Source organism: Salarias fasciatus, chromosome 14 (genome assembly GCF_902148845.1).
Source record: "Salarias fasciatus chromosome 14, fSalaFa1.1, whole genome shotgun sequence".
NCBI classification, from domain to species: domain Eukaryota; kingdom Metazoa; phylum Chordata; class Actinopteri; order Blenniiformes; family Blenniidae; genus Salarias; species Salarias fasciatus.
Window position 1 is genome coordinate 3,883,152 of NC_043758.1, and position 61,331 is coordinate 3,944,482.

Sequence of the window (61,331 nt, forward strand, 5' to 3'; positions counted from 1 at the left end):
ATGTCTGCTTCGACCACATCCACCAGGTAGGTCTGGACCTTCACCTCGCACCCGGTTTAATCAGGGCCGCTTCTGGAAAACACCTGGGATGTTTTGTAATGTAGTCAAAGCAAATGCTGGGGTTTGATATCTGTTTATTATTCACACACAGAGAACAGAGGTTGTTTTTTTGTTTGTTTTTTTGTAATTGTGGACAAAGATTGATTTTATATGTGAACACTGCTGTTTTTTTCTGTCTCAGGATCATAAGAAGATCTATCATTATCTATAATTATGCTAAATTATACATCAAACACCCTCCTAACAGCGTCAATACAAAATCAATTATTTGTCAAAAAGAAAATAAATGTGAAACCAGACACCCCACTCCCTCAACAAAATTAATCAGTGATGTTGAAACAATATTGAAATAATATCAAAATATCAAAGCCTGCGATTATTTTCGATCAAAGGTTGTATTTTTTCTGAGAAACATTTAGAGTTTTTGTCTGGAAGCTGTTTAGAGTTGATCAGCTGATCAGCCTCTGTGTCTCTTCACTGGTGTGAGTTTTAATCCTCAGTTCAGGACACTGGCACACTGCCAGCCACTTTTCTACTCAGCACAAACACACACACACACACACACACACACACACACACACACACACACACGCACACACGCACACACGCACGCAATATGTTTGGATTATGTGAAACTCAGATTTTTTGTTTTTTTGTGAAATATTTATCTCTAACTCCCCGGACCTCGGTGTCCTTCATGTTTTCGTTCTCTCCCAGCTGGAACACACTCATTACTGGGATTCTTTACAAGCTTGATGAAGACACCACCATGACATTCAGGCAGTCATACTCTCCTGCCTGAAACCTGCCAGTCGCCCCTGTGCTGAACAGTCGCCCTCGGTGATTACTGCCCTGTGAAGCCGACAGGGCGGCGGTCCAGAGGTTGGCAGCCTGACGTTCATCTAGCAGTCCCAACATCGCACAAACCAAGGCGTCGTAAAGCACTGAGGCCGACGGGAAGAGGCGGCCGGCCCGTTTGCACCTCGGGATGCCTCAGCAGAGCGCTCCACTTCACCACAGACCGCTGACAGCAGGCCTCCACCGGTCAGACCCATTTCCCTTCAGAAGATTCTCCAGGTCCGTGTTCATTCTACACATCGCAGCATCTCAGCCACATGCTTTGAAACAGCTGTGAGACCTGCTGCATTATTTATGTTGTTTTCTTCTGAACTGTGAAACGGAGCAGCTGTCTTCTTCAGTCATACATGTATAACGATGATACTCTGTTCTATGTTCTCCGTTTTTATTCTAGACTTCATCTGCAACATTACACTATAAGTGCCATTCAGTGCGTTCATATCTGTGTTGTTCGGTGTTTTCTGGTGGTGTTTTTCATCCCACAATGTAACAAACTGCTGTAAACTCTGTCTTTTCTTGTTTTTCCTGTCAGTAAACGTCCATGCCGCCACCTTCCCTCTCTGTGGAGCTTCCTCATCGTGCTGGTGGTCGGTACAGTCCTCAGCATTTCCAGCCAAGCATTCAGGTGAAGTTTTGACCAAACTACCAGATATTTGCCAACATGTCTGACAACCAACAGCTAAATAGAGACTCTCAAGAAATTGAAGAAGGAAGAGAAATTTAAGAAAAAGTGAAATGTCAGGAGGTTAAAGATAAAGTCAATTATTTTTGGCTGTTGCAGCACCCTTTTGAAGCAGAATGTCTTCAATTGGAGACAACTGGAAGACAGAAGCTTCAAGAGAGCTGGGAGCCTGTCCGGCGACGGATTTATGGAAAGAGAACATCCAAATCCTGACCCGAAAACCTGCCGACCGAAATCTCACATCGTTTTCCTGAAGACGCACAAAACAGCGAGCAGCACCGTCCAGAACATCCTGTTCCGATATGGAGAGAGCAGGGGGCTGATCTTCGCCTTGCCGCGAAATAGCAGACACGTGCTGTCTTACCAGGACTACATTACCACAGAGATGGTGGAGAAGAGACACCTGACGAACTTTGACCTCATGTGCAGCCACATGAGGTTCAGAAAGTCCGAGGTGAGCTTCATTCTTGTGATTCAGCTTGAGTTCTTATTATTGCCATGTGTGTTTGACAGTGAATTCAGATCATGTGACAATATAAATGATCTATAAAAATCAAGGTAACACTTTACTTGAAGCCCCCCTGTATAACACATTATAAGTACATTCATAAAGCATTATAATGCCATTATAACGCATGTAGCTATAGTTATAAATATTCATAGATGATCACAATGCCAGGACCTAACCCTAACCCGATGCTGTATCGTGCTGTATAGTGAGTTATAAAGCATTGTGATCATGTATGAGTGTTTATAACTACTTATAATGTGTTATACAGGGGGGCTTCAAGTAAAGTGTTACCAAACAAATGATTCAGATATGTGTCTTGTTGATTTTTTTTGACTGACATTTTCCTCTGCTCTCTTGATCTGGTTGTGCTAACTAGACTGGTGAGACAGTGAGACAAAACACATCACAAAATACTCTGTCAGAAAATGTTTTACTCCTTTGAAGGTGTCAGACTTCAAATAGAAAAGGTAATTTACAACACGTTAGACAGCATTTTGATTACAGTATTAAAGGCAGTGATTCCAGAACTTTTTACAAAAAGTAGCACTTAAAAACAGACCCTTGAAATTCCACCAGGCTTAGAATTGATAAAAGTACTAAACTCAGAAGTTATAGGAGCCGTAAACAAACAAGCCCCTTTGGAGTCGTTCTTGTGCTCCACCAGACGCTACATGTTGAAATCAAACTCATGTTGAGAAACTAAAGTGAAATATTTTGGTCCTATAAAGTATCTAATGTACCTGTAAATTTTAAAATGCAATATTTAAAAAAGCATTCATCTGCTTATTTCTGGTTGCATCTGGTTATTTTGACCATAATAACGACTGCAGGATTCCCCCTAGAGTCCAGGTTGTGTGGTTTCTGTCGGGGGTCTCAGAACAGTCACAACACAGGTTGTCATCAGGTGATGCTCTTTGAAACACCGTGGCATTGTAGCAAGAATGGCCTCTCTGGGCAGCCACGGGACCTGATCTTCTCCTCCATGATGTCCAGCCATGTAGTGATGATCCTGCTGACTCCAGACTGGGACACACTGAACCTCTCAGCAGGTCTTCCTGCAGCAGGTTCAGCCGGAGCTTCATGAGGGTCATCAGGACCTGGTCTCAGACATCAAGCTGAAAGGAGTTAATGTAATCTTTTGTGAGCTGATCAGCCAAAAAAATTAAAAGACTCCAGCGGGAGACCAGTGTACAGGAGGCTGAGACAGTCGGGGCGTAGGAGAGTGATGTGCAGCACTGATGGCCCTGAACACTGTGACTTTATGACACTGGAGGGGCTGATACAGGACGGGGCTTTATGACACTGGAGGGGCTGATACAGGACGGGGCTTTATGACCCTGGAGGGGCTGATACAGGACTGGGCTTTATGACACTGGAGGGGCTGATACAGGACTGGGCTTTATGACACTGGAGGGGCTGATACAGGACTGGGCTTTATGACACTGGAGGGGCTGATACAGGACTGGGCTTTATGACCCTGGAGGGGCTGATACAGGACAGGGCTTTCAGCAGAGTCCTGATCAGACAGACCCAGACAGGAGGCAGGAGGTTCAGCTGGTAGGTTGACATCGAGAGGCGGCACAGGACTTCCAGCCACATCACTGGTTGATGCATCTGAGGACAAACAATGTGTCATAAGTCATTTTATATTTAATACTTAGAAAAAACAAAATTACTTCGTCGTTTGCAATCCCTCGAATATTCGAGTATGATGTCTGCTTGCATTTCGGCCTAGTTGTGTGTCCTCAGATGGCTGACAAGTCCAATCCGCGAACGACACACCTTCTGACATTGAGGACAAATATGTAGATTAGCAGCATATGTTGTGTTGTCCATAGTGCTTTGACAAGCTTTCCGGGCTGCTCTTTTCTCATCACGTTTGTTTCTTCTCTGTTCTTCAAACAGATCGACTCCCTGGTGAATCGCAGTTCTCCAGCTGTTCCTGTCCCTAGCTTGGTGTTCCCAGTTGTTAGCCCCAATGTTGCATTTTTTGAGGCTGTTACGCAGAGAGTCTTTATAGCGCTTCTTCTGTCCACCTTGAGTGCGTTTGCCATCCTCTATCTCTGAGAACATGATCTGCTTTGGCAACCTATTGTCTTCCATTCGGACAAGATGCCCTGCCCATCTCAGCTGGTTCTTTATTATCATTGCCTCTATGCTGGTAGCGCTGGCTTCGTCAAAGACGCTGGTTGTTGTTCGCAGGTCTTGCCACTTGATACCGAGGATCTTTCTGATGCTTCGGTCGTGGAATTTTTCCAAAGCCTTCAGGTTGTGGGAGTAGGTAACCCAGGTTTCAGAGCCATAGAGGAGGGTTGGTAGGACAACAGCTTTGTATACCTTCATTTTGGTGTTCTTGAAGATGTCTTTGTGTTAAAGACGCGGGACTGCAGCTTTCCAATAGCGGTTCCGGCTGCTTGTATTCTTCATGTGATTTCAGCATCAATATTGGCTTTGGATGACAGGCAACTTCCCAGGTAGTTGAAAGTCTCCACATTTTCCAAAATCTGTCCATTGACCTTGATGGAAACATCTGGTTTTCCGTTGAGTTGAGCCAAAGGTTGTTGCTGATATAGGACTTTTGTTTTCTTGGCATTGAGTTTAAGGCCCAATGCAGTGTAGGCATTGTTAAATGCATCCATTGCGTGTTGGAGATCTTCTTCTGTGTGAGCTACAATGGCGTTATCGTCTGCGTACTGTAGTTCACACACTGATGTGACGGAAGTCTTGGTTTTGGCTTTAAGTCGACGCAGGTTGAATATGTCACCAAACCTATACCTGAGTCTTATTCCCGCTGGCATACTCTCCCTGGCCAAGTGTAAGACTGCAGTAAGAAAGATCGAGAACAGGGTAGGTGCCAAGACACATCCTTGTTTGACTCCAGTTTTCACCTCAAAGTCTTGTGTGTATTCGCCACCAACTAATACAGAGGCTCTCATGCCGTCATGAAGGATTCGCACTATGTTGATGATGTTCTCTGGGCATCCCACCTTGTGCAGGACTTTCCATAGAGTTGGTCTGTGAACGGTGTCAAAAGCCTTTGTTAGGTCAATGAATGCCATGTAGAGGTCTCTATGTTGTTCTTGGCATTTTCTTGGATTTGTCTTGCAGCAAAGATCATATCTACTGTTCCACGGTTTTGCCTAAACCTACACTGTGTCTCTGGTAGACATCCCTCTGTTAGTGGACTCAGTCGGTTGCTTACTATCCGAGCTAGTAGTTTCCCAGCGATGGACAGCAAAGAAATCCCCCGATAGTTTCCACATTCAGCCTTGTTCCCCTTCTTCAAGATGGTAACAATGTCGGCATCTCTGAGATCAGCAGGGAGTGTTTCGCTCTCCCATATCTTTTGGAATAGATCCAGGAGTTTTTGCGTGAGACCGGCTCCTCCATGTTTGAAGATCTCAGCAGGTATTCCGTCAGGGCCAGCCGCCTTCCCTTGCTTGGCCGTCTTTAATACTTAGAAAAAACAAAATCACTTAGGCCACCAGTGAACCATTTACATAATCTGTCTTGTCTGGTGGTGTAATGTACATTGCATATATTGTATGGTGGGATATGTGTGAATGGTATATAAAAATGTGTATAAGAATTTTGTAATGTAGTGCATGGTTGTTTGTAAAGAGATAATGACAGTGTGTCTAACATTATGACAAAATATTTGCGATTGACAATATTTTTAGAACAATTAAATTACTATGGGAGCTATGGCTAAAGCTACAGGTTGAGCCTGTAACTGCTGTATTTTCTGAAAATGACTAATTTGCAAAATTCAGAACGAGGTAAGAGCTGGGTGCCTTCTTTGTTTTTATTTATGAATGAAGTTCTTTGCCAGGCACTGTAGCTGTTCATAGCTTAGCATGTTAGCCTGTGGTGGTTGCGAGCTACTGTTGACCTAAAACCCTGAGTTTTAAACACAACAGAGAGAGACATAAATGTTTGTTTTACCTCCCAGAAGTCATAGTTAGATGTGTTGAGGAAGCAGGAATTGCCAGAGTAGCTGTAGCAGCACTGGCATGCACCACGCAGTGTACATGACATAGCCATGACAATGTGAGTCTGAAGCCTGTTATGTTGCTGATTTTATCAATTGGTACAACTAAGATCATATAAAAGCATGATACAATCAATTGATTATTGCTTATTTCACCGTGATTAGGAATGATATTGTCCAATGTCTAGTAGTAGATAGTACGAAAACCACTTGCTGACTTGCTGGCCCGCAGCATTCAGGTCTGGGCTTCCCGTGCTCTAAACAATTTTGAGAAAGCGAAAGCTTCATCTTCTTGAAGTTGTTGTGGCATCCATGGACAGAGCAGATGAGGCTGGTCATGTTAAGACTTAATAAAAGTGAGCAATATAGCAGGCAAACTCGATGTCAACACAGCGCAGGGCCCGCAAACCGGAAGTTGCAACACATAATGGCTCCGCCCAGCAGCACTTCCCGAATAAGGTGAATAAGCCTGTTTTTGTTGTTGTTGTTGTTTTGTTTTTTGTTTTTTTATGCCTTTTCTTTTTTCTGTGATGCACTACAGCGCTGTACTGACAGTAGTCTGTGCTACAGCGCCAGGCCTCCTGGTATGGCGACTGTGTGTATTACACGCGTCCGGTAAAAGTGGCGGAGGGACAGAAAACATTAAACTCGATGTTGAGATTGAATTTTTTAATGGCAGAAAGTACTACAACGTGACAGGCTGTAACAGCATCTCACTGTGCGTGTTGTTATGCAGTAATATTAGTGTCAGACTATTTGTGACCATTATATATTGAAAATGCAACTCTGTCAAAGACAACATGTTTTTGTACTTGGAAATTCCTCTCTGTTGTAAAGTTAAACAAATACTAAAGGCCATAATATTATAAAACAGTAAAATATTCTGCCTGCAATTCATATTTTTGTTGTCGCAAGTGTTAAGGGACCAAAACAGAAGTTATTTTATTCATTAAAAAATTTGTAAATTAATCGGTTGATATGTCGGATATCGGAATTATTTTCTCTCAAATATCGGCATCGGCCTCAAAAAAGCCATATCGGTCGGGCCCTAATAATTACGGTGCACAAGATGTAAATAATAAAACAAACAAAGGTCACCCAGGAGGAGGAAAGCCTGGAGATGTGATTGCAATACAACTGAGTTCATAATTTGATTTAAAAAAAGAAACTATTCAAAACAAATCTTATTAAACAGTAACACTAAAACAGTGGTCAGAACCAACTTTTATACACAGTCCATGGATCACAGTCCATCATGGCCAGAACAGAAGAATGTGGACTGGACAGACTGTCTTGGACGATCTTTTCAAGCAGACGCAGGTTCCTCAGGTCATTAACATGCAGGTCAGGTTGATTGGTGACCCCTAAATGATCCTCGGTGTGAACGTGAGCGTGCTTGATGGTCTGTCCTTCAGTGTTGGCTGTGGGACAGACTGGCCACCTGTCCACCTGTCCAGGGTGGACCCCGCGCTCTCCCATTTGAAGCTGGGATTGGCTCCAGCCCCCTGTGACCCTGAAATGGACAAGTGGCAAGGAAAATGAATGAATAAATGCAAAATGATGCAACACATATACATATTATCAAATAAGCTTGTTGATCACACATCAACAAGCTGTAAGCAGTCAAGGTATCGTCACTGGCCTAACCACAAAGACAAGATAAAACCAGTTAACCCAGTTTAGACACAGAGCAGTAAACAATAGAGCTAGCCTTCGTTAGCTTAGCAACGCCCATGAGCACACAATGGCCACGAGACATATGGACAACAAATACTTGTGGTTTCAAGCGAGCGCTGTGAAGGTACGGTGCTTCTTGTTGAAACAAAACCACACAGACTCTTTTCCCACAATACAAACAATAATGAAAACACACCCGAATACCAAGTCATATGCTTTGCAGAGGTGTGGAGCATTCATAGATAATCCTGAATGTGAGATGAACTATAATATCTGGAAATGGTTTGTAAACCAGCTTCACTCTGATATTCATGCACGTAAATGTGAAAACAGTTGACAGTTGACACTTGAACAGGACAAAGTGACATTTTCTGCATTAATTTTTTTGCTTCTGTTCTGCCACAGGTGGAAAAACTGATGCCTGCTGATTCCTTCTACTTCTCTATTGTGAGACATCCTGTGTCTCTGATGGAGTCCACGTTCCAGTACTACATTGGATTTGAAATCTTCCATCGTTTCACCTCCCTGGATGACTTTCTAGACAATGGCCTGGATAGCATATCAGTGAAGGACAACTTCGCTCACAACACTCTCGCCTTTGACTTTGGCTTTGACAACACCGCCACAGCGGACACCCCAGACCTGGAGACCATCGTCACCAAAGTGATTGCCGGCATCGAACGGGACTTCCACCTTATTCTCATCACTGAATACTTTGATGAGTCCATGATCTTGCTCAAACACGCCCTCTGTTGGTCCCTGGAAGATGTTGTTTCCTTTAAGGTCAACAGTCGCGCGGCTCAAAGTCATTCGTCTATTTCGCCGACGGCTCCTGAGAAAATCAAATGGTGGAATGTTTTAGACTGGAGGATTTATGAGCACTTCAACGCCACCTTCTGGAACAAAGTGAGAAGCCAGGTTGGAGAAGAGCAGATGAAGCTGGAAGTGTTTCAACTGAAGCAGCTGCAGGCAAAGTTAACAAGCAGCTGCCTGGAAGGCGGACAGGCTGTCGACCCAAAACAGATAGAAAACAGAGCAGTGATGCCTTACCAGCCTCCTGGGGCAGTCGTTCAGGGCTATAACCTCAAACCGAACCTAGATAATCAATCCAAAGAAAAGTGCCAAAGAATGATCATTCCAGAAGTACCATACACAAGACGCTTGTATGTAAAGCAGTTTTTCCAAAGAGCTTTGCTCAGACGGTCATGAAAAGTGAAAAAAAATGCACAGATGGACCACATCAATAAACAAGCAAAAGGAGAAACCAGCAGAACCAAAATCAGAGGTGGCGCCCTCTATTGGTACAGCTGGGATTATGGGATAGAGAAAGAGAAGAGGTATTCTTCGATTTATTCGTGTGTGTATTTCAGTTCTGAAGTAAACTGCCATAGTCTTCGTAAATGATCTCTGTGATGTTTTAATTTTCCCATTCCTTTCATGCCTCGAACGGGTTCAGAATCTGGCTGTAGCACAACATGGCACTCCTCTCAAAGCACTTCATCGGAATCAAGGTGATTGATCAATAGTATTATGGAATCCACATTGATGTGGGAAGTGCCTCAACGAAACGGTCACGAACAATGATCACATTTGGGCACAGTAGGTTTGGTACTATCCACAACTTTTATGTCAGTGCAAACACCAGCCATCCATCCACCTTCTACCGCTTGTCCTTCTCAGGGTCACGGGTGGCTGGAGCCAATCCCAGCTGCTGTGGGCGAGGCCGAGGTACACCCTGGACAGGTTGCCAGTCTGTCGCAGGGCTAACACAGAGAAACATACAACCATTCGCACCTAGGGGCAATTTTGGGGGACCAATAGAGCTGGGAAGATCGCGTGACTTTCAAGCAATGCATGATGGACGGGGCAGGCCAGGAAATGTAAACAATGAAATCGAACGCTATCACCGGCAAGCTGACTACGACGTACTTACAGCGTACTACTCAATTCAGCGATTTAAAAAACAGAAGGACGTTTGGATGGTAAAAAAAAAATATGTACAAAGCGGGAGAGAGAGCACTGCAGGACCCTGCAGAGAAAAACTTACAGAAAAGGAACGAGGAATAAGTACAAAGTCTGAATGGAGTGGACCCGTACGAGCACGCCACCGGACAAAGGACGTCAGCGTACTGCCGGACTTTCAGAACACACACATCTAAACTCTCAATCTGTGTCTCCTTTGAAAAGATCATTGACCAACTGTTTAGCTGGTTAACACCAATCAGGCTTGTGGTGAAATAATGACAAAAATAAAAGAAATTATCTCCAAAATATACAAAATATCCAAATACCCAAAAACACAGACCCGAAAACAAGGTACAAAAAAGAAAATACCTTGGATAAATGAAACAATTTGGAACTTAATGAAAAACAGGGACTCTGCTCTAAAGCAAGCTAACAAAACCCACCAAAACGCGATTGTATGGTATTTAAAAGTCTACGAAATAAAGTTACTGCACTTCTTAGAAACTCAAGGGCTGACTTTCACCTAGAGATAATCAAAGCAGCAAAAGGAAATATCAGACAGTTATGGAAAAGTATTGATAAACTTACAGGTGGAGGACAGATAAGAAATGAAGAAATAACTTTAAATATAAACGGCACCATTATTACTTATAGCTCTGAAGTTAGCAATTACTTTAATTTAAACTTTATTCAGTCTGTACAAACTTTAAACAAAAACTTTACTCAGACATGCGGTAGTGAAATTATAATAAACAACAAAAACGGACTACAATTAGAAGTAACAAGTGAATCTAAAGTGAATAAAATCCTCTCCTCAGTATCCAGCTCACGGTCCAAGGATATATTTGGTATGAACACCCTTTTTATAAAAACATATAAAGACATTCAACTCCACCCATAACAAAACTCATAAATCAATCTATTGCTGAAAATACCTTCCCTAACACGTTAAAAACAGCCACTATCATTCCTATTCATAAAGCAGGAAATAAACAAGACATAAACAACTGCAGACCAATAAGCATTCTTCCTATATTATCAAAAACTCTCAAAAAAGTGGTCACTGAGCAACTCACACAACATCTGGAGGATGAAGGATTATTACATCCCATGCAGTTTGGGTTTCGGGCTAACCGCTCAACCGAAACTGCATGCTGCCTTCTCACAGAGACAATAAATCAGAGTCTGGATAACGGGGGAGTTGTAGGCGCAATATTTTTAGATCTGCGTAAGGCATTCGATACCGTAAGTCATCCCATATTACTTAACAAACTAGCACATCTTAAATTGTCCACAAGTACTCTCTCTTGGTTACAATCATACTTGTCTGGACGAACCCAATGTGTCCGTATCGACAGTACTACATCAGATATTGCTGCCACAGACATTGGCCTGCCACAAGGGCTGCGTTGACTGGTGCTGGTGTCAGACGCTGAGCAAAATTTACCCAATTGATAAGAAATTTGCTTGTGTATGAAGACACATAAGGAGGGCATCTTTTGTTTAAAAAGTCAGTGGTGTCAATTCGACGCAAAAAGAGCAAAAAGAGCTTAACGATGCCGCAGAAAACAAAAAAACAAGGTGGAACGACGGATACCACGCCAACGCCGCAGAATGGAGCCAATGTGGAGGAGGTCGCTGGAGCAGATGACATTTCAGAAATCCTCAAGGAGATCAAACTCTTTCGTTCTGAAACTGCGGGGAATTTTGGAATGCTAAGAAAGGAAGTGAGTGATATAAAGCAAAACCTTGAACATCTAAAAGTCAGGATGGATGACGCTGAGGAGAGAATTGCGCACGCTGAAGATCGCAATATTGATTTAACTAAGGTGCTTTTCCATTTAATGCGCAAACAAAAGCAACTTGAAGAAAAATGCCAAGACATGGAGGGTCGTGCCCGAAGGAAAAATATCAGGATTTACTCTGTTCCGGAGAAGACAGAAGGCAGTAACGTGCCTGACTTTGTTAAAAAGTTGCTTTGTGACAAACTAAGTATCCGGGATGAGGTTTACATCGAAAGGGCGCACCGCACAGGTGTCCCCTCTGCGCGCAACCCCAGGTCCATTATAGTCCGTTTCCGAAGTTTTGAGGAGAAGCAGAGAGTGCTACGGGCTGCATGGTCTCTAAAGGATATTCAGATTAAAGATCAAAGGATATATTTTGATGATGACTATACGGCCGAAGTGTACAAAGAATGCGGAACGCAAGAAAACAGCTCCAGGAGCGAAACATTAAGTTTCGCATATTATTTCCTGCAAAACTTAAGTTGTTCTTGCAAGATGGGAAGTTTAAGACCTTTGATAATCCACAAGAGGCAGCTGAAGGTCTAAGGAGTTTGGCGTAATGATGGAAGCCCCACAAAAGGAGCCGGATTGGGAGTCAGCTCTGCAGGCAGCAGGCTGGCACTCACCCCGGAGCAAGAACAAACTTTCCCCCGCTGGAGTAATAACAGTGTCAAAAAGCTTCGCTCCTCCCTGGACAAATACGAAAAGATGAAACGAAGAAGGATTGAGGTATGTGATAATCACAGTGGCGCGTGGAGTCTTGAGGCTTGTTGTGGTCATTACGTTATAAAATGGTGCGCAATGACTGCAGAGAGCAGACAATTGGTAACGAGCATTGACAATTCTGACCACCATTTCTATGACTACGAATATGAACTGGACTCAGAAGCCAATTTGCCTACAAATGCTTCTTGTAAATATTATACGGATGTTGAATTTAATAATGAAATTGAAATAACTGATGTATTTTCTTTAATTCACTTTAATTGTAGAAGTCTGGATTCAAATTTCAGTAAAATATCTGAATATTTAAAAAGGTTTAAAAACAGATTTACAGTCATAGCCATGTCTGAAACCTGGTTAACTGACGAGAAAGGAGTAGATTTTTATTTTGAGGGTTATGAATTGTTTTATGTTAACCGAGTTAATAGGAAGGGAGGGGGTGTCGCTATTTATGTTTGTAGTGCTTTGAAGTGTAAAATAATTGAGTGTATGACGACTTCAGTGGACGATTTAATGGAATGCTTGACAGTTGAGATCGAAATTCAAAAACAAAAAAACATTGTGGTGACTTGCATTTATAGAACTCCAGGATCAAATGTACAATTATTTACAGAAGAACTGGAACGATTACTCGAAAAATATAATGGTAATAAAAAGTTTGTCGTTTGTGGTGATTTCAATATTAATCTTCTTAACATATCGATTCATACTACTACTTCAGAGTTTTTTGATTTAATGACCAGTAGGGGCCTTTTCCCAGTCATCACTAGGCCCAGTCGTATAACTTCAAGTAGTGCCACGCTAATTGATAATATTTTTATAAATATATTCGATCACACCATCAGAAGTGGACTTTTGGTTACTGATACAACTGATCATTTACCAGTATTTCTGACCTTTTGTTGTAAGGTAAAAATGAAAACAGAAAAAAACATTAAGATTATTAGAGTGAGAACACTGGACAGAATAAATCAGTTAAATGATGATCTTTTGAAAGAAGACTGGAGCTGTCTCCAAAACGAGAATGATGTAAATGTAGCATATGAGAAGTTTTTACAAAGGTATTTATTGTTATATAATAAGAACTGTCCCACAAAAATAATCGGAATTACGACTTCTTGTGGTGAGAAGCCTTGGATGACAAAGGGCATATTAAAGTCCTGTTTGAAGAAAAACAAACTTTATAAGGACTTTCTGAAATTTCGAACAGTTACAGCAGAAAAACGATACAAGACTTATAAAAACAAGTTCACTAGTATAAAAAGAAATGCAGAAAAACTTTATTATAATAACGAATTATTGAAGAACAAAGGTGATATTAAAAGAATATGGAGAGTGCTACGAGAAATAATAGGTTGTAAAGTTTCTTATGGCCATACATTTTATTTACTGAATGAACGAAACGAGGAAATTCAGGCTGCAGAAATGGCTGAGGAATTCAATTCTTTTTTTTGTAAACGTTGGTCCACATCTTGCAAAATCTATTCCTGAGCATGAAGAAACACTTTTGAAAGTTGATAGCAAAGTTGTACAATCACTTTATCTCAATGAAGTTAGTGAGACTGAGATTATTGCCATGGTGTCAAAATTAAAGACAAAGTATTCATGTGACAGTGATGGTTTGGATATGTTTATTGTGAAAAAGACCATAAATTGTATTTCTAAACCATTAAAACATATTATTAATTTGTCATTTAATACTGGAGTCTTTCCAACTAAGATGAAAGTGGCAAAGATTATTCCATTTTTTAAATCAGGTGACAGACACAGTCTCACAAACTATCGACCCTTTTCTTTGCTTTCACAGTTTTCAAAAGTTTTGGAAAAACTTTTTGTTGAGAAACTTGACAACTTTATTGAAAAACATATGTTACTGCATGATAATCAGTTTGGTTTTAGAAGTAATCGTTCTACAGCTTTGGCACTCATGAAAATTACAGAGGACATAACAACAGAAATGGAAAATAAAAATTATACAATAGGAGTCTTTATTGACCTGAAAAAGGCCTTTGAGACTCTGAATCACAATATATTGTTAACTAAATTACAAGCATATGGAATCAGCGGGATAGTACTAAAATGGGTAGAAAGTTATTTGCAAAACAGAGAGCAGTATGTTGAGTTTGATGGATATTTATCTAGTCGACAAAGAATATCATGTCGAGTCCCACAAGGTTCTGTTTTGGGGCCTAAACTTTTTATTTTATATATCAATGATATTTATACAGTGTCTACTATATTACGTTTTGTTCTTTTTGCTGATGACACAAATTTTTTTTGCTCTGGTAAGGATTTAAATTCATTGGTAAAAAATGTGGAACAAGAAATGGTTCTACTTCAGAAATGGTTCAATGTAAATAAGCTTTCATTAAATGTTACAAAAACTAAATATATGTTGTTTACAAATCAAAAAAGTTCTGAAAATAATAATTTAAGTTTGAATGGAACCAATCTGGAAAGAGTTTCAGAATTTAGATTTCTAGGCGTTATCATTGATGATAAATTAAAGTGGAAGCCACATATTGGTCAAGTCAAAAATAAAATTTGCAGAAACCTTGCTGTTTTAAAGGGCAACTCCGGTTTTTTGACACCTGGACCTTATTTATAGGTGTGTGCATGCTCATATACTCACTCAGACAAACATCGTGCAGCTCGGAGTCCTTCAGAAGTTATTTAGATCTAAACGATGTAGCCGCACTAGCGGGGGTGCCACAGCAATGGAGCGTTAGCGCGGGACATAATCTCTGCAAAGTCGCTCATTTCAGCTGTATTTTTCCTCCATCGGCGCTGGGTTGCCTTTCGGTCGGAAGGGGGGCCTCCGGCGGTGTCCCGCGGCCTGGCTTGGAGCGCGCATCCGCCGGGCGGCGGAGATCTGGATTCTCCCGGCGAGGAGAGAGCTCCGGCCGTCGCGCGTCCCGCGGCCGGCGTAGAGCGTGCATCCGCCGGGGAGCAGAGATACGCTTCCTCCCGGCAAGGAGAGAGCTCCAGGTCATCGCGCGTCCCGCGGCCGGCGTGGAGCGTGCATCCGCTGGGGAGCAGAGATACGCTTCCTCCCGGCGAGGAGAGAGCATCGGCCTCAGTCCCGCGGCCGGCCCGGAGCGCGCATCTGCCGGGGAGCGGGGATACGCATCCTCCCGGCGAGGAGGGACATCCAGCGGCCCAGCGGCCGCGTGTGAGCCGTGCGTCTTCGCGGGTGTCCGGAGCCTCCGTGGAGCAGCTGAGGGCCGTTTTCCAACTCGGCCCCTGGAAGTCAGACGCCGGGGCACCGTGACAGCCGAGGCCGACTCAAAGTGCCTCTCTGCTGGGGAGAGGAGCTCCGCAACGTTCCCATCCGAGCTAATTGTGGCTAAGTTAGCGAAAACTGTCAGCTCTTCAGCTGACCCACCTGAAGACGGTAGACGAGCTGACTTTATGATAACACTGGCGATGGATGAAGAAATACAGTCGAAATGAGCGACTTTGCAGAGATTATGTCCAGCGCTAACGCTCCATTGCTGTGGCACCCCCGCTAGTGCGGCTACATCGTTTGGATCTAAATAACTTCTGAAGGACTCCGAGCTGCACGATGTTTGTCTGAGTGAGTATATGAGCATGCACACACCTATAAATAAGGTCCAGGTGTCAAAAAACCGGAGTTGCCCTTTAAGCAAGGTCAAGTATATTGAATTACAAAACAAGAAGGATTCTTTATTGTTCATTAATTTTACCATATTTTATGTATTGTTCAGGAGTTTGGGGAAATACCTATAAATCAAATTTCTTGTCATTAGTTTCTTTACAAAAGAGGGCAATTAGACTTCTTCACGGAGTTACTCCAAAGGAGCACAGACATGAACTGTTTCTGAAGTCGGGACTATTAAAATTGAAAAATTTAATTACGTTGCAAACATTGTTGGTTATGTTTAAAGCCAGGCAGAATTTGTTGCCAAGCGGGCTCCAAACCCTTTTTACAACAAAAAGTTTTACTAGCAGAAGGATGCATGATTTTGAACAACCATATGCAAGAACAACACTTAAACAAATGTGTGTTTCTGTGGCTGGCGTTAAAACATGGAATGGAACTGACAACGAAATGAAAAAATGCTTAAATATTGATCAATTTAAGTTTAAGTTTAAACAGTCAATTATGCGATTATAGGAAAAAGAGTGTGAAAATTAAGATGTATATTTGTGTTCTCTTCACAGTGTATGATTTAAGTCACATAAGGTCATCTATGTATTCTATGACATGATATTGTTTTACAATATTGTATTTATGTTATGAGAATGGGGTAGGGGTTAAATAAGACACTGTTCTTCAACCTACTCCTGTTCTTTACTTCATGGTATGTACTTGCTTTTTCTTTTTTTTTCTTTCATAATTTGTATAAGATAAATGTATTTACTTTTAATAATGCTTACCATGAAAAATAAGAACAAAATAAACGAAACGAAACGAAACAAGGTTCCAACATTGGACCACTTCTCTTTTCTCTATAAATAAACGACCTGCCGTCTGTGTGCCAGGACGTAAACATCCAAATGTATGCTGACCATACGGTTGTTTACACCTGGGGAAAAGACGCAGAGCAAGTGGCCAAGAAGCTTACATTGGCGATGGAAAAAGTGTCTAAATGGCTTAATGATTCATGTCTCACACTCAATGTTAAGAAAACTGCCACAATGTACTTTGTAAATAACAATAAGCAATCATCTTTCCCAAGCATAACTGTGAATGGAGAAAGAGTACAAAATGTAAAAGAGAATCGATACCTGGGCATCATGGTATACCCACATCTCACCTTTAAAAAACATATAGAACAAATGTGCCATAGTATAAAATACAACATCAAAACATTCAAATGAATTAGAAATTCTTTAACACTGGAGGCAGCTCTGATTTACTTTTACAGCATGATCATGTCAAGATTTTATTACTGCATAACCTGCTGGTCCCAGGCCAATAAAACTACCCTGAGGCTGTTGGAATCACTGCACAATCACTCAAAATTCTAGACAAGAACTGCACTGCACAATCCTTCAACAATACAGAATGTTAAACTTTAACAACATCCAGAAATATGCTTCAACTAGAATGACACACAAAATATTAAATAACTCTGCACCCGCACCTCTTCAGAACCTTATCAAGTACACCTCGGCAGTAACATCGCGACCTACACGAGCTTCTACCACTGGTCGATCGATGCGTCGTTGTCGACGGCGACGCATAGGTGGAGAAAACGTAACAGAGCCACACAAAAACAGAATCCACAGATCAGAGGTGCTGATCTAACATGTCCAACAACATATGATCATGAATCACATTGCTAAAAAGCACAAATAGTAACAAAACAAATAATAAAATAGCCAGCTCTCACCTCATACTGATTTGACCAAGCCAGCGGAGTTTGCTATTGTTTTTTAAGCACATAATAGTTTGAAAACTTAATTTTTTTAACGAAATACTATATTTTGACCAAGCGCCAACCTTCGCTCATAAAACATGAAGATAATGCGGAAGTACAAAAAAGCTGTAATTCCGGGGAAATTCCAGTAGGGGGCGATGATGCTGGTTTCAAAAAGAGCCCCAGTCCCATTGGAACCCATTCAAAAATACCACTTTTCAGAGTGAAAATAAACATATAAAGCGCCCGGTTTCAGAACATGCTTTGGTCTCTATCACTAGTTTCTATAACCTGCTGCTTCACCAGACTCTGATTTTCACGTAAATCATCTGTTGATTTTATATTACGAGCTAAAGTTCAGCATAAATCGCCCTATCACAGCGCCTCCTCCGTCCCCGTGATGCGGTCACATGACAGGCTGGACCAATCACATTTACATCCGGTTTCAAATGTTCAATATGGAGACGTCCTGCTGGACTCGCTAAAGTCTGCAGAACGACATTTGGGAACGCAATGGGTGACGTCACGAAAGCTCTATCCATTATATTAACGATCTATGATTTTGACTGAGGGGGGGAGGCAGTCTGAGTCTGAGGCAGCCCCCACCTTGACGCCGGGTCTGTGTGTGAGTGCTAGGTTACTGAGAGAGTGAATTTTTAACTGCTCTTATTGATGTATTGTTGCAAGTAATTTTTATCCATGTAACCAGGGACTGCAGATGGAAATTAGCTGTGTAGCTATAATCTGGTGCAGAACATCTCTGTCTTCAACTTAATGTCTCTGTGCATTGTCCCTTCAAATAAAGACTAAACTAACCTGACTGTATAAATGTGCATAAATGTAAACTTGCAGCTAGCTCCAGGCACAGTGCGGCAGAGGATGTTCCCGGTGTTCCTTGGGGACCTGGTCAAATTCATAAACACTGTAAACATTATTATTGACAAATAAATGATCTGAAACACTATGGAAGCGGCCGCCTAGTTCGCCTATGCCTAGAGCTGGCCCTGATAAATGTGTAAATAAATCAAATTAAATCAACTTATTCAAGCTGCTCTTCACACTTCGGCCACTGGGGGCCACTAAAGATCACTGGAGAGCAAGATCCAGAAACGTCTCTGTGTTTTTCATTTAGGCCTGGGCGATATACCGAAAATTCATCGTTACCAAAGTTTACTACGATAACCAACGTCATTTTGCCCATGTTTGCCCATGTCGGTAAATTCGATATTTTTAAAAAAAAGTCCGCCTTGGCTGTGTAGGTGGGTTGTGTTGATGTCCCCTTAAGACGCTGCACTATGCGACTCCACCAACTCCTGTTTAAATCCCAGCAGCCAGCAGAAGAAGCTGTCAGCAGAGCAGACAGACGCCGTTCGACCCTCTGAACATCTGAACCAGCAGACATGATCTCTGGACACACAGCACGGAGACATGCTAGTTTAGCCGCTACCGGCTACAGGCTAACAGCCTGCAGGGCTGCAGATTAATTCTGGTCCGACCGTCCCGGACAGTAAAACTCCTCATCAGCTGATTGGCTGATTTTTCCTGCAGAAGCTCCTCATGCTCTTTCATTGAACAGGCCGTATGTTCTGCTGTTATGCTTGTTTATATATATAATATTAGAATTCAATTTAAAATTTTACTGCTTGTATTTAAATCTTTGAATGGTCTGGCCCCCGAATATTTGTCTGAAATGTTGTGTTTGTATGCTCCTGTAAGAGCCCTGCGGTCATGTGACCAGCTGCTCTTAACCTGTCCCCGATCGAGACTGAAAACCAGAGGTGACAGGGCATTTGCGGTCGCTGGTCCTAAACTCTGGAATGAGCTCCCTCTGAACATTCGTTCTGCTTCATCTGTTGAGTGTTTTAAGTCTTTGTTAAAATCACATTTATTTGCTCTGGCGTTCAACACAAGCTGAGCTGGACATTTTTGTAAGTTATTGTTTTTAATCTTTTGTATTTTTCTATTGTTTTTTTTTTTTCTTTTTATGGTGTTATCAACATGTGCAGCACTTTAGGCAGCGTTTTCTGTATTTAATGTGCTATAGAAATAAACCTTGACCTTGACCTTGACCTATATCACACTGCATGTGCAGCTCCGAGTCTGTGCTCTGTGTCTTCTTCTCCATTTTGGAGCTTCTGTGTCAGAGTGACAGCGCCATCTGAAGGCCTGGCGGTTGAACTACATCGTTTTGAGTCGTTATGTTGCGTGGATGTAAATATTTCCTGAGGCGATGTTGTGTGGACAGGAAACTGAGGAGGAGATTGTAAACAAACAAGTTGGGCTCATTTGTAGCTCAGGGACAGGTAGACGTCCAGCTGTGTTCCATTCTCAGCTGCTCATAACACCACATTACACTGGAAACATCTGGAACCACGTAAGGTAAGGTACTTCATTGGTCATTATACAGTGAATGTACAACGAAATTTTGTTCTCTGCATTTAACCCATCCATCGATGCCACTGAAGCATTCCGTATGGAGCAGTGGGCAGCTGCGGGGAGCGCCTGGGGACCCATCCCCAGATGTGGAGTCAGGTTAATGGTCAGAATCACTTGACTGGAGGATTGACCTATGGTGCATGTTATCGGTTGACGGGGGAAACTGGAGATCCCGGAGGAAACCATCCAGACACGGGGAGGAACATGCAAACTCCACACAGAAAGGCCCGCACGGTCCAGGGATTGAACCTGGGACCTATTGACATATTACCATTATGCTTATTCACTGTTTTTACTTTACCGACCAATGTAACATCTTGAAGCCCTCTGAGGCAACTGTTGTTGTGATATTGGGCTATACAAAAATAAATTGATTGATTGATTGATTGACCTTCTTGCTGTGAGGCAAGAGCGCTAACCACTCAGCCACCGTGCTGCCACGTAACATTAATAATTTCCCATAGTCTTCCAGTCATCGGATTTTCCCTAAAGCCCACAGAGAAGATATTTACATTAACAGCAGAGTTCTGTCGGATTTGGACGTCTGTTGCTGTGAAAGTTAGGATACATAGATATGTTTTGTACCCGAATCTTGATAAATCTAATAAAATTTCAAGAAAATTGACCCCATATAATGAGAAATAAAATAATGGTATTTGGACCATCTGAGCCCACAGTAAACTGTCAGAAGTGTAATCCAGTACAATAAAAAGCTGTGATTAAATGCCCCCTCCCCCCAAAGTAGTTATCGTCCATTTCTCGTTATCGAGGTGAATCAATATTGGTGCTCAATATTATCGTGATATTGATTTGAGACCATATCGCCCAGCTCTGTTTTCATCTCAGCTGCATCATTTCAAACTCAGGACACTGATGAAAGTGAGCTCGGGGGCCGACTCCACTCAGCAGAAGGAGGAGAGGTTTGACCTTTGACCTTCACTCCGTGGTGTTTGAAGCTTGTGGGATTTATGAACGACGGGTTGACTTCCCTTTACACTGATTGGTCAGCGTTTGGATCTGCTGCTCGGTTTCTGCCTCAGTTTCTGACTGTGAAGTCGGTGCAGTTCACAGCAAATCCCAGCAGGTGGCAGCAGCAGACAGGGCCAGCTCAAGTGGATCACATGCAGATCAAAGGTCACTTCTTTTAAAGCATTTCTGCACTTACACGATAAATAAGCTTTCAGATTAGGTTTGGATTGCACATACCCTGGAGAACCAGCGTGACTTTCAATGTGAGTCTGTGCCTTTCTGTGCAGAGTTTACATGATTTTCTCAAACAGTCAAAAAACTATATTCATATTCATGATTATTCTACATGATCATCCGGAGAACATGGATCAGGATCATCTTGAATCAGAAGGAAAAGCCTCTCAGTGGCTCCAGTATCAGGTTGGACTCCCAGAATGTGAATTATTGAAGTTAACTGCTGGAACAGAAAAGCCTTCAATGCCCTGATGGGATCAATACCGAAGAGGGAATCAGATGCATCAAACAGGCGTGGTGAAGAGCAGGAGGGCAGAAAGAAAAACAAATCAGTGTAAATGGAGTCGACTGAAGTGAACCTGGGACACTAAACACTGATCAAACAGAAGATGCTAAAAGCAACCTGCAGCGGTGGGAAAGTGTTTGTGATCGTCTCCGGTCAGATGACTCTCCAGCCGACCACAGAGAGAAAGAGACGGTCTGTTCCTCTGCTCCGCCGCCACCACTCAGGTTTATTTATAAGACTGTGGAAAAACAAGATTTACGGTGCATTAAAGTGGTGAAGATGTGCAGAAGGAGAAGAATAAAGAAAGGAAAATAAACTCTGACCACAGCGAGCTGCTGCCACGGGCAGTGAAGATTTCAGATTACTCAGAGAACACAGACTCACTGTGGCCGGGGAGATGCTGTCTTCATCGCTGTGAGAGGAAACCTGAGTCCTGCACCCTGAACGAGTCACCAGTTCCATAACGAGAGGAGAGTTCAAGAAGACAGGTGGCCGTTGGCTGAATCATTTCCCTGCTGTTGTCACCTTCATTATTTCAGAAGTGTTGACGTTTCACTTCATATTTTTCCCCAAAACAACAAACAGTTTTCCAGAGTAAAAGTTTTGATCGGTGAACTGCTGAGTTCTGTTTCAGTGGAGAGACTCTGACACCGGCCGGGTTGTTCGCAGGAAACAGCCGATCGCGCTGAGGCCTGCAGGAAAAACTCGTCTGAGAAGAGCCTCAACTCTCTCTCTGTTTTTAATCCCAGATGTGAGGAGGCTGTGAATGTAGCAGCAATGGCTGAAGAAATAATGCTGCTGCTGCTGCGATGGGGGTCTGTTTCTACTGGTCACTTCTTCAAGGCTGAATCAGGAAGTTTGAACATGCTTCTGCTTCTTTTTCAAATAATTAAAAGTTAATTGTTTGTACAAAAAAACCCCTGTATTTAACTGATTATTGTGCTCAACGACTCAGTTAATTCCAGGAAATCAGGAATCGTCATTAAAAATTCAAATGGTTGCTCAGCAGCAGAAGATAAACTGTGTATTTCTGACTCAGTCTGAGCTGTTTCCACTCTGAGCATCATCATCATCGGCAGCAGCAGCAGCAGCAGCAGCAGGAATAGCTGCTGCTGCTGCTGCTGGAACAGGAAGCGCCACGGCCCACGGCTGCAGCTGACGGACGGACAGACGGCGCAGCAGTGACTCCAGCTCTCATTACATCCTCAAGTGAAGCCAGACAGGCTTCGTGGGCGGAAAGAGAGAAGAGACGGGCCTGGTTTCTCTTCGGCTTCAATCATTAGATCACAATATTGACATTAAGCCTTCCATTATTCGATAACCGATGCTACTTCCTGCTTTTGGCTCCAACTGTTAACCGATCTAATGAAGTTTAGCTGAATGTTGTTTTACTAACCAGCCTGACTCTGTCGTTTTAAGACTCCTTCTCCTCCAGAAGGTGGAGTTCATCAATCCGGTTCCGTCTCCACCCTCCAACAGTTCAGACCAGCAGTCTGCAAACCAAATCCTTTTACCTGGAGCCACAAAACACATGAAAACCTTTAAAAAGAGGCGAACGCAGCGGCTAAATGATCAGATACTCACAGTCTCTCATGTTCCATTAATGGTGTTCAGGATGTTGAACGTTTCTTTACATTTTCAGCTGTTTTTATACCTGATTTTAGTGTTTTCATCCTTCTTTTGCAGCATTTTTAGACAAGTTTAGAATAGAATAGAATAGAATAGAATAGAAATCATTCATTAATACCCGAAGGAAATGTCTTTCAGCATTGTTCCACACAGAATAAATAGAATAAAAGTTGAATACCAAACGAGACAGGATAGAAATGAAATGAGTAATTTGAATTGTTAATGCATTCCAGGTTTAACATTTATCATTTAAATACAGAAATGATCAGATAAACAAAAAGACAGAAAACAGGGAGGAGTTAAAGAGTCTCATGACCAGAGGAAGGAACATTTTATTCCATTTTAAGCTTTTTTTTTTTTCCCGTGGTATAACGGTAACCATATAAGTTCACACTGGAGAAGAGAGGAACAATCAGCTTTGTGTTGTGTTGTAACGTGACAGCGGCAGCAGGCCGACAGTGAGGAGTGGAGCCATAACTTCTTCTGTTCTGCTCTGTCCGTGTTTTAAACAGTGTCAGCTGCTTTCCATCAGCTGCTGCTCCTGCTCCCTGTCAGACGCTGTCAGTCCTCTGCGGGGTTCACCTCCCGGTGATCAGGTCGTGCTTCCAGCTGGGTCCACCGCTGGCCGCCCTTCGTCCGTCCGGCTCGGCCGTCTGGTCGGAGCTTCAGGAGGCTCCTGTCATTCTGTTTTCAGACAATTCATTTCTGTTGCTCCACTGGGGGTCTGTCCTGACACGACCGGAGAACAGGCTGAGAGTTCAGGGCTGGGATTCGAACCCAGGAACCTCCAGCGCGTCAGAGTTCTCTGGCTTTCATTCATCAGTGTGTGACCTGTGTTGCAGGGTGTCTGGAGAAGCACCACTGCGGGGGGTGGGGGGGGGGCAACAAGGCAACTGGAATGTTCCACTGCAAAGTGGCATAAGAGAAACGTTCCACTGCAGCCTGGATTCAGAGAAACATTCCACTGCAACGTGGCCCAAGAGAAACATTCCACTGCAACGTAGATTCAGAGAAACGTTCCACTGCAATGTGGTCGTAGAGAAATGTTCCACTGCAACGTGACCTGGCAGAAACGTTCCACTGCACATGGCTTAAGAGAAACGTTCCACTGCAACATGGCTTCAGACAAATGTTCCACTGCAACGTGGCCCAAGAGAAATGTTCCACTGCAACGTGGCTTCAGAGAAACGTCCACTGCAACGTGGATTCAGAGAAATGTTCCACTGCAACGTCGCTTATGAGAAAACGTCGCATTGCAATGTGACTTCAGATAAACGTTCCACTGCAATGTGGGTTAAGAGAAATGTTCCACTGCAACGTAGCCCGAGAGAAATGTTCCACTGCAGAACCATTTTTAGACTCACTGCTATGAAAAAGAAATTCCATCTTCTGTGTCGTTTCGTCTGATTCTGGATCAGATCCCAGGGACAGGGGCTGAAGGCAAGCGCAGGTTAGCAGTCCAACACAGGACATACACACACACACACACGCACACACACACACACACACACACACACACACACACACACACACACACACACACAGAGGAAACTCTTGAACTTCTCACTGTGCAACCAGAGAGCGAACCACGACACTGGAGGTGTTCAACCCGTGGCTCTGGGTCCACAAGTGGCCCGGCTGTGGTGAATCCATGATACTTTCTCTAGATTATACCTAAATAAACACTTTAACCCTATTTTTATTTGATTTACAAAACAGAAGCTCTTGGATAACAAACACTTTAGTTAATTTTTTTGTTAGACACAATAACTAATAAAATTCTGCTTAAAAATGACAAAAAAAATGATATAAATGTTCCTTTCTGTGGTCACGAGACACTTAACTCTGCCTTTAAAACACTGACTGGTGGATTTCATAATTTCTGTTCTGAAATTAGCCACTGTTAAGTCTCAATCATGGTATTAATTAAAAAAACTAGTTATTTAATTTCAGATTAAATTTTCTTTCTATTTATTCCGTTAGGATTAATGACAGATTCTATTCTGTTCTGTTGTAAAATGTCAAACTAAAAATGCAGAAAGACAAGGATGAAAATGTCAGAATCCATGTGCTGAAATGTTCCCCATCCTGAATTCTAATTCAAAACTTCATAAATTCAACCAGAGAAATGGTGAATATCTGAATAATTCGTCTCATTTTAAAGGTTTAAACCTGCTTTCCGGGTGAATTTGACTTTTTAGTGGCTAATTGCCACAAAATTTATAGAGTTAAGGTTTAAAATTCTGCTGTTTTAAACATTTCAATGCCGTTTTGTGAAGTTGTGGTTTCAGAAATTAACTGAACCCGAACCAGTCTCCATGAATTCTGTGTCGTACGTAGAATTCAAGGAGACTGGTTCGGGTTCAGTTAATTGCCCAGATTAAAAAGCAGCAAAAAACAGAAAAACATCAAGTCAGAGCGTGACCCCTGACCCCTGACCCCTGACCCCTGAATGACGACACTCACACTGGAATAAATGCATAGTTTATCGACGTCATGACAGGAAGTTCTCAAGGCTACATCGTTAAAAACAAGAGGAAAAAAAACAGTCTGATGGCGGTAGCCTAGATTAGCAGGGGGGTGGAAGGAGGGGGGGGGAGGGGGTTCTACTGGAGGTGAAACTAGAATGGGCCCCCCAGGGGGCGAGCGGAGGTCCGGGTTGAGGCTACTTCTGCTACAGTACGCTGTCGCTTTAAGGTTCCTCTAAATACCTGAATAAACAACAGCCGACGTGCTGCGGAGAGGAGAGGAAGTCCGTCCCTTCACTTCGAGGCAGATCCTACAGTCAAACCATTAAAGAAAAACACAAGTCTCCATTAGTGCAGAGCGGGGATGGACGTTCCGGGGTCAGAGGTCAGGGGTCGTGGGGGGGTGGGGGGGGACACAGCTTCTTTGGGGCTAAGCAGTTTGTTGAGGCTCCAGAACAGTTCCGTACCAACCGGCTTCTAAAGGGTCCAAACAGCTGAGTCCAGGTCCAGAACCAGGTCCAGGCGGGGGGGGGGGGGGGGGGGGGGGGGGGGGGGGGGGGGTCAAGGAGACCAGGTCGGACCTTGACCCACAGACAGACGTGAGAAGAAGGTGAGAACTGCTGCATCCCGTTGGAATATTGATCCACTTTAACATTCTTTAACTGATCGACCTGGTCGGCGTGATAACAATAATAATCCAGTTCATCAGGAAGGAGGAGCTGCTGGATCAGGAAGACCTGGACCTTCACACACTCCACACACACGCTCCACATTCCCCCCTGCTGTCAGAGGTCAAAGTTCAGTGTCACTCCAAAAGTTAAAAAAAAAAAAAAAAAAAAAAAAAAAAAAATGGGGGGTGAGGGCAGCACCGCCCCCCCTCCCCCCCCCTCCCCCTGCATGCGGAGCACTGATGCATCCCCCCGTCCCGTCCCGTCTCTGGATGCTGCGTCCTCCATCCCTCCTCCATCCCTCCTCCATCCCTCCATCCTCCGCCGCCGCTGCGTCAGGTGCGTGCAGCGGTCACCTTTTGCAAAAAAAAAAAAAAAAAGTGCGCGCGTGCTTCACTGCGTGCGTGCGTGCGTGCATGCCCCTGGCCGCTGTTGTCATCCGAGCCGGGGTGCGCACTCGGTGCGGTTCGGCGCCGCCGCGGCGCTGCTGGTCGCGTTCCCGTGCGCGTCCGGAGTCCAGAAGAAGACATAGTAGATGACCAGGATGAAGGCGGCCACGGACACGCAGAGGAAGTAGGCGATGGCCATGGCCACCTTCACCCACACCTTGCTGGACATGGTGGCGTGCTTGGCCCGCAGCTCCCCGGGGTAGCTCGGCCTCCGGTCCATGTCCCCGTTCGGCTTCTCGCCGCTCGCGCGCACCTGCCTGCCCGCAGCCTTCATCTCGCCGTGCGCGCGCGGATCGGGCTCGGTGGAGTGTTCATCTGAGTCGGGACAGCGGGGCTGCTGCTGCTGCTCTTCCTCCTCCTCCTCCTCCTCCTCCTCCGATCCCGGTGCAGGATGCTCTCCTCCCTCCTCGCCCCCCCCTCGGTCCTCCGGTGCGCACCGGACAAACTGAACTCTGGGAGGCTTCACGAGCGCCAGCCGGACGGGACCGCGTGAAGTTAGACCTGGAGCCCAAACCCGGTCCTGTTCACACCCTTTCACAATAAAGTTCTGAGAGAGAAGAGAAAGTAGAGTTAAACAAAGCAGGAAAAAAAAAAGATCCTTTATAACAGTCAGCATGGTAGAATATAGACAGTAAATACATTAAACTTTTGTTGGTGTATAATTACTGCCTGTGAAGTGGGAACCTGGGTTCAATTCCCATTAATGAAACAGATCTTTCAAAAATTCAATTAAATATGTGAAAAGGTGCATTTTATTTCATTTCATTTCATTTATTTTATTTTATTTTATTTTATTTTCATTAGCAGTGGATCATCACTCTTTCTAATGTGAGCCGGAGCAGTAAGGAAAGGTCAATATTTTAAGGGTTCTAAAATATGGAGACTAAATTTAAATGTAAATGTAAATGAGAAGTGTTCAGCTTCTTTCATCAGCAGTTATGAAATCCAGAAGGAAAGCTGTAAAAACAAATGAACACATCAATAAGTTGACGAAACTTTGTTTCTTTTTAATATAATATAATATAATATAATAGATAATATATGTAATTTATGTCATCATTTGGTTGTTTTTATTTTAATCCTAAGTAAAATTCAGTGTTTTGAGCTAGTTTCAACGGAACGTTAAAGCAGAGTCCACCAAGAACATAAAACTAATGACATTTAATCACATTTCAAACTTGTTCACTTGGTTGTTTTTTTTTTTTGGTAATTTGGTCCACTGCAGTCTGCCACTGTCGGTGCAAGCTGCAGTGGACTGCATGCAGCAGTGTCCCGTGCACGCTGCAGTGGACTGCATGCAGCAGTGTCCCGTGCACGCTGCAGTGGGCTGCAGGCTGCAGTGTCCCGTGCACGCTGCAGTGGGCTGCAGGCTGCAGTGTCCCGTGCACGCTGCAGTGGGCTGCAGGCTGCAGTGTCCGGTGCAGTGGACTGGATTGAGGAGCAGGGGAGGTGGAGAGCTAATCGGCCGCTGCCCCCTCCAGGATGCGGCGAGCGACCGGCGCCTCCGCCAGCTCCACCCGCCTGCTGGAGGTGGAGCTCGCTCCGCTCTGATTGTGAAGGGCGGCTGCTGCAGCTTCCTGCTCCTCCCTCCGCGCTGCTCTCGCGCTTGACTCCGCTTCGCACGAGGAGGAGCTGAAAGTGCGAAGCGGCAGGCGATTGGGTCAGAGTTAGAGGGAAACGTCCCGCAGCAGGAGAGATGCAGAGCAGCCTTCATCCTCCTCCTCCTCCTCTTCCTCACCTCCTGCAGACCTCCGCCCGCTGCAACACTCATCCAGTGCGCGGGGGGGGGGGGGGGGGGGGGGGGGGGGGGGGTCATTCCTCCTCCTGTCCTGCAGCAAGCAAGGTCACCGCTGGAAACAGTGTGTGTGTGTGTGTGTGTGTGTGTTCAGCTGCAGAGAGAAGCAGAGAGAACAGCCGGCATTTTCCCGACTTTTCATTCCGTCTCTGTTCGCTTCTACAGTTTTCCTCACAGAGGTCAGAGGTCACTCAGACCTGCAGCAGCTTCACGGTGCGAGGTGGTGACGGAGGCCCGGGTGGTGCCGGGTGGCACAGAGAAGCCAAAACCCCCTGATGGACGGGGAAAGGTCAACCCCCCACCCACACACACCGTTTGAAGCCTCCGCCCAGCGAATCGTCCCAAAATAGAAGCTTTTCTCTCAAGGTGTTTATTTCTCAGCTGCTGCTTTCAGGATCCACAAATCCAGGTTTACTGCTTAATTAAAGATCTGATCCTGGATCAGATACAGGAGTCTTCATCCATCCGATGAACCCAGATCAAGGTCACAGAGGTCGAAGGCAATCGAGGCCAATATGAAGATGATTTATCAGATTCTAGTCGACGGCCTATCGGTCCGTTACAAGGTTCTACATGTGGGGTTTCAATTAAAATGAGTCATTAAATATTAAAGGCGTCTATCAGGAGAGTTATTAACATGTCAGACAGAAAAAAAAGACCAAGTTCTCGGGTTGGATTTGCACAAAACTCTTGTATATTTAAATCCACTGGAAAAAAAAAGAAAAAGAAAAAAAAGAAAGAAAGAAATGTACATGATTTTATTTCTTACAACTGTCGAGCTTCACAACACAAAGAAAGGATCTGAAGTGGAAACCACGGCGACGCCCCCAAAGTCTGCTGAGGTACGAGAGGAGGGCCACACACACACACACACACACACACACACACTCACACACACACACTCATACAAATATGGCTCTTTAGAAGCATGTTGGAACAGAAATGAGAGAAGACGAGCCGAAGCGTCCCGGAGTCGCAGGACGCCGCCTCATGCAGGAAGGTCAACATTCCACTCGTCTCTCACTTCTACGCCACTTTATCTACAAAGAGTGGAGTTTTCCTCCTCAGACTTCTTAAAAAACAAACAAAAACAAAAAAAAAACCTAAAAAAGACTTTTCATCCCAGAAACTCAAACAGAATAAACCGGGCCGTCCTCCGTCTCGCTGCAGTGAAAGAGGACCAGAAGCCGGTTCAGGGTGAAAACATGCAGACGGTTGATGATTGGTTGATTTGCTGCTCCGGACTCCAGTGAAGACAAACACTCACTCCGTTTCTACGTCTCCTCATCCTCACCCAACAGCCGCGCGCACACACACACACTGCCAACTTTGACCTCTGACCTTTAGGAAAGCGACTTTTGCCCTCGGTGGGCGCGAATATGTCGAACTGGTGTCCGTGTTAGCCTGTGACCAACAGATGTTGAAATGCTGACTGAAACTTGTCTTGTTCCAGCGAAGATCGGTTTTCTACCGTTACAGTAAGTTTATAAGTTTTAGAGTCTTTTGTGAGCCTTATTTTAACATCCGTTCACACAGAAACCCGTCACTCATTAACACGGGAACCAGTTAATCCATAACACGGGCCGGGCGGTTGCTAACAGTCTGCCTCGGACTTCTTTGAACAACTCGCTGTTGCGCGATTTGCGGCCGTCTGTCCTCTCCAGTGTTTGTTCTCTCTGGGTTTTTATATATAAAACAAGTGTTTCTCAGCCACCGTCCAGTTCTTCTGCTGGTTTGTGACTGTCCTGCTTAACGTTTACTGCGCACGTCATCATGTCACTACGTACGAGGGAACGCATGCGCGATCGATGGGTGTACACCACCTCGTGCAATCGGATCCGAAATACAATCCGCTCCGAGTGAAGCGGATCCACTCAGTGTTTATACGACACATTTACAGTCCGCTTCGCCGACAGTCCCATTATACGGGGCCCAGGGCAACGTGGCCAACGATTCAGAATCAAGTTCAATTTGGAATAAAGACTTCACTGGGAATGAAGACATTACATGGTCATTTTAAATCAGAATTATCTGGATTTAAAAGTCCCACATTAACCCACCCCAAAGGTCAGAGTTCAACCCGATCAAACATGGCGCCTCTCTCTCTCTCTCTCTCTCTGGTTCCACTGTTGCGACTTTAGAGGTTTTAACAAAGTGCTCCGCCACATTTGCATAAAGTCCGCAGGATTCGGCTTTATGCAAATGAGCCGAGGGCGGCAAGGCAGCTGGAATCGCACCACTGACCCGGGAGGCCCGCAGCGCGGTGCTGCCAGATGCCACAGCGAGCCGCTGCTCCGCCGTCCCGATCCTGAGGTCGACTCCGGAGGACGTTGATATGAGGAGGAGGAGGAGGAGGAGGAGGAGGAGGAGGGGGGGGGGGGGGGGGGGGGGCAGCTGGCGGAGGAGCCGCAGTCTCCCCCCCCCCCTCCTGAAGAAGTAAATCACTGAGTTTCAGATCAACGGTCACTCCCTCGATGAAATCTGCGCTGCTCTTCATCCTCCTCCTCCTCCTCGCTTCTTCCCGTCAGCTTCAGCCTGTTCAGAAGAAACACAGAGGGGAGGGGGGAGGGGACACACACACACACACACACACACACACACACACACACACACACACACACACTTCGTCACACACACTGCTTCTTTTTCATCATGATTAATGTTTTCATCCGGAGCACTTCACGGAACCACTCAGGCGGCAGGCGGGCCGGGGGGGTCTGAGGGGGGATTATTTAATTAAATTAAATAACTGCATCATTTCTGTGGCTTTCTGGCGCCGAGAGGCTGACAGGCTGAGACTCGGCCTTCGCAGAGCGTGAACGCGGCGCCGGGAACCCGAGCTTCATCAGTTCCGTCGTTCACGAGTCGTCAAACGACGAGCGGCGAGAAATCTGTGAGATACGGAGCTGCTCTGCTGTTCACGGGATCCCAGGACTTCGATTTTATTTATTACATCAGAAAAATGAGCATTTGCTTCCATTTTGAGTGAGAGTCACTCTTTTAGTCTGAACTGCTGGGGTTTTATTTTGAAAGGTCCAGTGAACTGAGCTGGAATCACAGAGTCGAAGGAGAATGAAATCTGCATTTCCAGTCAGACCTGTGAAGCTCTAATGAAACGCTGTGAAGCCAGACTAAACTTCTGTTTACGCCACAACTGCATCATCATGAAAAACTGTTCCCGAGGTGAAACTTTTGAGACGCAGTTTCTTGAAAATCCGGTTTTATCCCCTCCGGACGAACCGACACGTGTCAGTCTTTTAGAAAGCTGCAGGACGCCTCTGGTACGGACGCTCTGCTCCGAGAACATCACACAGCTTTAATTCAATCAGGCATCAAACGCTTCGCCTGCTATCCGTGTGCCGATCTGTCCGGCAGGCCGCAGCTCATTTCCTCTCAAGAAGCCTTTTAGAGGCTTAATTGCAGCTGTAATTTCCCCGTTTCCTGAGCTCCCATGAGCTCATGTGACTCCTGCCGTTAATGTGCGGTGAGTCAGCGGAGTGTGAGAGCAGCCGGGCTGGCCTTTCACACACCACTAACACACACACACGCACATGCACACACGCGCCAGCAGGAAGCCCTGCGGTTCTGCATGAATAAAACCATTTCTGGTGAGAAAAAAAACCATTTGAAAGATTCTGTTGAGCGTCATCTCTTCAGGGATTCTGAGATTGCTTCCTGTTTCAATCAGCCTGAAATAAAAACACAATGCCAACAGGACCGCGTTTCAGGTGGGGACGGACAGGTTTCAAAATAAAAGTCTTAAAGGGGCAAAGCGCAGTTTTAAATATTACATTTTCAATTATTCACACCCACACACGTTTTCACCTTTGCCTGACGGGCAGCAAGAGCTATTTCTGCAAGATCGCAGTCGCTCCTATTTCCCTGTGCAGGGCACTGAAGGCACAGCAATATGAGTGATTCAGGTACGAATCGCTCTGAGCCTGACGTAATGCGCGCTCCCGCTGGCCTGGTAATCCTTAAGTTTCGTTTTGTCCGCCATTACTCCGCCAGAGTACTGAGGATGGAGCTTCCAGAAAGTAAGAAAAGACGGGCTTCTAGCGCTGCCACAACTCCAGCACAGACCCCACCAGGCAGAAGAAACTTACATTTAACTCGAGCGCTGCTAAAAGAGCGAGGAAGGAGTTCCCCTCTTCTGTGCACGTACATGGGCACAAGCCACAGACACGAGCTTTTCACTAAGCTGCAGTTACGCCTAAGGCCTGCAGGGGTTGGTGTTTCGCATAAAACGAGCAAACTGCGCTGTGCTCCTTTAATGAATGAGTGTTTTTTTCCCATGTAAATAAAAGTTTTTGGATTTCATTTGAAAATGTCACAGCTTGAGCAGTTTGCTTGGGCAGGAGGCCGTGCAGATAGATACACATCAATCAGTGGACGAGCAGCGGTGGGGGGGGGGGGCAGGCACATGCAGCATGTCCGTCATTCAGAAAGAAAAACAGTCACAAGCCGGAGGAGCAGAGGCCTGGACCACGAGGCTGGATTCACAAAGCCGGGATATCTTCATTCTAACTTTAGTTCCCCCTGACGTTCCCCCAGCAAATAGAATCCAGCTCTGTAGTTCAGCCGCACACAGGAAGCAAACAACACACACCACCACAGGAGGAGGGGCTTCAGACAGGAAGTGGGCTCCTGATTGGCTGACGGAGGCGAAGGAGGCGTCCGAAGAGAAGAAGAGTTTTCATGCCACCAAACAGAAACGATGCAGGAGCGACAGAAGCAGCAGGAGGACGGTGAAGACACAGAGTGAAGCGGGGGGGGGGGGGGGGGGGGGGGGTTGCAGCTGCTGGGGGGGTTTAGAGCTGCTGGGTCTCGCTCTTACAGTACGACACCGTCTCAAAGTCCGCGATGAGAACCGCACCTGAGGACGACTCTGCTGACGGAGCAGCTCCGCTCCCCGCAGGCGCCTCCTGCGCCGCCGCCTCCTCCTCCTCCTCCTCCTCCTTCTTCTCCTCCTTCTTCTCCTCCTTCTCCTCCGCCACCGCCGCCGGGGGAGACGGGCTCTGATCAGCCTCCAGGACGGCAGCAGGAGGGGGGACGTCTGCTTTGTCCGCTTTGTCCCCTTCAACACAGACATGGGCCAAACGAAGTCATGTCAAAATAAGAGCCTGACCCTGTTCGCTCAGCTTTCGGTTTCATTTCTGAGTCGATGCTTTAAGATCACTAATTGTTTGATTTGAATGTAGGATTTAAATCAGGACAAGACGTCGTCTGAAACATCAGCGCTTCTGCAATCTAAAATGATCACAGAATTAAACAAAAATGCACTTTGAAATGTATTATTTCAGAAGATAGTGCTTCAACATTTGATTTGCAAACAATTACAGGAAATACAATCTTCAGACGTTCATTAAACTGACTTGGTGGAAAAAGGTTTAAACGTGAAAACGGCTCCAGTCTTACCTTCTGAAGAAGCAGCTGCTGCATCCTGGGACTCATTGACCTCGGAGGGGGCGGGGCCAGATTGATCTGAATCGGCGGGGCCAGACGGATCGGAGGGGGCGGGGCCAGGTGGATCGGAGGGGGCGGGGCCTCCATTGGGGGAGTCTGTGGGAGTCTCCTCCGGCTCCGATACGATCACAGTGTTCTGGACTTTAACGGCAGCTGAGGTCAGACGGAAGGAAGGAGGGATTGGAAGAGGAAGAAGTTTTGTTTTGAGTTATCTGCCGTCACGTCTCATTAAATCCGTTTTCCTCGGTGAATTCTCCACCTGGATGGTGACTCTCACCTGTGTGCTCCTCCGTCTCCGTCTCAGCAGGTCCCTTGGCGGTCCGGTCCTCCGCCACCGCCGCGTCCTGGTTCTTCTTCTGTGGTGGGCTGCTGTCCTCGCTGGGGGGCTTCGGGGGGCTCTCGCCGCCCACGCTGCCGCGGGGCGACAGCATCTCCATCTCCTCGCCCCAGTCCGACACCGGCTGGTGCCCGTCCAGCGGGGAGAAGGGGCTGACGGGCTTGCCGCCCTCGGGGGAGTCCTGCGCCGCGGCCGGCGGCGGGATGTGGACCTTGGGCCGAGGGGTCCGCTGCTCTTTGGGGCTCCCGGCGGACGTGGTCCGGGTTCGAGTCCTGGGAGACGCGGGCGAGGCGTCCTTCCTCTTGGAGCCCTTCTCCTTCCCTCTGTCCTTCTTCTCGTCTCCTCTGGAGTCGTGTTCAGAGTCGCTGCCTTCGTCCACGTCGTCCTCGCCATCGCTGGCATCCTCCCACTCGTCTTCCTCCTCCTCCTCCTCATCCTCTCCGTTCTTCTCCGCTACCTGAGAGAGAGAAGCGAAAGGAAGTCAAATCTCCTGTAAACTAGCATGGATCTTTGTGAAAAGACGACGGAGTCTCCGGACCTTCGGCGTCGGGGCAGGTTTGGGTTTCTCCTCCTCTCGCTCCTTCTTCGGCTTCTCCTCCCTCTTCGTCTTGTCCTGTTTCTCCTTCTCCTCCTCGTCCTCCTTCTCTCCTTCCCAGCGGTTGTCATGCATACTGTCCCAAGCATTAGAGGGGAGGTCAGCGTCACGCTCGACAGGCGAAACACCCGACAAACATCCAACGAACACAAGACAGGATAACCAGCCGCTCAAACATGAAACTTGTAAAAAATAATTTCTTCAACATAAAACCGTCGGTGGGACTAAATACTGGCACAGTTGATCATTTAGTGTTCAAATCTTTTTTGCAGCAACAGATAAATGCAATGCGATGCAATGCGGAGGAGCTCACCTGTAGCTCGGCTTCTGGCCTCGGCCCTTCCCTCGGCCTCGCTCCCCTCGGGCCCCGGGGGTCCGGCCCTGAGACAGGAAGTCCCCGAACGTCGGCGCTTTGGGCGGCCGCTTGCCGTCGTCTGGAGGAGAACAGGCGAGAAGTGAGGATAAAGACACGGGACTTTTTATTCCTCTATAAATCCATGTGAACGCCTGAAAACTTCATTCAGAATTAAGTTTAAATCCGAACAGACCGGCGGGTCTGTTCTCCTCTGGAAGTGGATTATATGCTAATTAGGCGCGACTTCATTCTAATCGTTATGCTTCTTATCGCATGCTCCGTCGTGATGACGCAACCTTCCAAAATGGCGGCCCGCAGTCCGACTCGTACGGAAACGATTTATTTAACGGCAGTTTTACAAGAATTGTATATACCGTATTGGCCCAAATATAAGACGATGTTTTTTTCCAGTAATGGTATTCTCAAAAATGGGGTCGTGCTATAATCGAGGGCTAGATGGAGCCAAAGTACCGGTGACCTGCACTGCCTCTGCTTGCATGCAGTGGCTCAGCCGCCCCGTTAGGGGGAGCTAGTGAGTTGGACAGAGTGTAAAGGCCTTTGCTTCTCTGTCGCAGCGACGCCGTTCCTACGCCGCCAACCCTACGCCGCCACTGAACATATCTTGCTTCTGCGTCAAGGGAACACCCTCCTCTGCAATTTCACCGCCAAGCCGCTAGGCGGGCGTGGCGGTGTCTTTGGTTTCGCAATCGGCAGTCACTACAACAATGCGGCTTCTGTAGCTCCGGTTTTACCTAGACTTAGATCTATACACAGTTATCTAGACATAGATATCTAGACACGCGTGCACTTACTGAACATATATCTCCATACATGACATATCTGGCCACACCGGGCTGTCGTGGAGGAGTGGCGTGAGCGGCCCATGATGAAATATTGGTGAAACTGAGTTTTTGGACGATTAAAGCCATTTTAGGAGAAGCTATACACATAGCCCCGTCTGCTAACAGTATAGGGATGTGCGCTGCTCGATTTTGGATCTAAATTTCTTCCCGAAGTACTGCTCGGATCAGAAAAGCATTCGGGGTGAGTTCTACTCCATTCTATAAACAACGCGAAAGCGGACCAATCACAGCCCTCGACGTTCACGTCACCCAGAGTCGTTTCGACGCTTTGTTAGAATTTTTGGGAGGTGCGCGTCAAGCCCTAGCGTAGGGTCTACGTAGGGCACGGCGTAGACGGCGCCCTACGTACGTTGCTGCGATGGAGAAGCATAAAAAGGCTTAAAGCCTAACAGCAGTGTGAGAAGAAGACTGAGCAAGTGTGGCCAGTTTATCTAGGGTTCCAAACAGCGCATCGAACATATCTGCCTGTAAGTACTCGAACATACTTAGTTGATGTTCAGGATGGAGGTGGAACTGATACTTGTGAGTTTGTTCATTTGTTTTGAAGTTTAAACGCAGATGCTAATTCCGTTAGCATGTTAATGGCGTTTCCATTAATGGTTAGCATTAAGCTAGCGGCTTTGATTTTAAATACGGACTTGTTTTGTTTTTAGACAGCGATGTATGTTGTGATACATGTTGTGTATATGTTCACTTATATGTATATCTGGTTTGTTTCAGTTTTACAGTGCCTTCAGGAGAAAGTAATAAACACTCAGACAAGCTGAAATCTCATGTTTTCTTTCTGAAGAACTGTTCTCTACATGCCAAACTGAACCCAACATTCACGGAGGGCTGAATTATTAATATTCATGAATTTGAATAGAACTTGAATTTGATGGTTATAGTTATTTACATCATTAATGCAGTTATTGAACCTTTGAGGTACTTACGAGGGTGTACCCCAAAGAAACCATAATTTGGTTATAACTTTTTATTTCTTACATTTCAAAATAAAACACCACCATCGCCTTCAAAATAATCTCCATTCAAATTAATGCAGCACTCCAGCCGTGTTTCCCACTTGATGAATGCGTCGTCAGACCCGTGCGTAATTGTGCCATTCGGGGCCGGCTGTGATTTTTCTGTCACCTCCTCCACATCTGCAAACCGCTGTCCCTTCAGCTCTTTCTTCAACTTGGGGAACAAGAAAAAGTCACTCGAGGCTTCATCTGGCGAATAAGGCGGATGGGAGAGGAGATTCATCTCATTCTTTGCCAGAAACTGCATGACGCGCAGCGCATTGTCCGCTGGCGCTCTGTGGTGGTGGATCAACCGGGCTCCACTCGGCCACTACGCTCTGCTTCCTCCTCACATCCTCACGGAGCGTCTGAGGACTTCCATGTAGTAGTCCTGATTTACAGTCTGACCTGGAGGGACAGACTCGCTGTGGATGATACCCTGGACAGCAGAAAAGCAGCTCAGCATTGTTTTTACGGCTGAGCGGACCTGACGGGCGGACATCTGGCTCTTCTCAAACCACCCGAACCACTCATGGACCCGATTCTTCCCCAGAGCATCATCCTTGTAGACTTGCTGCAACAAGGCGAGTGTTTCTGCTGCCGTTTTTCCCAGCAATAAGCAGAATTTAATGTTCGCACGGTGCTCTAGCAATGTCACCATTGTGGAAAAATCACAGACCGCCTCTGCACTCTGTTACTATAAATAGCGCCTGACAGACGTCAGTGTCACTCTGGGATCTCGGACTTTTCACAGATATGCACAAGGCTTACTACCTGTAGCACATCTGATGGCCAGAAGTCGAAACTCATTACTTTCTGACCAAATTCCGGTTTCTTCTGGGTACCCCCTCGTAATTGTTGCTTATTTTGAGAAAGAGTATATTTTTTATTTAATACTGCAGTAATTTTTTTTTTTATCTTAAATCAGGTGAAACGTCACCTTTGTTGTGAGTCTTTGAGTTTAGAATAATTGTACAATAAAAAGTTCTCTTATGAGTAACCTTACTGTCTTCAACATATTTTTATTTTCACAAAACATTTGAAAAACAGGGGTCAACTTATAATCAGAGTCGTACTATATTCGGGCCAATACGGTAATGAAGCGAGCGGCTCGACGGGCGCTTAAAGGGATACTTCAACATTTTGGCAAATTGGCCCATTTAGCGCAATTCCTTAGCGCAAGTCCTTTCGAACAGCATACTTACTGTTTTTTGTGAGGGCGAGCTGTTGTTTATTCAGAGGTGAGTCGAGGAGGGCTTCACAGCGGACACAATGGAAGTGGATGGTTTTTTTGTTCCCCCTCGTCAAACTCATCAAATACACAATCCAACAACCCCAAAACACTTTGGTGGACACCTTATAATCCGCATATTCACTACGCTGTGGAACACCAACAAATAATATTGTAGCATTACGACACTGAAGCAAATACTGGGAACTACTTTTTCTTTTGAGATCACTACGCCCAGACGCCATGTTTAGTAAGTAGTTCCGTCTTAGCAATCTTCGCAAAAACAACTCAATCTCGTAATTGTGCACTAATATTTCACAGCATAGTGAATGTGCGGATTATAACGTGTCCACCAAAGTGTTTTGGGTTGTTGGATTGTGTATTTGGTGAGTTTGACGAGGGGGAACAAAAATACCATTCACTTCCATTGTGTCCGTCCCGAAAACCTTCCCCGACTCACCTCTGAATAAACAACAGCTCGCCCTCACAAACAGTAAGTATGCTGTTCGAAATGACTAAGGAATTCCGCTAAATGGGCCAATTTGCCAAAATGTTGAAGTATCGCTTTAACAACGCGGACATTTCCAAAGCTGTAGCTTCAAAGGTAATCGAGAAAGAAAGACGAGAAAAATGCTGGTTTTAACTTCAGGGAGACGTCAGTATGTCACGGCCGCCCCCTGTCCAATCAGAATGCTTCACAGACCCCCGGCATGAGAGAGGATTTAATTCTTCATGTTCCCATGTAAAAACGATGCTCATGAATATAATTCTGAATTGCTGACTTCTTAAGTGTGGAGGTTTTATTTGCGAGTCGAACGAGGCAACGGGGGATTCAGAGACGAGACAGATGGAGGTGATCAAGAAGCGAGAATAACAGGACGCATCTTTCCAAAGGCTCAACCTTGAGGTTTGCGTTTCAGCTGAAAGGCCTGAATTTGATGGAGGAATTCAAAATGAGGTCCTCCGTCTCGCTGTCGTTTGTGAAATAGGACTGCGTCGTCGTCCTCCTCCTCCGCAGTGACGTCTGGACGGTCTGGATCGAGACCTGCAGCTCCTCGTCAAAACATTTACAGATGAGACGAACGCTCCTCGGCTGCCGTGCTCTCCGGTCCATCTGTTCATCCGCCTGTCGCCGTGGCTGCAGTCTGACAGGCGGCATCTTACGTAACGTCAGTCCGCCTGACCTCCGACACCAGGTGGAGACGTCCAGGCGAAGGACGGGACGGACAACCACTGACCCACTAATGCATGAACAGGTTGTCCAGTGGTGGAACCTTGACAGAAACGCATGACGTTTTGTCTTATTTTAAACATTTTCACCCATTTAGGACATTTACTAAAAATGAGTTTAGCAGTTCTGCTCCTGGAGAGTCGCAGTAACGAACATTTCTGAGGTCGACTGTCAACATGAAGCCGCCAGAAAGCCCGAAACGAGCAGCACTTCGACCTCTGATCTGAAGAGCTCCTCTCCGAAACTCACACCATCACCTGGACGGGAGGAGGAGTCGCTGCAGGACTGATGTACATCGTCACAATCAAGAGCAGACTGCCGAGAAAGGACGGCGCGAGAGACGAGTGAAGCGCCGCAGGAAAGGAAAGGAAAGAGGGAGTGCAAGGACGAGAAGGGAAAGGGACAAAAGTGGAAGAGGGAGGACATAAGAAAGCATTCAGAGGCAGAGAAATGGAACAAATGAGCTGCTGAGGGAGGAATAAAGGAGGGAGAGAGAGAGAGAGAGATGAGAAACCAGCAGGAGGATGAGGAGAGGGAGAGAAGAAAAACTGGAGACGGTTAAACTTGGGAGGGAGGAAGAGAGAAGGTCAGAGACCGAAAGCTTGAGCAGAGGAGAGAGGAGGGGGAGGGGGCAGATGGAGGGGGGCAGTGAGAGCTTGAAGGGGAGAGATAGGAAAAAAGGAAAAAAAAAAAAAAAAAAAAAAAAAGGTCAGAGAGAAAAGATACCAGAACAAAAGAAACGGAGGGATAAGCGAAGAGAGAGGATGACGAGATTGAAAAGAGCAGCCCGGGGCGGAGGAGAGGACACTCCAGAGTCATTCCACAGATTAGAAACGGTGGAGAGAGAGAGAGAGAGAGAGAGAGAGACACACACACACACACACACACACACACACACACACACACACACACACACACACACACACACACACACACACACACACACACACAGTGTGTGTGTCAAGTGTTAATGCGGGGCAGGTGTGATGCTGTGATTTGCAGGTCAGTTAAATATGGAGGTGAAAATGGAGGTGAACCAGGAGCGACGGGGGTCAGAAACCAGCCGTGGTTCGAAACCCCCCCCACAGCGCCACACGCAGCCCAGAGAACAGGCGAGGGAACCTGGGAGCCCAGCAGGGGGGGGGGGGGGGGGCTGGGAGGCCGGGAGCCATGAGGGCTGCTTTTCACACCAAGGCTCAGATTTTCTGACCAAAAGTCACACGAGCCGGTTAAATCTGACCACTAGAGGTCAGTGTGTGACAGCAGAATGCTGCTGCAGCGCCACAGAGAAACCTTCGCTACGACTGCAACGTCACCTCAACGGAGAAGATGCACACCACCACTTAGATTTAAAAAGAAAGTGAAAGAAACTAGACATGTTTTTGCTGCTTCGACAACAGAAGTCGAGCCTCCGTTCTCTGAACCTAAACAAATGATCAATGTCAGTTCGGTCTTAAAAATCAGAGTTTATAGTTTTGGTTAAAGTGTTACACGTGCTTTGGTTTTTATGAACTCTGTTTTCAGCATGATCGTTATTAAATTTAAAAAAAAAAAAAAAAAAAAAAAAGGGGAAAAAAAAAACATTTCCTGGTCGATAATTCGAACCTTTCTCTCTGTATCTATATTTTCTACATCTGGACATGGAGGAATAAACGTGACGTTAATCACCCCTCATGACTTAACCTTTTGACCTGTAGCCCGGACAGTGTGGTCCTCTACCCCTCACAGCTCTCTGGCTCCCCCTGCAGGAAGATCAGTGAACCTGACGTGCTCATGACGGTGAACTTCAGTCGCCCCCTAGTGGTGACTCGGATAACATCTCAAACTTTATGGTTCAAATCCCAGCCGAGGCCTGAGGCTCTGCCTCGTCTCGGGAGTGATGGGAGTGAATAAAGCTTCTAGGTAAGAAAGAAGTTTTAGAGGATTCTGGCATGCTCGGGGTCACATGGGGGGGGGGGTGCTTCACACAAAAACAGCAAACAGTGTCTCAATCCCATGCTGGGTTCTAACCTGAGGCCCTGCCCCGGGGCTCTGCACGAGCGTGACGCCCCCGTGCTGCAGAGAGGACACACACACACAGACACACACACCTGTAAATATCCCCTCACTGCAGAGGTATAGCGAGCCGCAGATCAGCCGGACAGAACAGCTGAGGATTCGTTCCTTCATTCAACCGTCTCCTCCAGTGAAGCCTTTACGCTCCTGATGAACTGAATTCAACACTCTCTCCAAAAAAAAAAAGTCCATAAAGTTAAATTCTGCTCCTCATATCTCTAGAAAAGCTGCCAACACTCCTGAAGACACCGTCAAGTTGATCGAGCTTGAATCAATAGATGTAGAGTTTAGTTTTCTGCTCTGCGTGTGTTTGATGGGAGACTTGGTGGAGTTTATTGACTATCAGCTAAATTCATGTGTGCAGAGAAACAGTCGCAGTTTTAAAGTCCCAGATTTAAAAAAAAAAGAAAAAAATATATATATCTGAGCAAAGTTGATTCTGCTATTTAAAACAGTCAGTAAATAAATGAAGCCCGTTACTCCAGTGAGGCGAGTTCTGGCTCTGGGAGCTGAATCATCCAGCTGTGCAGTCACATCTGCAGCCGCCGGGCGCAGAGCAGCGTTAAAGATGCAGACCTGTTCGTGTCTCGGTTATTTCACCGGGCGGACGAGCGAGCAGCAGCAGCACCACCAGCTAAACCGAACACGTCCGCTAAAATAAACAGAGAATAAATACTTGACCTTTGTCTCGACCTCAGAAAACATAAATGATTCAGTCTCAGCAGCTGAAGTCGTTTCATAACAGTGAGTCTGTAAAAACGCACAATTAAACAGGAAAAGAAGCCAAACTATAAAAGCAGGATCAGTTTATCAGGAAGCAGGATCAGAGGGTAGAGGAGCGAGCGCCGGTTTGAATCCCACTGCTGAGGGTCTCTGAGCAAAACTGTAACGTTTTGAAGAAAAGTGAGACGTTGTGGCTGTAATGAGCTTCTTATAAGGCGGGCAGTGGAGAAGTTACAGGTATTTAGTTCACCAATAGGCGACGCTTTAATAAGAGCAGAAAACTTGACGTTCACTGGTTCGATTCCCAGTGAACCCTGGGAGAAGTAGCTGAAGCTGCAATGAGAGATTTCACACATTTCACTTCTCATTATTGACTTCATTCAATTTTAGTTCAAGGAAACGAAGGAAATTCAATTATTTTAGATTATTATGCATTTGAGCTGCTTTGCTTTGGCTTCATGTGAACCATTATTTTTATAACAATCTCTGGAATAGAGTCAAAGAAACAAGAGAGAAAGGTTAAAAACTACAAACTGCTTTACGCTGTGGCTGCAGATGCTTCTCCAGCTGCGTTTTAACTAAAGCCGCCTGATAATTTGAGTCGACCGAGGCGAAAACTGTGAGGCCGAAATGTGTTTCTGGGTGTGTGAAAGTCAGTCTTTAAACACAGACACAATAAAGACGCTTCTGCTGGAGGCTTAAGGCTGAGGTTCATCTGGACTCCAGGGAAATACAGCCAGCATTTACATAACCAGCTTAATTAGCCGGAGGAGGGCCTGCGTGTGTGTGTGTGTGTGTGTGTGTGTAGCTGCTCACTTCAGAAACTGCAAACACACTGTGTGTGTCCTGCTAGATGTGAAGGTCAGGGTTAAAGCTTAAATAGCTTCACATCAGACCTGATTTCACGGCAAAAAAAAAAGTAAATAAAGAAATAAAACCATGTTTTGGTGAAAACTGAAGGCATAATTCTAATATTCAAAATAAATCCTAAACAGCTCTTCAGCTTGGCTTTTAAGGTTTATTTCAAATCATTTGTTTCTGAGATTTTTTTTAATCATCTTTACTTTGATATTTTAGTCTTTTTTTCTGTTAACTTCTTATTTCTCCATTTCCTGTTAAACTCGATAAAGGGTTTAAGGGACGTTGAAGGGGGTCGATGCTGAAAATAAATCTGATATCGGGTTTGATGTTTCAGAGTCAGGTTGTGGTTATGAAAAGGCAGGAAGTCGCTACAGCAACGCTCCAGGTGTCATTTAAGCCATTAAAGGTGGTTTCAGTGATTTCCAGCTAAACAGACTGATCTATTGGCCCCATGCTGAGCAGGTCAGGAGAATCGATTCCCAGGATCAATAACTTATCAATATATACTCACTAATATTACGACGCTTCAGTGAATCGTTATGACTGAACAGGAAAGTCTGAAGGTTTTTTTTAATCCTTAAGCTCACACTAAATTCTGATATTATCACTTTTATGGGGAACTAATCAGAGCGCCACCTGGTGGACAAAGACCCAGGATTAATGTCCTTATAAGGAATGGAAGCAGAGAGTGTGTGTGTGTGTGTGTGTGTGAGTGACAGAGAGAGAGAGAGATGTGGGGAAAGAGGTGCATGGAAGGTCAGCAGCTGCACTCATCCTGCCAGCTGTTGTGTAACCACAGTGACATGCGGAGGTGTGTGTGTGTGTGTGTGTGTGTGTGTGTGTGTGTGTCTCTCACCTCTCCTGCCGCCCTGCTCGGCTACGACGCCCTCGGCAGGAACACCTGCGTCCTCCTTGAACCTGTGAAAACAGCCGCCGGGAAACAGTCAGAGCGTCTTCATCATCATCTTCTTCATCGTCTCGACTGACAGCTGCTCAGAATCTCTCCGTCCTCTGACCTTTAACCTGGCTGACCCCCAGAGTCTCCCTGCACACTGACGTTCAACACCTTTTCTAGTCAGCTATACTGACTAGTAACGACTGATGATCGCTGCTGATTGATCTTCAAACGCCTGACGTGTTTCTAAAGAGGAAGGACGTCGTCGTCCTCCTCCTCCTCCTCGTCCTCACATGCTGTCCGTCTTCTGGGCGTCCCACTCCCGCCTCCACTGGCCCGTGGCGTTGCGGTGGCGTGCCAGCCGCTCCTCGTCGATCTGCTCGCGCTCCTTCTTCCAGCGCAGGTACTCGGCGCGCTCGCGGCCCGTCATGGACATGGTCATGTCCAGCGAGCCTTTGGGTCCCGGGCGGCGGCTCTGTCCAGAGAACACAGCGATCCATCACTTCAACCAAGGGACGACCAGACCAGGCCGCCGCCACCGCGCCGGCGCAGCACTCACCGTCCACTCCCGCTCCAGCTCCGCCCCCGTCTTCACGTTGTCGAAGTCCAGCCCCCCCCAGTTGCGGACGTGTCTCCTGCTGCCCTCCTTGCGGTCGATGTCCGGCGCCGGGCCCGAGCGGCGGGGGTCGTCCAGGAAGTTGCGGATGGGTTTGTCCCCCTCCACCTGCGGAGACGTGACGGGAGCCAGTCAGATCCGGTCGGACCCGGACCGCTGGACGCGGGGGGGGGGGGTGCCTCTGCTCGTACCCGCTGTCCTCTCTCGTACTCGGCGATTCGCTCCATCTCCTCGTTCATCTTCTCGATGTTCTGCCGCCGCTTCTCCTCCCACTCCTGGACACACGGGACGGTCAGCGGCGGCGGCGTCCCGCCTCGCCGGGTGGAGCAGACCTGGACACACTGACCTTTGATTTCCGATCGCCGCCACCTGGTGTGCCCTCCACTCCTCCTCCTCCTCCTCCCCCGCCACCTCCACCGCCGCCGCCGCCGCCTCCTCGTCCTCTCCTTCCTCCTCTCCGTCCCGGACCTCCCATCTCTCCTCCTTCATCTCTGGGTGTTCTGGGCTCCCACTCCCTCCTCTCCTGTCGACCCCCTCCTCCTCCTCCTCCTCTCTGACCCCCGCGGCCCACCCGCCCGGACCCCGCCCTCCTGGGGGGGCTGCGTCCGTCACTTTGACCTCGGTGGCCGTCGCCCTCCTCCGACGGCTTGCGCCCGCGCGGCGTTCCAGGTTTCCAGTCGTTCACCACTCGCTTCTCCTGCAGCGACATTTAATAAGACATGAAGAAGAAGAAGCTGAGAGCGAATCGGAATGAAGAAACGCTGGAGGAACAGAAGAAGAACCAGGAGAGTCCAGGCTCATCCTGACTGAACCAGACCAGAAAACCGACAATAACTTGTAAGTTTAAAGTTTCTCTTTACTGAGCATATAAGAGGAAAATAGATATTTTCACAAAACCAAAACGATTTAATTCAGAGAGTGGCTCCAATCTCAGCATAACGTGAAATCTAATGAAACCTTCTGGAACAAAATGGAGTCATATGTTAAAAAAATATATATATAGATATAAAACTGTATTACTTTTTCCCATTTTCACAGTGGTTTTAGGAAACTGGGGCGTCTTGGCCCGTCTTCTGTTTGACCTGATGTGGCTCATCTGTGTAGTTTGGATTAACTGAGGAGGGGGTCAAACGCAAAGACCCCAAAGAAGGACGGATAAAGAGCAGGAAGTGAGAGAGCAGGGGGAAGAATCACAGAAGAAGAAGAAACGTTGCGTTCTGAGACGACTCGTTTCTCCAGAGGACCGTCTTTACAGATCTCTGGTCATGCTGGGAACGGCGTTCTGAAAGGCCACAAAACACACTGGATTGACATTTAACTGGATCATCGGCGCTGGATGAGTTCATAAAGAGGTGAACGTCTGCCTGAGAGGCAGAAACCGGAGGAAATAAAGCCTCCAGCATTCTAAATCTGCCCTCTTAACAAGGTTTACTTGGATTTTATTGCTGTAATATTTCCACAGAATGTGAAATGAGGGAGTGTTTGTGTCCTTCGGATGACGTTAACGTCTCATACTTGGCAGTTCTTCCATGTTTTGAATGTGGCGAATCGCGTCTGACTGTCTGAACTCGACAGCGATGAGAGGAGAGGCGTCGAATCCAGCAGCGCTGAACCTCCGACCTGCTGCGGTGATGAAGCGACGGCGGCTCATCTGCGCTGTGGATTATGCTAAACGACGGCACAATGAGCGAACTGAGACCGAGAGCCGCTCTGCTCAGCTTCAGGAGAGGGTTTTAATATTCTAGACGAGAGCCTCTGACCGGGAGCCGGCCAGGCGCCACCCTGCTGCCCTTCAGCCTCCTCTTCCTCTCCTAACCTTTACAGGTTCAACGTCACGTCTCCGAGTCACCTCAGAGGCAATCTGGAGCTCGGCAGGGGGTCGCCACACCGCCGCAGCATCGGGCGGCCCGCTGAAACGGTGAGAGGCTGATTATAGACGGGCCGAGACCGCCACCACTGCCGCCGCCGCCTCCGGACCGCCTCGTTAATCTGCAGCTTTCAGCCGCTGCTCCCCACGTCAGACTCCATTAATAAAAAAAGACTATTTTTAAAAGAAGTTGTTCGCGCGCCCGGCAGAAGCCCAGCTGGAGCAGCGGCGCCTCCAGCAGAGGCCCCCCACAAACCGTGCTGAAAATACCCACAACACCTTGCTGTTTGCCCTGCAGAGACGAGGGAGGAAGCAGCAGGGCTGCACGCCGCTCTGCCTCCTGAGGCGCTGCGTCTGAAACTGGATGGTTCATGGTGTCGTTCTTCATCTTTCCCTGCTGTTCGGAGGGAATCGGCTGATTGAGTTTCGTCGCTCCAGAGCGAGCGTGACGACCGGGATAATCACGTTCACCGAGACGGTCGCTGCTCGGCGCCCTGATCGTTCCGGTCGCTGCATCATTACGCCGGTGCAACAGGTCCAATTATCCCTGCATCTGTTTCACTGCAGATCAGATCAAATCTTCAACGTGGCGGAAACGGCGCTGCGCCAACAGGAGTCCAGGAAAACCCCGCCTCCTTTCTTACCCCGGCCGTCTTCGACAGGTCCACCGTGACGGTGAAGTTCTCTTTCTCCGTCTTCCGCCTGTCCGGCTCCGGCTCGTGGGGGCGGGGCTTACGAGGCGTCGTCACGGCTATGCCTTCCTGCTCTGCCTTCTTCTTGTCTTCCTCTATTTCCTGGTGAGACAGACGAGACGAAACAGTCTGAAAATCATTTCTATACATCAGTAAAGCTGCTGCAGGCCGATAGGAGACTCTTATTCTGACAAATCTGTCTCAAAAGAAGAGAAAGAGTCTTTACAGTGAGCTGAATTCCAGCTCTGAAGGTGGTTTCAGGGACCGGGACCTCAGAAAGTTACCAAAGAAAGAACAAAAGTGATGTTTGAATGTTCCTGCTAAAAACTAAATACAGAAATTCATTCTAAACACACAGATGAAAAGACTGAAACTATGTGAATGTGGCTGATAGTATTTATATCTGAATCCTCTTGAAACTCTCCTTCTCACCTGATACCTCTTCACCAGAGCTTCGTTCTTCTTCCTCAGAGCTTCGATTCGTCTGTCCAGCTCCGCGTCCTTCTCCTCCTTCGTCTTGAGATCCACCGCTGAAGACTGAGACAAGGGAGGAAACAAGAGGAAAACTTAGAAGCACAGAACTGATAATCCTCTCTGATCACTTCAGAGGTTATCTGAGAACCGTTTCCCAGAGGGCTGATTATTTAGATATCGTCAACACGGCAGTGGTTTTCCCTCCTGAAGCTCTTCAAAAGCGTGGAGGACTGCAGCGGTGTGTCCGTTCGGTTCTCACCATGCTGCCGGTCTGGTCTTCACACTGAGCTTTAGTGTCGGTTCTGCTGAACGTATAAGACACACCGGCGTGGAAACTCCGTCCTGCCTGCCCTCCGGCGGAGTAACACTTCCTCCTGCAATGAAGAAGATTAGAGGATCAGAGATTAAAAACTTTGCATTAATTAAGAGCGGGTGAAGAGTAGATCCAGTCCTTAATAGTCACTGAATACATGTTTCTACATGTTTCCACTATCGAAACAGTTTTCCTCTTTTAGAAATTCTAGTTATCTTAGCGTTTTTACCCCAGTTTAGTTATTTTTCCTTTAAAAAAAAAAAAAATGTATTTTTAGTCAAAGAGATAGAAGTCGTTTTACACACATCTCTTGGATGTAAATAGAATAATAATAACATACAAAATGCTTGTATATAATTTAGTGACAGCTTCATGGAGGCTCCATCGTGGAGCCACAGCAAAAGAGTCAAAAGAGCCACAAGTTACAAAAATAGGCTGAACCAACACCTACAAATTCTGCTCTGGTAAAGGATCTTTGTCAAACAACAACCGAAGAATTTACCAAAGAAAAAAAAAAAAGAAAAAAGAAAAAAGAAAAAAGAAGTGAAAGTGAAAGTGGTGCAGGAGTATCCAGGTTCACTGCCTGGTCGGAATGATGATGAATCTGAGTGTTTTTTAGATGATTGATTCAGTTTGAACCATTCATCAGCTGCTGAGTGGATTTGTGATTCTGCATCGTTACTTTCAATTTCATTATCAGTTGTTCACCACCACGTTACGACAGACACAATAACACACATCCCATTCATCAACAGATGAGTGGCCATGAAATAACTTCTTTTGACTTATGTTGAGTTAAGGAGGTTATTTTGATTATTTGAGGATTCAGGATTTATTTTCAGCAGGAGCATTAATCACACCGACTCCTGAATCAGCAAAGCTTCATGTTTACATGCAGGAAGCCTCCAGCGAGCTGCTCTCCTTGTTACTGAGATTGATTAAGGTTACAGGTAATCACAGGAGAGATATCAGCCGCGTGTGTGTTCGAGTGTGTGTGTGTGAGAGAGAGTGAGAGAGAGACAAGAGCCCAAATGATTAAACCCTCCATGTGTTCCCAAAGCCTCAGTAAGCGTCTTAGAGCTGCACTCTGGAGGCCAGCGTGAAGCATGAAGCACAGAACCAATAAAAACGCGCAGTTTTCACAGAGTCGCGCGGTTTGAACTCCTGCAAATGAGAGCATCGGTGTGTTTAGAGAGGCTGAGGAGGTAATGTAAGCACATTGAGCCATGTCTGAGCTAACAGGGAGCCCGGCGATGCAAACAAGCCGCTGCTCCAGCAGCCCGCTGCCAAATAATCCTCCGCGCGGTTCCGCGTGCGTCACACCCCGGTCCGAGCACATTTACCTGCCTCAGGTGAGTCCGAAAGAGAGTTTTACAAAGTCCCTGTCTGGACCCTCCGCTCGTTGCCAAGTTCTGCTCCTCAATGCGTCCTCATTACTGCCTTCCTGTTAGCCGCGGCTAACTTCCTGCCAAATAAAGATCCTCCCGCCGACTCTTAAAGCGACAGCGGCGCCGATTTGGAACAAACCTCCTTCAAACTGAGGCGTTAAATCAACATGATCGTCACAAAACAAAGACAAAACAATTATGTTGCACTGTTATCAAAACTCTCGTGGTTAAAAAATTCTATAGTAAGGAGGGAATTAAATGTTTTCCAATCTGAAATTAAATGTAACGCTAAGATTTTCCGCTAGAGGGCGGCAGAGAACTTTCGGGAATTTGACCTGCTAACGCACACACACACACACACACACACACACACACACACACACACACACACACACACACACACACACACACACACACGCAGTCTTGTATTTCTATCCTTGTGGGGACCGTCCATTGACTCCCATTCATGTGTAGCCCCTAACCCTGACCCTTACCCTAACCCTAACCCACACCACAATAAAGCCTAACCCTAAAGAAATGTTTTTGCGCTTTTACTTTTTTCAGTAACAACAACATGGTCAAGAAAACACTGTTTCTCCTACTTAGGACCGGAAAAAGGTCCCCACAAGGCACGTCGTTCCACGTTTTGCTATCCTTGTGGGGACATTTGGCCCCGACAAGGATAGAAATACAAGAACACACACACACACACACACACACACACACACACACACACACACACACAGTTTGACAGTAAATGTATTTATACGTGACCTTTATTAGAATGATTAGAGCTGAAAGAAAAGTGTCATGAAGTGCTAAAATGAACCTCAAAACATTAAAACAATGAAACATTCTCATGAAAACAAACAAGTTGAAAACATGTTTAAAATCTTATGTAGTGAAGTTGTGTGAAAAGGTCATTCTTATTTGGATGATTAGTTGTTGTAATAGTTGATTACACGATTACAATTAACAAGTACCCGACTGATATGGAAAAGGATCTCATTGTTAACACACTGTATTTCACATATAGTTGTGTTATGAAGTTCCATCAACTGTTTTGGTGATTGTACAGAGGGGTAGTGGTTTGTGGCCTTGGTTTACAAGGAAAACATTTGAGTTCCACAGGAACAAGTTTGGGAAACACTGATGTTTAGTGAGTTAAATCCATGAAGCAGATCGCCTCAGCTGTTGAATCTTGTGAGGAAGGAGACCACAGTTGGTGCTTCCAGATGTTGATTATGACTCTGTTTGACTTTACTGTAACCAGGTCCAGAGGGCAACGCTCCGTCTCAAAACCTGGACTTGGACACAATGAGCCAAAACAGACTGAATCATCACCTCTCCGGTGGTTATTGATTACGATCTTCTCAGGATATTGGACTTTACCAGCCTCAACAACGCCGAGAGAACAATGAAGAGCCTTGTAAAGATAAAGTGTGTTTATTGGGCGGCTATTGCAATGACACCTGTTACCCTTTGATCCGATGCTGCTGTTTTTGTTATATTGATGATGTTGAATCATCTGCTTGATTGTCCAGAGTGTGTTGTGCTTCAGAAAATGAGGATGGACAGTGCTGCTGCTGCTGCAGGTGTGTCTTGGTTTAGCTAAAATGGAGTTGAGAGAGAGAAAGAGAGAGAGCGAGAGAGAGAGAGAGAGAGAGAGATCATGCACGTGCATGTCTGTGCACGTGCACGTAAGGGGGGAAGGGGGAAGGCAGAGAAAGTGGAGCCTCGGGGCCGTGACTACCTTAATCCTCCCCTGCCCACAAGTCAACTGATTTTCTATTAGTCTGGTAATTTAATAATCATTATTTTGCTACAGTTTAAGGTCAAGTTATTGAAAACCTTGTCTAACCCTGTTGTTTTTTATTCTTTAATACAGAATAGAACCATTATTGAAGCTATAATTAGGGCAAATATGAGATTTTCACTTCACAGATTTTAGACAAAACAGAAAGAAAGACAGAAAATCACGTTAATGATATGATCACAGCAGAACATCAGTACAAATTCTATCAGACTGTATTATATAATCTTTCAAAACTCATCTTTACCTTGATTTATGGCATTTTTTGGGAAATTTTACCATATTTGTGATGCTCCCAGACGAGACAAGACAGTTTGTCTTCTTTCCTCTCACTGCCTCCTTTTACTTATTCATATTTAACAAAGTGCAGTAACTTGGTATAAAGAACTCAAGCCTGTTGTAAATCACAATCTTCACTGGAAAAGTTAAAAAACAAACCTGATAATGTCTCCAAGAATTCCTGTTTGCACGTTGAAACTGAATTTTAATAAAAACTATTATAAATAGTACAACCTAAATACTTTGTAACAGAAGGCTTTAAATGCACTGAAACATTTTTCAGTCCATACCAGAGTTTGTTTGTTTGTGTTTTAACCCAGGTACCCTGCTACGTCCTGCAGGTTCCCAGTTTGTTTTGTAACTGGATCAACCGTCTCCACCGTGACTCACGTCTCTCTTCACTCCCTCGGCCTCCCGACCACAGAGCTGAGAGACGATCCGGTGGCCCAGTTTCACTGGACGCAGTCAAAACAGGGCCAGCCTGTTGTCAGGTGCAGCTCCGAGCGACGAGGCTTTTGGTTAATCACCTGATAAGATCTCGCAGCCAGAGCCAGTGGGAATGTGGACCGTCACTCCACCAGAAGACACGGGGAGACAGACGGAGACGAGGGAGCAGCAGACGGCAGCACGGGTCACTCTGGACGTTCTTAACGGCTAATTAAAAAGAATTTCTGCACAGCTTCTCTCAGTGGCACACAGACGAGCTGCCAGCTGCCAGAGCTGAAGGTCTCTGACGGCGTTCTCTCCTCTCACAGGATACTTTGACTTGTGGACGCAGAAAGATCTCGGTCTGTGTAATTAGAGGTCATGTTTACCAGCAAACTGCAGTCTGACTCATTTTAAGTTTAAGATATGAAACATATCGTAACAGCGTCACATAACATCACATAACAATATGTAACATATAGTGTTACGTAGTATCAAATACCATCACATTTCATCACACTGCATCGCATAGCGTCGCATAGAATCACATAACATTACATACAATATATGACATACAGCGTCATATAACATCACATAATGTCACATTTCATCACATAACATCACATATCATCACACATACGGTAATGTATAACATATAGCGTTACATAGTATCAAATATCACATGTCATCACATAGCGTCACATAATGTTACATGTCATCATATAATGTAGCTTCACATAACATCACATACCATCACGTCACATATCATAACACCACATACCGTCACATTACATTACATAGCGTGACATTGAATCACGTAGCGTCAAATAATGTTATATAACATACAGCATCACAGCGTGTCACATAATGTCATGTAGCATCACATAGCGTCACATAGCGTCACACTGCTTTACATAACACTGCATCACATCATTTAATGCTGCTTCATGAGGCCTTACCAACGTTGCAAACGTAGCATCAGAAAATGTTCCTTAACATCACTAAACATCCCATAATGTCAAGTAACATCGAGTAACATCTTGCAGCGCCTGATAAAGTCTTGTAAAGTTCCTCCACATCATGTTACGACAATTAGCGTCGCCTAACATCTCGTCATGTCATTCCACGTCAGTGTGTGTGTGACACATCACATCACATCACATCACATCACGTGACAACATGTTACTTCACATCACATCATGTACGAAAAGATACAGTATTGGTTAGTCTGTTGTTTTTTAACTGAACATTTTTTTAATTGATCTCATGAAGGTAAATTTGTGCATTTAATCTGAAACCTTTAGAAACAGAGCAGAGTGTTGTGATGTATCCCAACTCAGTCTTTAAGGTCATATCCATGTAGAAACTGTCTGAACACTCATTACACTGCAGTGTGAAACACGACTGAAGCTGAACTCTTTGAATTCCGACACATTTGGGTTCGATTCCCGGGGTGTAGTGGAGTCCGCCACGCCGTCCCGGAGCTCCTCTGAGCAGAGGCAGAGCTGCGGATCTCCTTTCAGCCTGACAGGATGAGGAGGAGCCTGGGCTCAGGGATGAGCTCATTGTTGTGGGAGGCAAGCCGCCGCCTCCCCGGCTCCCCGGAGGCCCCGGAGGTCCGGCTCCCCGGAGGCCCGGCTCACGGAGGGCAGGGCAGGGGAAAGTGACGATGTTGATACAAACAGCCGGCTCCCGGGGGGGTCGGGCTGCGACGGCGGTGACTTGACGAAGCATCTCTGAGCTCCCGGCGTGTGAGGTGGTTGAATCCTCCTCTGAGAAATCTGCAAAATACCTGAAGTGTGCTCGGCTGTGTCCACAGACTCACTGAGGAGGAGAAACGTGACGTCTGACAACATTTATCCACAAAAACATCAAAGTAGATCAAAATATTAACAAAATAAGAAAAGCATCTGAAAGACGAATAAAATTGATGATAAATAAAATGGAGCTCACTTATACGGTGCTATTTCCACTGATTTAACTCTTGAAGACACTTTGTAATGTTGATCACATTCACCCATTCACACACACATTCACCCATCTCCAATTCTCTCTGAAAAGTGTGATACAAACAAATCACCGAATTCAGTCATGACAGTAATCATTTACTGGACACTCTCGCTTCGTACCGCGCTCAGGGGGGTTTCCTGGTCAGGTCTGCATGTTCTCCCTGCGCGTTTTTCCATGCATGGATGAACTGGGAGAAGCAGGTAAAGAGAATAACAAGCAGGATACTGCTGTTAAATCAAGACTGTCGATACGACTCATACGAGCTGCGAGGGAATCCAGAGAGGCGTGAACTCCAGACTCTGGCTTCACGTGAGTCACCGGCGCTCAAATGTCAACCTGCCGGACTGAGGGGTCGAGAGGTTCCAGTGTGTGTGTTGTTGGTGGTGTGTGTCGTCCAGCTCGGTGTGACAGCAGCGGCAGAAAGTGTGTGTGTGTGTGTGTGTGTGTGTGAGTGTGAGAGAGAGAGAGAGACGATGTGCTGCAGATGCACATTCCTGCACACTGTTCGCTCGGCTTATCACAACAGGGATTTGGTTGGCTGAGGGCACACACACACACACACACACACACACACACACACACACACACACACACACACACACACACACACACACACACACACACACACACACACACACACACACAAACACACACACACCGGTCCATCTGTCCGTCTCTGTTTGAGGCGAGTGGATGAGGTAATGCTGTTTCTCCTCTGCAGCCTGACAGGTTTCTGTTTTTGTCAGATTTCTCTCTGCTGCTCACATCAGTGTGGTTTTGTAACTTTCTCTGTCTCCGATCCGTCCTCTGGACGGAGTTCTCATCAGTCAGCTGGACGGCTGACGGACGTCTGAGTCATTGTGAGGAATGGAAAACCTTCACTGTATTGAGCAGATTCTGCAGTTCTTTGCTTCCTCTGTATCGGCTGCTGAAACTTTCTTAAATGATGTATAGAAAACATTTTCATTCTATCAGCGTCATATTTTAAAGAATAAAGGTTCCAGTTCACTGCAGGTTGACAGGAAATGAAGTGGTTGGAGGTCACAGTCTGTTGTGTTTGAGCAACATGTAGGAGGATGAAGGATAAATACAGGGGCGGAATGGAAGTCTGCATGAGGACGGGGGAGGAAGGTGACGAGCCGAGCTTGAAACTCTTAAATACGACACACAAAACACCTTGTTTCTCATTTCTCTTTCTTCAGATGTTGGTGGTACAGATGCGTGTGGAAAACAGTAGAAACCTGACTGTGTGCAGCTGAAGATGTTTTTTTGTGACGTGTAGTCAAGATGAAGTTCAGAGATTAAAGTTCAGGGTCTTTATTGTCATTTTCAAGCTTCAGAGGGAAATGGATGGAGGCCAGTTCCCCCAGAATGGACTGGCAGTGGCGTCCAGTCCCTGTGCGACTGCGGGTCTCGCTAATACACCCAGCCTTTGTTTTGGTGTGTTTACAGTAAGAGAGACTGTAAAAGTCCTCTTCAGACCTGAGCTCGGAGCAGACAAGCGCTGCAGCGCTTCAGGCAGATCGCTCCCCGAGGAGCCGGCTGAACCCGAGACTGAGGTGAGATCTGAGGCGCCTATTTATAACCTGCAGGCTTCTGTTTCCAAGATTACACCTGAGTTTCACCCTTTCATCCTCATTTTGAAAAAAAAAATCTACTGTCCTGGACTGAACTGGAGGAGGAGGAGGGAGAGGAGGAGGAGGAGGAGGAGGAGGAGGAGGAGGAGGAAGGCTCCACACCATGATGTAATGGTAGCAACCCAAATACTGGCTCAGCTTTCAGCTGTGGGGACAAACACTGGCAACCACAGGACAAACACCTGATGGGGAATCCTCCCCTCAGCAGAGAGAGAGGGGGAGGAGGAGGAGGAGGAGGAGGAGGAGGAGGAGGAGGAGGAGGAGGAGGAGGAGGGGGGTGAACTCAATATAAACAACAGGTTCGATGACGATGTTGGAAATAGATGAATCACCTCTTTAAATGAGGCCAGATGCATAATCTGGATTCTAGAGGAAGAAGATGCTCTAATCTGGATGTTAGAGGAGGAAGATCTATCAGTAGAAAAAAATTTCATTCATTCATTAATGAAATTTGTAAAGTTTTTGCTTAAACTGTACGATGATGAGTTGTGTTCTTTAAAATAACAGTGTTCTTTCTCTTGTGATTCATCCCAGCTGTGACTGATTCATGTCTTGTTGTTGTTTTCCATCATGTCTCTTGTTGTTGTTTATTTTCTCCTGATTTCTCTCCTTCTACATTGTCGTCATCAGACATTAAATAAAGTTTTTCTCTGAGTTGGTTGTAATGAATTGACGATTAAGAAGTTTGCAGGTCTCATTTACATCCTTATCACAGCCACGGATGATGAGATTACTGTGGTGTGTGTGTGTGTGTGTGTGTGTGTGTGTGTGTGTGTGTGTGTGTGTGTGTGTGTGTGTGTGTGGCAGAAGAAGGCATCCATCAGTGAGGTTCATGTTCACCTTATCTGGTGCCGTCATATCGTCTCTGTGTTGCATGGCTGCTCTCAGGTTACACACACACACACACACACACACACACACACACACACACACACACACACGCACACGCACACGCACACACACACACGCACACATACAGCGGCCATGATGCAGCCTGACACCGGTGACCTGATCACAGGCGGCCGAGGCCGAGGCTTTGGCGTGCGGCAGCGTTGCCGACGTGTCGCCGCTCGGCCGCTCGGCCGCTCGGCTCTGCTGCTCCGTAAACAAACAACCAGCCAGGAAGGTCACTTCAGGTCAGCTCAGAAAATCCTCCTCCTGTAACCTCATTACCATCATTCATGTTCTGGCCAGTCAGCATTATTCTTGGATTGTTTGGCGTGACGGATGTGACTCTTTACGTCTTCCATTTGTTCTGTCATTTTCCTCAAGACGTTTTATTGCGATGGATCTGAAATTTTCTCGATATTCAGTGTTTGGCTCATTTTTCAGTACAGTTTGAAGCTGAATGTCTTCATTTCATACTATATCATGAAATAGTTTTGTTGGTAATAATTTCAGACCACACTTTTCTCTGTTGGTTAATCAAATAGAATACAGAAAACATTAAAACTCCACTGAGAAAGGCCCGGCCACATTCTGACTAAAGATTTCCTCTTTAAAGTGCACCAACCATGATGTTAAAGTACGTAAATAAACTATGATTGAATCATTGTTGCGACCTGAGTTTTTATGTGAACATTGATGAAAATCTTAGGATCTGATTCATCTGAGAGGATTCATTAAACAAATCAAAACAAAGCAGCAACAGAAGCTTTTATTTTGGAGGGGCGGCCCTTTTGTTTAGCATGAGCGTTCAGCTGACTGGCGAACACATGTCACATGAAGATGGCAGGAGATGGTCGCCCGGGCATGTACCTGAACCCCCTCCTCCTCTTCCTCCTGCTCCTCTTCCTCCTCACAAACCCCAGCTTGCAGTGTGGGAGTGGGTGGGGAGGGGGGGGGTCCATTTCCAGCCGATTACACAGCCCCCGACCTGCCGCTCAGCTGAGCCGGCCCTGTCTCATGCCCCGCAGCTGAGGGGAGTTTCCACAAGACAAAGCCTGCGGGGTCAGAGGTCACGGCGGCGGGGGGTTTCCGAAGTCATTCGGGATGCTAATGTGATGTGGGGTTCTCATGCTGCTGCTGTGACACACACACACACACACACACACACACACACACACACACACACACACACACACACACACAGTCCAGGTAGAAGCAGTGCCTTGCTAACAGCTTCCACTTCTGCTCATCGGCAGTGAAACGCTGAACGCCAGATGCCTTTCACGACTCGCCACATGTGTGGATTTGTCCTAACTGGATTTCAGCGTAAACAAGACATCCACTAATCCCGGATTAAATTTCCCAATGCTTGTGTTTAGCAGATCTTTCCCAAATGCTATTAAAAGTCTTTAATTCAGTCTGCGAGTGAGAAACTGAGCTGAAAAGCGTATGCGGTTGTATAAATGTCACGGTTCCCGCAGAGGAAAGCAGAAAAACACATCAAAAGTGTGAAATGTTTCCTCGGACGAGCTCCTGATGGGACGACAGAGAAATGAGCTTCATGTCTGGAAGATCCTCATTTTGAAACATTGAACCAGTTCGGTTTAAGCTTCCTGTCTGTTCAGCTGATGGTGTTTCTGTATTTTATTCCAAATCAGTCTTCCAGTTTGTTCCGCTCTGATCAGGCCATCAGCGAGACTCAGGACTGCATGCACAGGGAGAACATGCAAACTGTTTTTTTCTTCATTTTTAATTGCTTCTGCATATTTCCCTTGTCTTAAAATTCATACTTTTGAAACCAAGTTTGCATTTTTTCAGTTACATCATCATCAGTTGTTGTTGTAGCTGATCTGTTGGTGTTTTTCTGTGTAAAGTGTAATCTATTACTACACAATACAACAACCTCTACCAGTGAAAACTGGCGTGGAAATCATTTAACCCTCATATTAATGTAGAAATACAGCAGAAGAGAACCATTCCTTTAAAAAAAAATACAGATGGCTCAGTTTCATTTTGCATTATTAGATTACTTGTAATGAGATCTGAATTTTTAAAAAAACACAGAATATTTGCAAATTTGTGAGGACAGTAGAAATGACAAAGAAATAAATTATTATGAAGCCATCTTCAATATGAGTCTGAGCTCAACGGGAAACTTTTAGCAAGAGCTGCATTAAAAAGTCAGTATTTAAAGTTTCCACCACAGAAAGAAGGATGCGTTCGAAAGGCGAGGCTGATTTGGAATTTAAACTTAATTTCACAACAAAGCAAGCAGCTAAAAATGTCTTCATGCATGAATCACAAACATTAAATCACGACACCGGGGAGAGTTTGGGAGTTTGGACGCTCGCTGCTGTTGCAAACACTCCACTGTATTTAGGAGCTGAGTCAGCTGCAGCAAACAGACGCTCTGTGTTTGGGTTTACAGCTGCTGAAGAAGTGTCAAACGGGAGAAGGAAGCCAACTGGGGGGGATGTGTGTGTGTGTGTGTGTGTGTGTGTGTGTGTGTGTGTGTGTGTGTGTGTGTGTGTGTGTGTGTGTGTGTGTTGGGGGATGCTCTGTTGATTCCTGTGTGTGGTGATCACATGATGAGGAAACAACTGAGATGAGAGATTAAAAAGTTGCAGGAGGAGGAGGAGGAGGAGGTCACAGGATGTGGAGCAGATTCTCAGGGCGGAGGAGAGATTCCAAGATAAGAGCGGCGGTCAGTCTGTCAGAAACCCCAACAAAACAAAGGCCGCGGAGGGGGAGACAGCGGCGGCGGCAGCATCCTGTCAGGGAGCATGTCAGCACTTGTTATGGAGGAGGAGAAAAAAAGAAAAAGAGAGAAGAAGGAAGTGAAGTGTGCCCAGCAGCGCATTCACCAAAATAAAAGCAAAGGACCATGCACACAGCTGTACAATCAAGGAAAGCACACACACGCGCACACGCACACACACACACACACAAAGCAAAACAAAACAAAAAAACCAATGGAAATAGCAAAAGATAGAATAAAACACTGAACAGGTGTCTTCAGATTTCACCAAATGAATACATTTTTAAAATAATTTTGGTGTCCTTTATTGCTCCAAGTTACTTTTCATTTTCCTATTTTATGAACTTATCATTTTATTTATCTTCAGTATTTCTTTACAGTTTCCTACCAGCAGAAATCCTAACCCCCCCCCCCCCCATTATAAAACTTGGACGTGAAAGAGACACAAATTGGTCTGAAATACTGAAATAAATAAGGTATAATGTCTACGAGATGAAGTGAGGTTAATGAAGGTTTTGTGGAAGTGCAGCAGGTGAGAGTGGGTTTTACTCTGAAGGTCCACACCGGATGTTGACATGACTGCGGCTGTTTTGATTTCCACTATAAAAACCAGGGAAAGCCGCTCGGGGGGTAAAACCCTGCAGGAAGCGGCGCGGGTGGCGTTGCGCTCGGCTCCGTCTCTTCTCTCCACCTCTCTGCGCGGCTCCACCTTTGTTTTGATGGGTTAACGGATCGGAACCGGAGGAAGACCTGAACCCAGACAGCCGCTCCCGAGTCCGCCGGACATGGACTGACCGCCCCGCGCCTGCCCCCACCCCGGCCCGTGGAACCCGCCGCCGGGCTCTCCAGAGGAGACCCACTCTGATGCTCCAGCCCCGCACACCACCGCACCACGGATCCCCGCGCACACCCAGTGAGTCTCGCGCAAAGCTCGCACGGGCTTCTTGTACCCGGGTTCGAGTCTCACCGCACGGAGTTGCATCATCTGCCCAGATGTGCGCTTTAAATTTTGCAGCGCGCCTGCAGCTTTGTGCTGTTATGATCCGCTGAACTGCCCGGCGGTTTTCTGAGATGCTCTGCAGGTGAGCGATCTGTCGATCTGCGCAGTGGTTTGTTTTTATTTCCATCCCGGTGTCACTCGGCGTGAATCGGACATGTCGGGACATGAACGAGTGGTGCAGCCTGCAGCGGACACCGCGCGACCGCTTCATTTCTCACATTTCCAAGAAAAACATCTATTTTTTTTAAGTTTGAAACAAAAATAAGGACAAAATCCGAAAAAAAAACACCCGTTATCCGGCTACTTGTGTAAAACATTTTGCGGGATCTTAATGTCGGTCTTTTTTTTTTGTTAAAGTTGTGACCTGCTTCTTCTTTCTCGTCGTGTTTGTGTCAAATGTTCGTGAATTTTTATGCTATTTTCTTATTTTCTGCTCTCCACTGACTTTTCTTTTCACTTAAATGACGCTGCGGTCGGTGCACGCGCCCGCGGCCGCGCATGTGTTTGCGCGAGCGTGTGTGTGCACGCGCGCCTCCCCGTTCCCGCGCAGCACCGATTTGTTTACAAACACGGGAGTCTCGTGCTCCTGTGGAGGAGCGCGCCTCTGCCCCCTGGCGGCCGCGGGGGGAATGTGGCTCAGCGTGTCACAATAAAACACGCTGAAATCACAAAAAACAGGAATAATAGACATTGTGCGTCAAATGGCGTAACTTCAAAACACCGCCCTTTATATTAGAATAGTTTTTTATCTTTATAATGTTTCAGGAAGTCATCTAAAATTGCTGTTTGTTTCAGTGCAGACTGTAAATTAGGTCAGCATGAATGAACAGCAGAGATCTTCTGCTCTGAATATTTACAGAAATTCGCCACAGATCGCTGCTGCAAATCATGCAACTTTTGATGTGTATATCAACAGATCCTAATATTTTTATTTTATAAACGTTATCTAATTGGTATTAATATAACCCCAACTGAATTAAACTGT

The 61,331-nt window shown here is 45.9% G+C and overlaps 2 protein-coding genes and 1 pseudogene across 3 annotated transcripts; 1 reads left to right on the forward strand and 2 right to left on the reverse strand.

The window, feature by feature from the left end:
• Window positions 1-8,196: 8,196 nt before the first annotated feature.
• Window positions 8,197-8,988, forward strand: LOC115400685 (galactose-3-O-sulfotransferase 2 pseudogene; annotated as a pseudogene).
• A 17,731-nt stretch (window positions 8,989-26,719) lies between these two features.
• On the reverse strand, window positions 26,720-27,130 carry LOC115400444 (putative transmembrane protein INAFM2). Its single transcript, XM_030108313.1, has one exon. The coding sequence runs from the start codon at window positions 27,049-27,051 to the stop codon at window positions 26,764-26,766; it is 288 nt and encodes a 95-aa protein (XP_029964173.1). The 5' UTR covers window positions 27,052-27,130; the 3' UTR covers window positions 26,720-26,763.
• Window positions 27,131-29,243: 2,113 nt separating this feature from the next.
• On the reverse strand, window positions 29,244-49,609 carry ccdc9 (coiled-coil domain containing 9). Of its 2 annotated transcripts, none has more exons than XM_030108257.1 (15): window positions 49,491-49,609; window positions 48,094-48,208; window positions 47,793-47,897; window positions 47,313-47,462; window positions 45,148-45,498; window positions 44,993-45,076; window positions 44,745-44,909; window positions 44,479-44,660; window positions 44,147-44,208; window positions 35,284-35,404; window positions 34,914-35,046; window positions 34,316-34,832; window positions 33,991-34,191; window positions 33,449-33,649; window positions 29,244-31,107 (listed from the first exon to the last, which is right to left on the reverse strand). In XM_030108257.1, exons 2-15 carry the CDS (start codon window positions 48,094-48,096, stop codon window positions 31,103-31,105), a joined length of 2,280 nt encoding a protein of 759 aa, XP_029964117.1. In that variant the 5' UTR covers window positions 48,097-48,208; window positions 49,491-49,609; the 3' UTR covers window positions 29,244-31,102. The 2 variants fall into 2 exon arrangements, with proteins under 2 accessions (XP_029964117.1, XP_029964118.1); XM_030108258.1 differs by having other exon boundaries at window positions 49,495-49,577.
• Between the last annotated feature and the right edge of the window lie 11,722 nt (window positions 49,610-61,331).

Excerpts from the sequence above, each read along its gene's own strand:
- LOC115400444 (XM_030108313.1), bottom strand. The coding sequence starts at position 27,051 with ATGAAGGCTGCGGGCAGGCAGGTGCGCGCGAGCGGCGAGAAGCCGAAC.
- ccdc9 (XM_030108257.1), bottom strand. Across the intron at positions 44,910-44,992 it reads AGTACGAGAGAGGACAGCGG|GTGGAGGGGGACAAACCCAT; the intron begins GTACGAGCAGAG and ends ACGTCTCCGCAG. Across the intron at positions 34,192-34,315 it reads GGAGACGGAGGAGCACACAG|CTGCCGTTAAAGTCCAGAAC; the intron begins GTGAGAGTCACC and ends GTCTGACCTCAG.